Below are 72,089 nucleotides of genomic sequence, written 5' to 3'. Positions count from 1 at the left end.
TTTTATGCTTATAAAAGCAAATATGAGTAATTTTCTTTGCTACACCTTTTGATTTTTCATGCAAATAAAAGCACACTATAAACACTAAAGAAAAAAAAAAACTACAATGAGGTATCACCTCACACCGGTCAGAACTGCCATCATCAGAAAATCTACAAACAACAAATGCTGGAGAGGGTGTGGAGAAAAGGGAACCCTCTTGCACTGTTGGTGGGAATGTAAACTGATACAGCCACTATGGAGAACAGTATGGAGGTTCCTTAAAGCACTAAAAATAGAATTACCATATGACCCAGCAATCTCACTACTGGGCATATACCCTGAGAAAACCATAATTCAAAAAGACACATGATGCCTGGTGCACCTCCACGCAGCCTGCACCCCATGCCGCGAGGTGCCACTCCTGCTGGTTGTGTGCAGTAACATCTACAAGGGCCTGGATGGGGATGAAAACCAAGGGCCCCTGGCGGCTGATGCCTTCCTTCCACTGCTAACAGAGGAACTAATCTGGAGTCCAGACATTGGAGGCGCAGTTGGACATGGAGTTTCTCATGGAGCTCTTGGATCTGGACGAGCGACGGGGAGAAGTCAGGTACTACCTGACCACGTGGTTTGGGGCCCTGTACCACATTGCCCACTACCCTAACAGCCAAACACGGCCCACAGGCACCAGGGGCTCAGCTCTCAGGCCCAGGCATCCCTGTGCCAGTGGCCCCGCAGGCGGACGCTGCAGAGATAGAGGCCCACTGAAGCCCAGGCCAAGCTGCCCCTTGAGGAACCATGGGCAATAGAGACTGTGCAAGAGACCAATGATGATTACAATCTCAAACCTTCTGCTCTGCAAGCAATATGCGGGAGACACCTGGAACAGCACCAACTTCTGACCACTGTAGTTTAGACTACAGGCAGCAAGAAGGAGGGGTTCCCAGGAAAAGGAAATGGGACTGAGGGAAGACCTCTGAGCCTTTGTATTGCCTGTTCCTGCTTCCTGGCATGCCATTCCCGAATATCCACACTGCTCCTTTCCCTCCCTTCCTTCAGGTCTTTAGCCAGATGTCACCTTCTCAGTGAGGCTCTCTCCCAGACACCCCTGTCTAAAACCAAAGCTTCTCTGGCTTGACCCTCTCTGTAGGAAACAGAATAATGCCGCCCCCCAAGATGTTCACCTCCTAATCCCCATAATCTGTGTATAGGTTACCTTAAGTGGTAAAAAGGGACATTACAGATGTGATTAAATTAAGGATCTTGGACCTCTCTGGTGGTTCAGGGGTTAAGACTCCATGCTTCCACTTCAGGGGCCATGGGTTTAATCCCTGGTGGGGGAAGTTCCGCATACCACAGGGTGCGGCCAAAAAAAAAAATTAAGGGTCTTGCGATAGGGAGATTACCCTGGATTCAGATGGGCCCGATGTAATCCGCAGGGTCCTTGTAAGAGGAAGGCACTGGGGTGAGAGACAGAGGAAGAGATGCATGATGATGCAAGTGGATGTCAGAGTGATGTGGCCAGGAGTCAAACAATGTAGGCAACTTCTACAAGCTGAAAAAGACAAGAAATGGATTTTCCCCTGGAATCTCCAGAAGGAACTCAGTTTTTTTATTTATTTATTTTTCTTACTAGTTATCCATTTTATACACATCGGTGTACACATGTCAATCTCAATCTCCAAATTCATCACACCACAACCCTCACCCCTTGCCGCTTCCCCCCTTGGTGTCCATACGTTTTTTCTCTACTTCTGTGTCTCAATTTCTGCTCTGCAAACCGGTTCATCTGTACCATTATCTAGGTCCCACATACATGCGTTAATATATGATATTTGTTTTTCTCTTTCTGACTTACTTCACTCTGTATGACAGTCTCTAGACGCACCCCCGTCTCTAAAAATGACCCAATTTCGTTCCTTTTCATGGCTGAGTAATATTCCACTGTATATATGGACCACGTCTTCTTGATCCTTTTGTCTTTTGATGGGCATTTAGGTTGCTTCCATGACCTGGCTATTGTAAACAGTGCTGCAGTGAACATGGGGGTGCGTGTGTCTTTTTGAATTACGGTTTTCTCAGGGTATATGCCCAGTAGTGGGATTGCTGGGTCGTATGGTAGTTCTATTTTTAGTTTCTTAAGGAACCTCCATACTGTTCTCCATAGTGGCTGTATCAATTTACATTCCCACCAACAGTGCAAGAGGGTTCCCTTTTCTCCACACGCTCTCCAGCATTTGTTGTTTGAAGATTTTCTGATGATGCCCATTCTAACTGGTGTGAGGTGATACCTCACTGTAGCTTTGATTTGCATTTCTCTAATAATTAGTGATGTTGAGCAGCTTTTCATGTGCTTCTTGGCCATCTGCATGTCTGCTTTGGAGAAATGTCTAGTTAGGTCTTCTGCCCATTTTGTTGATTGGGTTGTTTTTTTTTTAATATTGAACTGCATGAGCTGTTTATGTATTTTGGAGATTAATCCCTGGTCTGATGATTCATTTGCAAATATTTTCTCCCATTCTGAGGGTTGTCTTTCCATCTTCTTTACGTTTTCCTTTGCTATGCAAAAGCTTTTAAGCTTCATTAGGTCCCATTTGTTTATTTTAGGTTTTATTTCCATTTTTCTAGGAGGTGGGTCAAAAAGGATCTTGCTGTGATTTATGTGATAGAGTGTTCTGCCTATGTTTTGCTCTAAGAGTTTTATAGTGTCTAGCCTTACATTTAGGACTTCAATGCATTTTAGGTTTATTTTTGTGTATGGTGTTAGAGAGTGTTCTAATTTCATTCTTTTACATGTAGCTGTCCAGTTTTCCCAGCACCACTTATTGAAGAGGCTGTCTTTTCTCCATTGTATATCCTTGCCTCCTTTCTCATAGATTAGTTGACCATTGGTGCGTGGGTTTATCTCTGGGCTTTCTATCCTGTTCCATTGATCTATATGTCTGTTTTTGTGCCACTACCATTTGTCTTGATTACTGTAGCTTTGTAGTATAGTCTGAAGTCAGGGAGTCTGATTCCTCCAGCTCCGATTTTTTCCCTCAAGACTGCTTTGGCTATTCGGGGTCTTTTCTGTCTCCATACAAATTTTAAAATTTTTTGTTCTAGTTTTGTAAAAATTGCCATTGGTAGTTTGATAGGGATTGCATTTAATCTCTAGATTGCTTTGGGTAGTATAGTCATTTTCACAATATTGATTCTTCCAATCCAAGAATATGGTATATCTCTCCATCTGCTTATATCATCTTTAATTTCTTTCATCAGGGTCTTACAGTTTTCTGCATACAGGTCTTTTGTCTCCCTAGGTAGGTTTATTCCTAGGTATTTTATTCTTTTTGTTGCAGTGGTAAATGGGAGTGTTTCCCTAATTTCTCTTTCACATTTTTCATTAATAGTGTAGAGGAATGCAAGCGATTTCTGTGCATGAATTTTGTAAACTGCAACGTTACCAAATTCATTGATTAGCTCTAGTAGTTTTCTGGTGGCATCTTTAGGATTCCCTATGTATAGTATCATGTCATCTGCAAACAGGGACAGTTTTACTTCTTCTTTTCCAATTTGTATTCCTTTTATTTCTTTTTCTTCTCTGATTTCCATGGCTAGGACTTCCAAAACTATGTTGAATAATAGTGGTGAGCGTGGATATCCTTGTCTTGTTCCTTATCTTAGAGGAAATGCTTTCAGTTTTTCACCATTGAGAATGATGTTTGCTGTGGGTTTGTCGTATATGGCCTTTATTATTTTGAAGTAGGTTCCCTCTATGCCCACTTTCTGGAGAGATATTAAAATAAATCGGTATTGAATTTTGTCAAAAGCTTTTTCTGCATCTACTGAGGTGATCACATGGTTTTTATTCTTCAGTTTGTTAATATGGTGTATCACATTGATTGATTTGCGTATACTGAAGAATTCTTGCAACTCAAACAAATCCCACTTCATCATGATGTATGATCCTTTCAATGTGTTGTTGAATTCTGTTTGCTAGTATTTTGTTTCTTCTTTGTACGGTCTGGTTTTGGTATCAGGGTGATGGTGGCCTCATAGAATGAGTTTGGGAGTGTTCCTTCCTCTGAAATTTTTTGGAAGAGTTTGAGAAGGATGGGTATTAGCTATTCTCTAAATGTTTGATAGAATTCACCTGTGAAGCCATCTGGTCCTGCACTTTTGTTTGTTGGAAGATTTTTAATCACAGTTTCAATGTCATTACTTGTGATTGGTCTGTTCATATTTTCTATTTCTTCCTGGTTCAGTCTTGGAAGCTTATACCTTTCTAAGAATTTCTCCAGTTCCTCCCAGGTTGTCCACCGTATTGGCATAGAGTTGCTTGTAGTAGTCTCTTAGGATGCTCTGTATTTCTGCAGTGTCTGTTGTAACTTCTCATTTTTCATTTCTAGTTTTATTGATTTGGGTCCTCTCCTTCTCTTTCTTGATGAGTCTGGCTAATGGTTTATCCATTTTGTTTATCTTCTCAAAGAACCAGCTTTTAGTTTTATTGATGTTTGCTCTTGTTTTCTTTGTTTCTATTTCATTTATTTCTGCTCTGATCTTTATGATTTCTTTCCTTCTGCTAACTTCCGGTTTTGTTTGTTCTTCTTTCTTAATTCCTTTAGGTGTAACATTAGATTGCTTGAGGTTTTTCTTGTTGTTTAAGGTAGGCTTGTATAGCTATAAACTTCCCTCTTGGAACTGCTTTTGCTGCATCCCATAGGTTTTGGATTGTCGTGTTTTAGTTGTCATTTGTCTCTAGGTATTTTTTGATTTCCTCTTTGATTTCTTCAGTGATCTCTTGGTTATTTGGTAACGTATTGTTTAACCTCCATGTATTTCTGTTCTTTTACGTTTTTTTTCCCTGTAATTGATTTCTAATCTCATAGCGCTGTGGTCAGAAAAGATGCTTGATATGATTTCAATTTTCTTAAATTTACAGAGGCTTGATTTGTGACCCAAGATGTGATCTATCCTGGAGAATGTTCGGTGTGCACTTGAGAAGAAAGTATAATCTGCTATTTTTGGATGGAATGTCCTATAAATGCCTATTAAATCTATATGGTCTATTGTGTCATTTAAAGCTTCTGTTTCCTTATTTATTTTCATTTTGGATGATCTTTCCATTGGTGTAAGTGAGGTGTTAAAGTCCCCCACCATTACTGTGTTACTGTTGATTTCCTGTTTTATAGCTGTTAGCAGTTGCCTTATGTATTGAGGTGCTCCTATGTTGGGTGCATATATACTTATAATTGTTATATCTTCTTCGTGGATTGATCCCTTGATTATTACGTAGTGTCCATCCTTGTCTCTTGTAAGATTCTTTATTTTAAAGTCCATTTTATCTGATATGAGTATTGCTAGTCCAGCTTTCTTCTGATTTCCATCCCCTTACTTTCAGTCTGTATGTGTCCCTAGGTCTGAAGTGGGTCTCTTGTAGGCAGCATATATATGGTTGTTGTTTTTGTATCCATTCAGCAAGCCTGTGTCTTATCGTTGGAGCATTTAATCCATTCACGTTTAAGGTAATTATCGATATGTATGTTCCTATGACCATTTTCTTAATTCTCTTGGGTTTGTTTTTGTAGGTCCTTTTCTTCTCTTGTGTTTCCCACTTAGAGAGGTTCCTTTAGCATTTGTTGTAGAGCTGGTTTGGTGGTGTTCTCTTAGCTGTTGCTTCTCTGTAAACCTTTTGATTTCTCCATCGAATCTGAATGAGATCCTTGCCGGGTAGAGTAATCTTTTTGTAGGTTCTTCGCTTTCATCACTTTAAGTATATCATGCCACTCCCTTCTGGCTTGTAGAGTTTCTGCTGAGAAATCAGCTGTTAACCTTACGGGAGTCCCGTTGTATGTTATTTGTCCTTTTTCCCTTGCTGCTTTCGGTAATTTTTCTTTGTCTTTAATTTTTGCCAGTTTGATTACTATGTGTCTCGGTGTGTTGCTCCTTGGGTTTATCCTGTATGGGACTGTCTGCATTTCCTGGACTTGGGTGGCTATTTCCTTTCCCACATTAGGGAAGTTTTCGACTATAATCTCTTCAAATATTTTCTCAGGTCCTTTCTCTCTCTCTTTTCCTTCTGGGACCCCTATAATGCTAATGTTACTGCATTTAATGTTGTCCCAGAGGTCTCTTAGGCTGTCTTCATTTCTTTTCATTCTTTTCTCTTTATTCTATTCCACAGCAGTGAATTCCACCATTCTGTCTTCCAGGTCACTTATCCGTTCTTCTGCCTCAGTTATTCTGGTATTCATTCCTTCTAGTGCAGTTTTCATTTCAGTTATTGTATTGTTCATCTCTGTTTGTTTGTTCTTTAATTCTTCTAAGTCTTTGTTAAACATCTCTTGCATCTTCTCAATCTTTGCCTCCATTCTTTTTCTGAGGTCCTGGATCATCTTCACTATCATTATTCTGAATTCTTTTTCTAGAAGGTCTCCTATCTCCACTTCATTCAGTTGTTTTTCTGGGCTTTTATCTTGTTCCTTCATCTGGTACATAGCCCTCTGCCTTTTCATCTTGTCTATCTTTCTGTGACTGTGGTTTTAGTTCCACAGGCTGCAGGACTGTAGTTCTTCTTGCTTCTTTTGTCTGCCCTCTGGTGGATGAGGCTATCTAAGAGGCTTATGCAAGTTTCCCGATGGGAGAGACTGGTGGTGGGTAGAGCTTGCTGTTGCTTGGTGGGCAGAGTTCAGTAAAACTTTAATCTGCTTGTCTGCTGATGGGTGGGGCTGGGTTCCCTGCCTGTTGGTTGTTTGGCCTGAGGTGACCGAACACTGGAGCCTTCCCAGGCTCTTTGGTGGGGCTAATGGTGGACTCTGGGAGGGCTCACACCAAGAAGTACTTCCCAGAACTTCTGTTGCCAGTGTCTTTGTCCTTGGTGAGCCACAGCCACCCCTCACCTCTGCAGGAGACCCTCCAACACTAGCAGGTAAGTTTGGTTCAGTCTCCTATGGGGTCACGGCTCCTTCCCCTGGGTCCCGATGCCCACACTACTTTGTGTGTGCCCTCCAAGAGTGGAGTCTCTGTTTCCCCCAGTCCCGCCGAAGTCCTGCAATCAAATCCCGGTAGCCTTCAAAGTCTGATTCTCTAGGAATTCCTCCTCTCATTGCCAGACCCCCAGGTTGGGAAGCCTGACCTGTGGCTCATAACCTTCATTCACTACAGTGGGTGGACTTCTGTGGTATAAGTGTTCTCCAGTTTGTGAGTCACCCACCCAGCAGTTATGCGATTTGATTTTATTGTGATAGCGCCCCTCCTACCATCTCATTGAGGCTTCTCCTTTGTCTTTGGATGTGGGGTATCTTTTTAGGTGAGTTCCAGTGTCCTTCTGTCGATGACTGCTCAGCAGTTAGTTGTGATTCCACTGTTCTCGAAAGAGGGAGTGAGAGCATGTCCTTCTACTCCGCCATCTTGAACCAATCTCAGGAACTCAGCTTTTGATTTTTTTAAACTAAAGTATGGTTAATTTACAATGTTGCGTCAGTTTCAAGTGTATAGCAAGGTGATTAAGTTTTATATATATATATATATATATATATATATATACACTTTTTCAGATTATTTTCCATTATAGGTTATTACAAGATATTGAGTATAGTTCCCTGTGTTGTACTGTAGGTCCTTGTTTACCTATTTTATGTATAGTAGTGTAATATTAATCCCAAACTCCTAATTTATCTCTCCCTCCCCTGCTCCGTTATCCCATTTGGTAACGATTAGTTTGTTTTCTGTGTCTGTAAATCTGTTTCTGTTTTGTAAATAAGTTTATTTGTATCTTTTTTTTTTTGGATTCCACATACAAGTGATACCATATGACATTTGTCTTTCTCTGTCTGACTTACTTTACTTAATATGATAATCTCTAAGTCCACTGAAGTTCAGCGTTTGATTTAGACCCTAAGACGTATTTTGGATATCTGACCTTTAGAACTGCAAGATAATAAACGTGTGTTTTTTAAGCCAAAAAATAAAAAGACACATGCACCCCAATGTTGATTGCAGCACTATTTACAATAGCTAGTTTATGGAAACAACCTAAATGCCCATCAACAGACAAATGGATAAAGAAGATGTGGTACAGATATACAATGGAATATTACTCAGTCATAAAAAGGAGCGAAACTGGGTCATTCGTAGAGACGTGAGTGGACCTAGAGACTGTCATACAGAGTGAAGTAAGTCAGAAAGAGTAAAACAGATATCGTATATTAACGCATATATGTGGAATCTAGAAAAATGGTACAGATGAACGGGTTTGCAAGGCAGAAATAAAGACACAGATGTAGAGAACAAATGTATGGACACCAAGGGGTGAAAGCTGGGGGTGGAGGGTGGGATGAGTTAGGAGACCGGGATTGACATATATACACTAATATGTATAAAATAGATAACTAATAAGAACCTGCTGTATAGCATAGGGAACTCCACTTTACTGTACAGTAGAAACTAACACAACATTGTAAAGCAGCTATATGCCAATTTAAAAAATTGATTTAAAAATTAAAAAAACAAAGTCACATTAAATGAGTGACAGAGCAAGGCTAGAAGCAAAGTTCCTTCACTCAAGCCAGTTCAGCCTCCATCTACTTCATTACTTTAAGGAGGCCTCTATTAGTTAAAGTGTTCTCACTTTTAATCAACTGAAACCAACTTTGACAAAATTAGAAACAACAATAAAAGGTGGAGTGAAATTTAATAGAAAAGTACTTGGTACATCTTACAGAATTAAATGAATTGTTAGCCCCAGGGCACTTCCAGGGCCCTCGGGAGAAACCATTCAGAGTTTCTCCCTAAAGAGTTATGATCAGCAGGGAGTTGGTGCCAACACCTCTCCAGTACTGTCTCTGTTCCAAGGTCCAAATTTCCAAGAGAGAGAGCCTCACCTACCGCAGTGGAGTTGGGTTTCTACCTCCCCATCAGCCATGCCAGGGGGAATGAGGTCGCAGAGTACAGACATGGACGTGGAACGCCTCCCCTGAGTTTCATGACATGTCCAGGAAAAGGGTGTTCACCACAACCCTGAAGCCATTGTGAGCCTGACTGAGCATCATCTCAGCAAAGGGAAACCACTGAGACATGTGACCCAGAGGATTTCAAAAATGCATCCTCCTCCCTATTAGAGAGTTGAGACACAGGCTTGACAGACACCATGGGACGAACTAGAGGCTGATCTCATGTCCCTAGTGACCACAGGCTGTAATTACTGGGCTGTAAATGGTTAAGGATCACTCAGTGGGTCTCAAACTCCATATGTTACAGCACTTCTTGCTGGCAAGCCAAGTACATGGAATTTCATATTCCACAGCACAAAACGAGGCAAGATACAAAGAAACAGAAAGAAACTCAATCAAGGCAGTAGGGGATTTTTGCAAAACATGTGGGAGTTTTGCTCTCATAAATCAGCATTCCTCAAGCCATGCCATGCCAACATGTTGAGGTCAGTTTTGAGGTGAGTTGTGAGGAAATGTATTTTTACTAATACTGGTTTAAATAGCAAAGTTTAAGAACCAGTTCTTAAATAAAAAGAATATCTATGAATACATATATATTCCCCCTAATAACACCAGGGTCACATATACATATACTTTCTCTAGTGGGAGAGAAAGGGGTGGTGTTAGAGGCCCCATATAACCTTGGGCAAGCCCAGGGGAGTATGTCACACATGTGGCTGTCATCTAATATTGGTAGAGAAAAACTTCAAAACAGCTGCCCAAAGTGATGTCATTGCTGATCTGCCAAGAACAGGGAAGTTTAAAAGTATCCTGGGCTCCTGGTACTGGTTCAAGTTCTGTCTCGTGTTAAGAAAAATTATCCAAAACTGGGAACTTAAGCAGGAGAATGATGGCATATCCTTTGAATGTCATTTTAACCAGGTTCACCCGAAAACTATTTGACTGTACAGGAGAATGCACTTGCGTTTGCCTTTGCTATTTTCTATCTGATCGGGGCCCCAAGACTGTGAAATTTGATGTTAATTTGCATCTTTTTGTCCAGTAGAAAAGGTGACATTTCTTTTCTATTTCATTTTCTTTTTTATGTTCCCATAAAACATTTACCAGTTTTGTCTCTATTAGCAAATTCATTTCAGCATTCCTTTGACAGTATATATAAACATGTGTCCTTTGAACCAGCCTCACCATCTTCCTGGTACCCTCATTAATTAATGAAATGAATAAAATCTTTTTTTTTTTTTTGTGGTACGCGGGCCTCTCACTGTTGTGGCCTCTCCCGTTGAGGAGCACAGGCTCCGGACGCGCAGGCTCAGCGGCCATGGCTCACGGGCCCAGCCGCTCCGCGGCATGTGGGATCCTCCCAGACCGGGGCACGAACCCGCGTCCCCTGCATCGGCAGGCGGACTCTCAACCACTGCACCACCAGGGAAGCCCCTGAATAAAATCTTTTACGTGTGTCCATTCTATATTTGCCTAAGTGTCATGTTTTTAACATTTTGAAGATTATACTTCAACATGAGGAATGAGTCTGCAATTTTCCAGTTTCCTCAAATGCAGGGTAGTGGGTAAGCTGGGTTCCAAGATCCCTTCCAGTGCTAATACTGTATGATTTCTTCAAAAAAATTATGGTATAAAATATTCAGTGGGGTAGCTTATTTGTTAGAGAAATTTTCAAAGGGAAAGTTTCAGAAAGGTTTAAGGATGATTATATTTTAAAAAATGAATTTCAGCTAAACAAAGAATCTCAAAATTATCACCACGTAACCTGAGTACCCAGAAATTAAGAGACAGAGTCTGGCAGAATCTGGCAAAAGCATCCTACCTTGTCTGGAGATGGTTGTTAATCCTCACGGTGCCTGCCTTGTGGAATAGAGTTTGATCATCTGATGAATACGAGAGCCAGAAAATGATCCCTGACTCCTCTTATTCTTGCAGATGAGAGCCTATGGCATCCAGTGGTGAAGAGCAATCTGACCAGGTCACTTGGCTTCTTGCTACCCAAAGTGTGGACCAAGGACCAGCTGCAAAGACGTCTCTTGGGAATGCGTTAGGAGTGCAGAATATCGGATCCAGGCCAGACCTAGTAAAACAAAATCTACGCTTTAACAATATCCCCTGGTGACTGATATGCACAGAAAGTTTGAGAAGTAGTGATCTGGCTGCAGGTTCCCAAGATGGTTCCCAACCCTGGCTGCACTTGAGAAGTTTTCACGCTTACAGAGTTGGGGTATTATTAGTATCTGTCGTAGCAGGATGGGAAAGATGACAGATGGAAAGCATAAGCCACTCTTCTCAAGTCAAGACTGTAAGAAAAAGCCCAACAAGGGCTTTTACCAATACCAGACTTTTTCAGTTTGGGTTCTAGGAAAGGAGACAGGGAGAGGGAAGGCTAAAGGGCTACAGGGAGGAAGGGAGGAAGTTGAAGAATGACAAGCCTGTGGATTCTTCTCTTGATTATTTCCCCCAGGGATGAAGGAGTCTGTGGCTGGCCAGGATGTCTGTCCTCTGTTGAGGCTAATTTTATTCTGTGAGTTTATCCAGAGGTTAAGAGCAATAATCAGGGGCCATAAAGCTCCAAAGGTCTCAGAAAGCACAAGTAAGGGGAAAGACAGGTTTACCATTCTTTAAGTCCCTTTCCTCATTCTGCATTCCAGACAGGGAATATTGCTTTATTCAAAAATCTATAGTAAGAAACTCCCATACTAATCAAGTTAAACTTCTCACTATCACAACCTGCAGTTGCCATTTTTAGAAACACTGTGCTGTGAACACAAGACGATTGGGTTAAGTACCAGTGGCCTGCAAACGTGGGCCCAAATACTTGTCCTAGACATATTCTGACAACTGCATCCAACAATCTGTTTAGCAGTTTCCTGTGCTTTACTCCTTCAATTATGAAGTGCTGCTTGTGGGGCTGGTGGGTTCAGGGGAATCAAAGAGAGCTGTCGGGTGCTACAGAAAGTCTCTTTGGAAAACTTTAAATTAAAAACGATAGTGCACGTAAATTAAACCGATGAGTTTAGTGGGGGTACATTAGTCAGGATAATGCTAGCTGCTATGATAATAAACAAACACAAAATGTATAGTGGTTCAAAACAACAGAAGCTTATTTGGCCCTCACATAAAGTCCAAAATGGGTGCTCTAACCAGAGACTCAAGGCCTGGGGCTCAGGCTCACTCCATCTTGAGGCACTGACATCTTAAACATGTGGCTTTCAAGATTGCCACATTTGTCTGCATCAAGCCAGTGGCGTGGGAAAAGCCTTGATGGATCCCACGTGGAAAGCTTTTATAGGTCAAACCTGAAAGAGGCACATTACTCCTGACCAGATTTTATTAGCTAGAATTCAGTGTCTTGGCCACATCAAACCTTGAGGGAGGCTGGAAAATGTAGACTAGCTGTGTGCCCAGAGAGGAAATGGGTGCCACAGTGGGTCAAGAGCATCATTGAAAAATGGGATACAGGGAACTCCCTGGTGGCACAGTAGATAAGAATCCACCTGCCAATGCAGGGGACATGGGTTCCATCCCTGGTCCGGGAAGATCCCACATGCCACGGAGCAACTAAGCCCGTGTGCCACAATTACTGAGCCTGCACTCTAGATCCCGCGAGCCACAACTACTGAAGCCCACACACCTAGAGCCCGTGCTCTGCAACAAGGGAAGCTGCCGCAATGAGAAGCCCGTGCACCACGACGACGAGTAGCCCCCGCTCACCACAACTAGAGAAAGTCCGCACACAGCAACGAAGACCCAACGCAGCCAAAAATAAATAAAATTAAATCTTTCTTTAAAAAAATGGGATACAACACAATAGAATAGATCAAACTGAGTTTGACCTGGCATACAGGAAGGGTTAGTGTAGTTTTGGAAAAGCCTTCAGTCACTTATATATTTGTATACATGCATGTATGAACTGATTGAAGTATAAAATGTATTTCTTACACTGGGTCACGGCCAAAAGTTAAAGCTATTCTACCAATCCCTATAGACAACATTAGAAGAGACAGCAAAAGGAGAAAAGGAGGGCTTAGGCCCTGAAGGGGGTTTTTAAATCATTGAGAAGCTGAGCAAGTGTGAATATGCTTAAATATTCATAAAGTGACAGCAACATCTAAAAACCAGACACAGCTGTGTGGACTGGGCTGATCCTGAGAAACACTGGCACATGAGTCAGGTTGGACTTAGGTGCCCATTTACCCCTCTGATAGCAGCCCACCCCTACTCTCCAGGTACCTCACCTTTGCCCATGCACGCCAAGGATAAGGTGATAATTTCGTTGTTCCCAGCAGAACATGTATGGAAAACCCACCATGAATCAAAAGAATGAGGCTGCTAAAGTTAGATAAAGGGCTGCTTTCTTCATTTTAGGGCAAAGACTCTGGTCTAAGTACAACTTTAAATCATATCACACATCACATGAAGAGCCACTCTCTCCATGCTCTGTGGTGCTGTGTATGAGCACAAGTGTGTGTATGCACATGTGTGCGCACATGGGTATGCTTGAACACATGCGTGTGCACATGTGTATGCTTGAGTACATGCTGACCTGTGTGCTGAGGCTCAGGAGAGGTAGAATGATAGAAAGTTCCAAAAGCATAGAGAATTCTTAGCATAAATAAAATGAATGGAGCCAGGTTGATCTATTTTGATACGACTTGATATAGGAAATTATTTCAGTGGGCTTTTCTAGGGAGAGACAGGGCATACAGTTGACCTTTGAACAACACAGGTTTGAACTACTCAGGTCCCCTTGTAGGAAAGTTTTTTTCAATAAATTCATACTACACTATTACACAATCCGGGGTTGGTTGAATCTGTGGATGTGGACCTGAGGATGCAGAACCATGAATATGGAGGGCTGACTGTAAACTTTTAGGTGAATTTTTGACTGAGGGGGGGAAGGGGGTTTAGCAGCCCTAACCCCTTCGTTGTTCAAGGGTCAACTGTAGTTTGGAAAAATACAGCAGAAATGACATTTTGAGTGTAGGGACCCTTTGGTGAGCCACAGAACATGCTTTAGGGTTGAAGTCAGCAGACGTATATTTGAGTCCCAAAGAGATAGTTTATTCTTCCCATAATACAGATAAGGAAACTCAGAGTCACAGAGGTTACACCCAAGGTCTTTCAGCTCATAGGTGGAACTGGCACTCAAAGAAGTAGGCTCAGTAATGGGAAAGGACAAGAATCTACCAAGCAGGACTGTCTAGCTGGGGGCAGAACATGCTGGGACAGCAGGAAATTCAGATGGTGGCTGAGGGCACCCTGAGATATGCAGTTAACTGGGGCTCTTGAGCATCAGGACAGAGATAGCAATCCTTACTAGGGTGCCTTGGGCCCTTGTTTCAACAGGGGAAAAGGATGAGGCAACAGCAAGATGCAAAGGTGGTGGACATTCTGTGAAATGTCATCAGCTAGATGCATTCCATCTCTTCCCTGCTGTACTATATTCCCTGGGGGATACACACACACACACACACACACACACACACACACACACACACACACACACACACACACACACACACACACCCCTATATATTTATATATATATAATATATATACATATATATATGTATTTATATATATTCTAAATTAAAAAGAAAAAGCTTAAGCATCTGTAAAACGGGCACCCAACTCAATTTTCCCATGCAGATCTATAAATCTAGCCCCTCCCTTTCCCATTCCCCCTCCCACGACCCACCGGAACAGGGCTGGAGACAGTCACTTCTTAGAAACACTAAAAATATACATTACATCATTCCTCCTCCACAGTCTCCAACCCCCCTACAACAAGCCAAGTAATTTGAGCCCCTCTGCAAGGCCTGCCATAGCTTCCCTTTGAGGTCTGTGTTTTCCCTACTTAACGTACCTGGGAGACTGACAGACATATGTTTTATGATACATTATATATTAGGCTTGGCTAGAGGCTCCATTTCCATTAAAGATGACTAAAGCACTAAGGCATAGCTGCCTGGACCTCCCCTGCCATTTGTCCTCTGAAGCTATTCTCTAAGCTGTATTTCTGTCTTTTAGTACAACATTTGCTCACAAAATGGTCAGAACTTGGCTGTTAAAAACCAAAGACTCTGCTTCTACAATATTTTATAGAACAGAGCACTGGAGCCCTCTTCTTAAACTCCTCCAGTTCTCGGTTCTGACAACTGCCCGAAATAGACGAGTGCTCCCCAAAGCTGCAAAATCACATCTCTCTTTAAAATACCAGCTAAAACTGAGAAAGAGAAAATAAAAACAGATCTACTTTTTCAAAATGGGGTTATGCAAGTTGCTGCTCCCTTCAGGCATTTGTTCAGTAATCGGCACCCAGTTCCTGCATAGTAATCGGTTAAATGCTCACCCTCACTCATAAGACACATACTTGGGAAGAGTACTGCTCTTCAACACTGTTTTTAAATTTAGAAAGATGCCTTTAGACCAATTTAGACACTATGTTCTTGCACAGGTATTAGTAAAATAAGCAAAAGACAGTGCATAAAAGTTGAAGCAACATCAGGAAAAGCCCAACCTTCATTAACATTATAAACTATGATTTAAGACTGGTAAGGGGAAAAAATTAACTTCATTTATTCTATGCAAGAGTCATTGATTAATTGAAAATACACATCAAAGAGCTTCATTTGCATATAGCAGCTCTGGTACCCCAAGAAACTTTGTGTTGGAAGGGATTCCCTATGGCACACACACAGAGACCCCAAAACACTACAGGAGCCATCACTCCCTCTGACTATGAAGGATGTCCATCTAGCTTCATGAGTATATTGACAGCCAGGCCCAAAGAGAACACTGAGTCTAACAATGGACAAACAGACACACAACAATTTATAGATGTATGAATATGTAAAGAAGAAGAGAAACGTATCCTTTAGTAATTTTTTTTAATCTGGAAGTTTTCTCCACAAGTGGTTTTCCATCCTCTATTTCCCACAATTAATGTCTTATGAAGGAAAACATTCCCCCTCCTTCTCAATCTTCCATCCTGAAGACTATTCCAAAAATGTGTGTGGATGCCCCATCCACACCAGCCTTCACATTCACTGCCACGTAGAGTGGCAAACTTCTGGGGCACTGATTACTCATCCTCTCTCTGAATACAGGATGCTCAGTCTCTTTGTAAGTCTCCTTTTGAAAGTTGATGAGATATTAAAGAGACATATCAATGGAACTTGCTCCACCCTTGCCCCACCCAAGATGTGCAGACACTACTCCAAATATGAATCTGCTCTGTTCTGAGAAGCCTTCCAGTTTCGGTGTTGTCTGTGGCAAACACAACCACAGAAGGTCATTACTGGAGCAGGACTTCCAGAATAGCTGAGTGAGGAGCTTGGTAAATCCTCTTCCCAAAGAGCAACAATAAAACTGGACAAAACTGTCAAAAACAACAATTTCTGGAATCTGGAAATTGACCAAATGCAAAAAACAGATAAGCACTTATTTAAGAAAAACTATTGAATCTCAGTAAGAACAGGGAGAGTTTACTGTGTTTTTGCCTGAAGCTGTTCCCTACCTCTCAGCTCTGAGGCACAAGGGTTCTACAAGGGCAAGGCAGGCCATAAGCACCAGCGGCTCCATTGCTAAAGGGGTTGACATAATTGAGAGTAAGCATAGAAAAATTCATGCCCAGGGGCATTGTTGAAAACAGTAGCAATCTCAGCAGGAAATAATCAAAGAAGAGCAAGAAAGCTAGTTTGAGATTGCCATACTGGTTGGGTATACCTGCAGAAAGCTAAAAAAATTATCAGTGAGATCTGGTGATCAAGACAGCCACAGTCAGCCTTGATAAGCTCCCAAATATCCCTGGGGGTCTGAAAGGCTATATGTTTACACTCAGAAGAGACCGGAGAGGTCCTTAGTGAGCTACTCATTCTTGGATGAATGTGAAACTTTGCAAGCACAGAAAGCAAAAGCTGTGAAGGACTTGTACAGTACCTAAACTCTGAATGTCATTTCCCAAACACACAGATCCATTGGCGAGGGTAAAAGCCCTACTGGCTCAAGGTGTTTAAACAAAACATCTGACCAATCTTTGGCTAACCACTAAGTTATGCTAACCAAGGAGCAACCCCAGAAAACCAGGCTTAAACATAAAATCAAAAATCATTTTTTTTAAATTGGAGTGGGGGCTTTTTTATCTAAAGAAAACAAAAACACAAATTTGAAAATACATATGCACCTCCATGTTCACTGCAGCATTATTTACAATAGCCAAGATATGGAAACAACCTAAGTGTCCATCAATGAATGAATGGATAAAGAAGATGTGAGATATATATATACATATATGTGTGTGTGTGTGTGTGTGTGTGTGTGTATACTATTCAGCCATAAAAAAGAATGAGATCTTGCCATTTGCAAAAACATGGATGGACCACAGGAGCATTATGCTAAGTGAAATAAGTCATATAGAGAAAGACAAATACCATACGATCTCACTTATATGTAGAATTAAAAAAAATGAGCTCATAGATACAAAGAACAGATTGGTGATTGCCAGAGGCGGGGAGTTGATGGGTGGGTGAAATGGGTAAAGGCGGTCAAAATGTTCAAATGTCCAGTTATAAAATAAATCATAGGGATGTAATGTACAGCATAGTAACTATAGTTAATAATACTGTACAGCATATTTGAAAGTTGCTAAGGCAGTAAAAGTCCTCATCACAAGAAAAAAAAATTTTTGTAACTATTATGGTGATGAATGTTAACTAGACTTATTGTGATGACAGTTTCACAATATATACAATATCAAATGTTGTACACTTGAAACTAATATGATTTTATATGCTAGTTATACCTCAATTTTTAAAAAGAATTGTTTTCTTAAAACACTGAGTAGAGACATCAGTGATTGCACACTACTAGGGAGAGAGACACCATAGAATTAGTCCAGGCAAGTCACTAAACAAATAAACACCAAAAAAACAAAAACAGCAACAATAAACCCAGGGGAGAGGAGAATGAGAATCCAGAGATGCTATAATACATTATCAAAAATGTCCAGTTTTCAACAAAAAGTTATGAGGCATGCAAAAAACAAAAACAGGACAGGGTGACCCATACACAAGAAAAAAGGCAGGCAACAGAAGCTGTTTCTGAAGGATCTCAGGTGATGGACCTACCAGACAAAGAATTCAAAGCAGGTATTACAAATATGTTCAAAGAACTAAAGGAAACCATGTTTAAAGAATTAAAAGGAAATATAACAATAGCAACTCATCAAATACAGAATATCAATAAAGAGACAAAAATTATTTTAAAAGGACCATTTTGAAATTCTGGAGTTTAGGACTACAAGAACTGAAAGGAAAAATTCACTAGAGGGACTCAACAACAGACTTCAGCTGGCAGAAGAAAGAATCAGCAAACTTGAAGGTAAATCAATAGAAATTGTCCAACCTAAAGAACAGAAAAAAAACATAATGAGAAATATTAGCAGAATCTGAGAGATCTGTGAGACATCATTAAGTATACCAACATAAGCGTACATGAAGTCCAAGAGGAAGAGAGAGAAAAAGGGGCAGAAAAGAACATTTGAAGACATAATGGCCAAAAACGTTATCAAAATTCATCAAAAACATTAATCTACACATTCAAGAAGCTCAATGAACTCCAAGTAGAAAAAAACGCAAAGAAATCCACACTGAGATACATCATAGTCAAAGTGTTGAAAGCCAAAGAAAAAGAGAAAATATTGAAAGTAGCAAGAGAAAAACAACCCATCACATACAATGGGGAGGGGACTCAATAGTTTAACACCAGAAATGGTGAAGGCCCAGAAAGCAGGAGGGTGACATATTCAAAGTACTGAAAGAAAAAAAAAAAAATCAACCAAGAATCCCATGTCCAGTAAAAATGAAGGCAAAATAAAGACGTTCCCAGATAAAGATGACTTGCCTTATAAAGAATACTAAATACTAAAGGAAATTCTTCAGGCTGAAAAGAAATGGCACTAGACAGTAATTCAAATTCACACAAAGAAATAAAGAGCATGAATAAAGGTAATTATGTAGTTAAATAAAAAAGATAAAGAGAGTTTTTCTCGTTTCTTCTCTTAACATATTTAAAAAAGAATCACATAAAGAATAGTTATAATTGGAGGAATATAGCATATAAAGAAGTAATATATATGACAATAGTATCACAAAGGAAGGGGGAGGCAATAGAGCAATATCGGAGCAGTTTCTATATTTTACTGGAATTAAGTTAGCATTATCTGAAATAGATTGTTTTTAAGTTTAGAAGCATATTATAATTCCTCCAGAAGAAGCACTAAGAAAATCATTCCAAAAAATATAATTAAAAACAAAGGAATTTAAAGGGGACACTAGAAAAAAATTATTTAATACAAAAAAAGGTAATAAAGGAGGAATACAGGAACAAAAAGACATGATACATAGAAAATAAATAAAAATCGAGAGATATGATACAAATACATCAATACCAACATTAAAAAATAAATGATTATATGCACTTTGGCATCACATACATGAAAATGGCAATGAGATGAAAACGATTAGCATGGCCCCTTTGCAAGGATGTTATGCAAATTTAAAGTGCTCCATATTTTTTTGAGTGAAAAATGCCAATCCCAAATTGTTACATAACACATGGTTCGCTTCATATAAGATTTTTGAAATGATGAAATTTTAGAAATAGAGGTCAGATTAGTGTTTGCCAATGGTCAGGGAGGGGCAAGGGTGGTGGTGGCAGGAAAGTGGGAATGGTTATAACAGGGCAACAGGAGTGATCCTTGTGGTGTTGGAACTGTTCAGTTCCTTGACTGTGGTGGTGGATACACCAACCTACACAGGTGATAAAACTGTATAGGACTTAATAAAGTTATGGCCCCCCACTCCACCCCCCCCACACACACAAATGAGTATAAATAAAACTAGGAAAATCTGAATAAGAGCTATGGATCATATCAATGTCAATACCCAGGTTATAATATTATACTGTAGTTTTGAAAAATGTTACCATTGGAGAAAACTAGCCAAAGTGTACCACGGACCACTCTGTATTATTTCTTAGACCTGCACGTGTCAATGCAATTTTATAGAGAAACAAAAATCTTTTCAACAAAAGGCACTGGGACAACTGGATATCCACATGAAAAAAGATGAATTTAGATGCTTTCCTCACACTATCCACAAAAATTAACTCACAGTGCATCATAGACCTAAACTGAAGAGCTAACAGTATAAAAGTTTCAGAAGAAAATACAGGAGAAAACTTTATGACCTCGATCTAGGCAAAGAGTTCTTAGATACAACATCAAAAATACAACCAATAAAAGAAAAATGATAAATTGCACTGTATAAAAATTTAAAACTTTGCTCTTCAAAAGGCACTTTTAAGAAAATTAAAAGACAAGCCACAAACCGAGAGGAAATATTTGCAAATTGTATATCTGATAAAGGATTTGTATCCAGAGTATGTATAGAACTCTTACAACACAACAGTAAAAAGACAAACAACCCAGTTAAATTTTTGGCAAAAGATTTGAATAGACATTTCAGCAAAGAAACCTATAAATAATAAATATGTACAAAGATGCTCAACATCATTATTCATTAGTGAAATTCAAATTATAACTACAATGAGCTATCATTTCACACCCACTAGAATGGCTATCATCAAAAAAGACAGACAGTAATACGTGTTAGCAAGGATATATAGAAACTAGACTCTTCCTTTAGCATATGACCCATCAATTCCACTCCTGGTTATTTATAAAAGAGAAATAAAAACATACATCCACACAATGGCTTGTACATGCATGTTCATAGCACCATTATTCATAATGGGCAAAAGGTGGAAACAATCAAATATCCATCAACTGGCAATGGAGAAACAAATGTATATCCATACAGTAGAACCCTATCAGGCAATAAAAAGCAATGAAGTTCTTATACATGCTACAATGTGGCTGAAGAAAGAAGCCAGACCCAAAAGACCATACACTGTATGATTTCATTCTGATGAAATGTCCAGAAAAGGCAAATCTATAAATACAAAAAGCAGATTAATGGTTGCCTGGGGCTGGGGGTGGAAGGCAAATGGGCATGAGAGATCTTTTGGAGGTGATGGAAATGTTCCAAAAGTGGATTGTGGTGATGTTTAGTCAACTCTATAAATTCAACAATCATTGAATTCTTCATTCAAGAATCACTGAATTGTACACTTAGAAGGAGTGAACTCAGGGTATGTAAATTATGCTTTAATAAATCTGTTTAAAAAAATAAACACAACCATTACCAGGAAAGACTACCCCTAAATAAATTACAAATAAACATGTTAAGCACCCCCAGAACAGCTTAGTGTGAATGAGTTTACTAGAAGCACAGCCTGAAGAAATTAATTCCTAGCAGCAGAAGGCTGATTTCAACAAATAGAGAGACCTTACAGGGAGCAAAAGGGGCACAGCCCTGTGCTTCCCATACCAGGAGGTTTCCCTACCCAATTGCTGCATCTATTACTCTTAATCTTATTCCTTTGGGAAAGGGAAATAGAAATCAAAGTACGATTTATGCTCTTCTAAAGATCTTAAGAAGTATTTCCCATTGAGGGAGTCTTGATTTTCAGACAAGTGTTTCAAAATAAGGTATCAGATGTCATTCCACATAGAAGACCAATAGTGAATCCAGGGGCTTAAGAAGGACTCAACCAGTCTGTAGCCATTTACTACACTGGAAACAGGCTCATATGACTCATTTTAATTACACTCTCCTGCCACACACACTCACAACAAATTAACAACCAACTTTCATAGATAATCATAACAACTGGTACTTATTGTGTGTCAGTCATTGTAGTCAGGGCTTCAGTCCTCTCAACAAACATAACCCTTTCAGTCAGGATCTATCTTTATCACTGCTTTACAGATGAGGAGTCTGAGGCCCGAAGAGGTTATAAGACGTGCCCACCATCAGGCATCTGATAATTATGGAGCTGAGATTCTTCTATATAAGTCTTCTAACTGCAGAGGCTAGATTCTCATCCCCTACACTCTAGGGCAGTCTTTCTCAAACTTTCTTTTTAACCACAAGTTGGAGTAAAAAATACATTCTACATCATAACCCAGGACGTACAGGTTTATCTACAAATGAAGCTCCATGAAACAATACTTAACCTTACTATGCACAATACACACTGATATTTTTATTCTATTTATCTTATTGTACTCTTTAATATCTTGGTCAATATCACTAATTCCATTTCATGACATATTCATGGATCACCACTCACAATTTAAAAAAAGAACAATACTACCTATAAAACGTGTAAATGTCACATTAAGATGAGACTCTAGAGAAACTCTGAAGATCTCTGTAGACCAGTCTGTCAAAGTCAAGTGCCTGACAGCCTGATTATCCACTCACTCTACAGCCCTTCACCCACAAGAGGAAGGAGGAAGATAGAGCTAAAAGCCCGCCTGAGTGGGTCACCCAGTGAATGGCCCCTACTCAAGTGTTCATTAGCCAGAACCTGGCCATGGGGACGGCAGGAAAAGAGAGAAGCAATCCATTTGCCTGAATAAAGTGTGCCAAAACAGAATTCTTAGCAACAAACCCAGAAACCAAGAGATTCTAAGAAAAATCTCATTTACCTAGGACTAGAGTATCATTGGTAGGCCAGTATCAAATTCACCTTGCCTTAATACCACCTCAAGATACTTTATAAGGGACAGACCTTCAAGATGGCTAAGTAGTAAGATATGGAGATCACCTTCCTCCCCACAAATGCATCAGAAATACATCTACATGTAGAACAACTCCTACAGAACACCTACCGAACGCTGGCAAAAGACCTCAGACCTCCCAAAAGGCAAGAAACTCCCCACGTACCTGGGTAGGGCAAAAAAAAAAAAAAAAGGAAAAACAGAGACAAAAGAACACAAACAGGACCTGCACCAGTGGGAGGGAGCTGTGAAGGAGGAAAAGTTTCCACACACTAGGAAGCCCCTTCACTGGTGGAGACGGGTGGTGGAGGGGGGAAACTTTGGCCCCACAGAGGAGAGCACAGCAACAGTGGTGCAGAGGGCAACGGAGAGATTCCCACACAGAGGACCGGTGCCGACCAGCACTCACCAGCCCGAGAGGCTTGTCTGCTCACCCACCGGGGCAGGTGGGGCAGGGAGCTGAGGCTCGGGCTTCGGAGGTCAGATCCCAGGGAGAGAACTGGGGTTGGTTGCGTGAACACAGCCTAAAGGGGGCTAGTGAGCCACAACTAGCCAGGAGGGAGTCCGGGAAAAAGTCTGGACCTGCCAGAGAGGCAAGAGAACTTTGTTTTGGGGTGTGTGAGGAGAGGAGATTCCTTCCCAGTGTGTCCACAGAAGGCAGAGCACCGCCTAAGTGAGCTCCAGAGACGGGCACAAGCTGCGGCTATCAGCTCGGACCCCAGAGACCAGCATGAACTGCTAACACTGCGGGCGCTGCCACCAGCAATCCTGTGTGCAATCGCAGGTCACTATCCACACCACCCCCCAGGAACCTGTGCAGCCCACCACTGCCAGGGCCCCAAGATCCAGGGACAACTTCCCCAGGAGAAAACACAGCGTGCCTCAGGCTGTTGCAAGGTCACGTCAGCCTCTGCCACCTCAGGCTCGCACTGCATTCCATGACTACCATACCCCTCCCTCCCCACCGCCTGAGTGAGCAAGAGAGCCCTAATCAGCTGCTGCTTTAACTCCCTCCTGTCTGGGTGGGGAACAGATTCCTGAGGGCGGCCTACACACAGGGGCAGGGCAAAAACCAAAGCTAAAACCCAGGAGCTGTGCAAACAAAGAAGAGAAAGGGAAATTGCTCCGTGCAGCCTCAGGAGCAGCGGATTAAATCCCCACAATCAACTTGATGTACACTACACCTGAAGAATACCTGAATAGACAACAAATGTTCCCAAAATTAAGGCCCTGGACTTTGGGAGCAACTGTAGACTTGGGGTTTGCTTTCTGCATCTAATTTTTTTCTGGTTTTATGTTTATCTTGGTTTGGTATTTAGAGCTTATTATCATTGGTAGATTTGTTTACTGATTTGGTTGCTCTCTTCCTTTTTTGTAATATATATATATATTTTTTCCTTTTCCTCTTTTTGGGAGTGTGTAAGTGTATGCTTACTTGTGTGATTTTCTCTGTATAGGTTTGCTTTTACCATTTGTCCTAGGGTTCTCTCTGTACATTTTTTGTTTTGTTTTGTTTGTTTTATTCTTTCTTCCTTTTCTCCTGAGCTGTGTGGCTGGCAGGCCTTGGTGCTCCAGCCGGATGTCAGGCCTGAGCCTCCAAAGTGGGAGGGCCAAGTCCACAACACTGCACCACCAGAAACCTCCCAGCCCCACATAATATCAATCAGCAAGAGCTCTCCCACAAATCTTCATCTCAACACTAAGACCCAGCTCCACCCAATGCCCAGTTAGGTCCACTGCTGTAAGCCCCATGCCAAGCAACAACCAAGACAGGAACAAAACCCCATCCATTAGCAGAGAGGCTGCCTAAAGTCATACTAAGGTCACAGACACTCCAAAACACACCAGTGGATGCAGCACTGCCCACCAGGAGGACAAGATACAGCTCCAGACACCAGAACACAGGCACCAGTCCCCTCCACCAGGAAGCCTACACAACCCACTGAACCAACCTCATCCACAGGGTGCAGACACCAAAAATAACGGAAACTACGAACCTGCAACCTGCAGAAGAAGACCCAAAACATAGTAAGTTATACAAAATGAGAAAACAGAGAAATATGCAGCAAATGAAGGAGCAAGGTGAAAACACACCAGACCAAACAAATGAAGAGGAAATAGGCAGTCTACCTGAAAAAGAATTTGGAGTAATGATAGTAAAGGTGATCCAAAATCTCGGAAAGAGAATGGAGAAAATACAAGAAAAGTTTAACAAGGACTTAGAAGAACTGAAGAGCAAACAAACAATGATGAACAACACAATAAATGAAATTAAAAATTTGCTAGAAGAAATCAGTAGCATTCTGAGGCAGAAGAACGGATAAGTGACCTGTTAAATAAGAGTGCAAAAAACTACTGCAGAGCACAATAAAGAAAAAAGAATGAAAAGAATTGAGGACAGAGGAGCTTCAAGATGGTGGAAGACTAAGACGTGGAGATCACCTTCCTCCCCACAAATACATCAGAAATACATCTACATGTGGAACAACTCCTACAGAACACCTACTGAATGCTGGCAGAAGACCTCAGACCTCCCAAAAGGCAAGGAACTCCCCACGTACCTGGGTAGGGCAAAAGAAAAAAGAATAAACAGAGACAAAAGAATAGGGACTGGACCTGCACCAGTGGGAGGGAGCTGTGAAGGAGGAAAGGTTTCCACGCACCAGGAAGCCCCTTCGCAGGCGGAAACTGCGGGTGGCGGAGGGGGGAAGCTTTGGAGCTGCAGAGGTGGCAAGGATATACAATGGAGAAAAGACAGTCTCTTCAATAAGTGGTGCTGGGAAAACTGGACAGGTACATGTGAAAGAATGAAATTAGAACACTCCCTAACACCATACACAAAAATAAACTCAAAATGCATTCGAGACCTAAATGTAAGACTGGACACTATCAAACTCTTAGAGGAAAACACAGGGGTGCGGAGGGCAAAGCAGAGAGATTCCCGCACAGAGGACCGGTGCCGACCAGCACTCATCAGCCCGAGAGGCTTGTCTTGTTCCTGATCTTAGAGGAAACGCTTTCAGTTTTTCACCATTGAGAATGATGTTTGCTGTGGGTTTGTCGTATATGGCCTTTATTATGTTGAGGTAGGTTCCCTCTATACAAACTTTCTGGAGAGTTTTTATCATAAACAGGTGTTGAATTTTGTCCAAAGCTGCATGAGATGATCATATGGGTTTTATTCTTCAATTTGTTAATATGGTGTATCACATTGATTGAATCCCTGGATTAAATACCACCTGATCATGGTGTATGACCCTTTTAATGTGTTGTTGGATTCTGTTTGCTATTTTTATTTTGAGGATTTTGCATCTATATTCATCAGTGATATTGGTCTGTAATTTTCTTTTTTTGTAGTAATTTTCTTTTTTTGTAGTATCTTTCTCTGATTTTGATATCAGGGTGATGGTGGCCTCGTAGAATGAGTTTGGGAGTGTTCCTTCCTCCGCAAATTTTTGGAAGAGTTTGAGAAGGATGGGTGTTACCTCTTCTGTAAATGTTTGATAGAATTCACCTGTGAAGCCATCTGGTCCTGCACTTTTGTACCACAATGTTCATTGCAGCTCTATTTACAATAGCCAGGACATGGAAGCAACCTAAGTGTCCATCAACAGATGAATGGATAAAGAAGATGTGGCCCATATATACAATGGAATATTACTCAGCCATAAAAAGAAAGGAAATTGAGTTATTTGTAGTGAGGTGGATGGACCTAGAGTCTGTCATACAGAGTGAAGTAAGTCAGAAAGAGAAGAACAAATACCATATGGTAACACATATATATGGAATCTAAAAAAAAAAAAATGGTTCTAAGTAACCTAGGAGCAGGACAGGAATAAACACGCAGACGTAGAGAATGGACTTGAGGACACGGGGAGGGGGAATGGTAAGCTGGGATGAAGTGAGAGAGTAGCATTGACATATATACACTACCAAATGTAAAATGGATAGCTAGTGGGAAGCAGCTGCATAGCACAGGGAGATCAGCTCGGTGCTTTGTGTTCACCTAGAGGGGTGGGATAGGGAGGGTGGGAGGGAGGCAAAAGAGGGAGGGGATATGGGGATATATGTATACGTATAACTGATTCACTTTGTTATACAGCAGAAACCAACACAACACTTTAACACTGTAAGAGTCCAATAAAGATGTTTAAAAATAATACTGAGTATAGTATCTAGCATATAGAAGGCCCTTAGTAAATGTTTAAATTGATATAAAAACAAAAAAGACAATTTATAGAGGCCTGTGAGGTTATAGACCTGGCACATTCTAGCACTCACACCTTCTACCCACATCAAGAGCATAAAACTCAGATCCTAAATTTAGAGATGCACAAAATCCTTTCTGTTCCATTTATAATTAAAAGTATGTAGATTTTATTTGAACAGCTTCACCAAGTGAAAATTTTTCAAAAATAATTTCCTGCCTACATATTTCCACTTTATTAAAATGAAAACCTAACCTAGGTTTTGGGGGTTTTTTTCTTTTCTGGTCTGTTCCCTGTATCATTCTGGTATTTTATCGTGTGCTTATTTTAGGACAGTTCTTTTCTTTTCTATTAATCTTGGTAATCCTAGCAGACTTCCCCACAATTCATTTCTCTACAAAGTTGCCTCTGTCTGCTTAAATTTTTCTGCCGATGTAAGCACTTGGACTGGTCAAAAAGGTGAAGAGGGGATTAGGGAAGCCAATACCGAAGGTCTTAAACATGTGTGTTCTCAATTCTTTTCTTTATCAGGGAGATTATGTTGGAACAGTTATCTCTGCCTACTTAAGAGAGAGACACAGCATTGTGGAGATTCTGTTATTGAGAGTTTGTTAAGGATTACTGCTTTTCTTCTGTCTTTAACCATTGCATTCCTAAGAGGACTACTTTGTAAAGCCCCTGCTTCAAAGTAGACTTTTAAGATGCAGATGTCTGCGGGGCAGCTCAGATCTAACATTTCTAAATCAGAACTTCTGACTGTCAGCGACCACCCCCACCCCAGTTTCTTCTCCCCACCCTCTTCAGATTATCAGAAAAAAGTCACCCCTTCCTCCCGATCACTTCAGCTGAAAACCTAGAGGCCATGCTTAATCCCTTTCCTTCTATCATTAACCCCCATACACAATCCATTAGCAAGTCCTACTGCTGTGCTTCCAAAATAGATCTCCAATCTATCTACTTTTCCCCATCTCCCTGCTCATAAGGCATTATCTTCTCCCACTGGTACTGCTGCAATAGCTATCGAACGTGTAGGGGGTCTTGCCCCCTCTAATCCATTCTCCACCCAGCAGATAGAAGATCTTACAAAAATTTAAAGCAGGTAATGTTCTTCCCCTGCTTAAGATCTAAATAGATTTTCATTGCAGTTAGAATGATATCCTTCTTCTACAAGGTTCCGTACAGGTTGACCCTTGGCCACCTCTCCCGACTAACCTTGTTCACTACACTTGAGCAACACTGGCTTTCTTACTGGTCTTCAAACACACCAGGCTCATTGCCACCGAAGGGCATTTGCACTTACTGTTCCCTCTGATCTTCACATGGTCTCAGCTCAAATGTCAAGTCTTCAGAAAAGCCTTCCATGACTGCCTTAACTAATGCTGCTCACCCACCCACTCACTATTACATTAACCTGTTCCATCTTCTTCGTAACTCCTATCACTACTTGAAATAGTTTTTGTTTATTGTTTATTGTCTGTCTCCTCCATTGGAGTGCAGCTCCATGGGAGCAGGGACCGTGGTCTCGCTCATTCACTGTTGTACTGCACTATCTACGAGAGTGCTTGGCACATAGAGGACACTTAATTAATAGTCAGTGAATGAACTGGCATGCTGCACTATTTCTGACTTCCTTTTGTATATTGACTAATGTACATATAAGCTATCAATCAAATGTTTCAAGTAAGCCCTTTTCCAATGCCCTCCTTAATAACATCAAGGATGTTAAAACTATGAAAATCTAACTCTGAGGAATTAAATCTACCCTAGTCAATTCTGGCTCATTTATGCTTCTTATCATAATTCAGGGATCCAAAACACACTTACCGAATAATTACCAAAAGTCAGTCACTGTGCTAACCACAGGTATATCACCCAATCAGAACCTTAAGCTTTTACTTTTGTTTACAACTGGTGAAAACTGTAATACTCGATACAGCCAAACATTAATTGCAATTATATATTTTTAAGACTCCATTTATTTACTTTATTTTAATATTGGACAATCAATCAGAGGGCAGGTAATAATTTCCTGTTACTTAGAAGGAGCTTTATACCAAATAGGAAGGTTGATTTTTCTTTTCTTTTTTCTGTCAAGAAAAACTAAGTAAGAATTACATGGAAGAAAGCTGTACTATTCAAATGTAAAATTTAACTATGGGATGGAGGGGAACAGAGAGCTGATTTTTTCCTCAAAGTTAAAAAAAAAAAGTGGAATTTCTTTGAAATTCACAGCACATAATCTATTGCATGAAAATACAAGCAGCCAGTTCTTAGAGCCAGAACAGCTCCATTAGGGCACCTGTTTCAATTACAAACCAGTTTTGGTTTAGCCATGAACATTGAGGAAGTTATTAAAATTGCACAGGAGCTTCCCTGGTGGCGCAGTGGTTGAGAGTCCGCCTGCCGATGCAGGGGACATGGGTTCGTGCCCCGGTCCGGGAAGATCCCACATGCCGCAGAGCGGCTGGGCCCGTGAGCCATGGCCGCTGAGCCTGCGCGTCCGGAGCCTGTGCTCCGCAACGGGAGAGGCCACAACAGTGAGAGGCCCATGTACCGCAAAAAAAAAAAAAAAAAAAAAAAAAAATTGCACAGAACCATTTAAGATTGGAGCTAGAAGGAAACTTGGCACTCAACTTGTTCACCTTTGTCAATTTATACATGAGGTCACTGCAGCCAGGCCATGTCAAGTGGCTTGTCCAATGTTTCACAATCAGTTAAGTGCCCAAGTTAGAACTCACAATCAAGTTTCCTGGCCCATTGGCTCTGAGAGACACATTTTGTTATCTGTCCAATTGTCCATCCAGCTGCCCTTCTCCATTCCCTACCTGCCTGATAATAAAATCTGGATTTGTTCAAGAATCAGGCAGAGATTCTGTGATTTCAGAGAGGAAAGACCCCTTCCTTAGCCTCAGGAAATAAGTCATTATTGGATTAAGTGGCCCTCTACTGCCCTTTGGTCAGCAGCGGTCTATGATGGGCCTGTGAGCTATTTCTGGCTAATGAGATCTAAAGGACAGTCATCTAGTAATGTGTCACTTCCCCCTCCCTCCCAAAAAATAAACAGCAACTCAGAAGGCAAAAAAACCCCACATTTTCCCCTTCAACTTTCTTTCTGCCTTGAGCTCATGTGACACCCAGAGATGCTGTAGTTCTTTTGCAGCCATAAGGCAACAAGTCAATAGAATAAGCATAGCAGAAATAGAGAAAGGGCCAGGGTTGCTGAAACAATAGTGTTTACCCGCTTCCAGACTTCTCAATAAGGGATGAAAAAGTAATTCCCTATTCTTTAACACACTGTTGTCCAATCTTCTATTGCTTGCAGCAGGGCACATCCCTAATTTGTACTACATATCAGAGACTTCTAAACTGTGATATTAGAAGCTATACAAGGTACGTTGCTGTCTCTCAAGGATCAAAGAAAGTGGAGGAATGAAGACAGACCGAGAGAAGAATCTGCAATTACAAGTCTCTAGCCCCACTTGAAGCTAAGCAGCCCTTTCCATATGATTCACTTATTGAACTTTCACAAAAGCTTTCATTCAAACAGAATATCCATAGACTCATTCTGAGAACCATTACAGCATGCCATGCAGCCCTAGGCTTTCAATAAGGTGAAACCACAAATAAAATGCCCCAGGGGAGCTCAACAGGCAAATTAGTCCCCTAGAGACTTCTTTTGTAAAGAGATGAACCATCCTTCTTTTATATAGAAATATGGATTTCACATGTAGGTTCACTTAGAATAGGATAAACTTATCTCCCTCACTAGGGGTCTTGAAATTGGCCTCTGAAAATACACTGATCTCCTTGCTCCTTCCAATTCCATCCATTGGTTTGTCCTCTGATACTGTCAAGCGGATGCCAGGATAAACATCGCCAGCCATGATCGGTGTCAACTCCCCTCTTAGGACTAGAGAGTGGAGAATGGTTATTAGTCTGCCACTGTGGGAATTGAGTTTTCCTGTCCACTGGAGAGCTGAGGGCAGGGGCATTGTTTGTGAACACCTGAACAGGTCACTGACTCTTGTTTGTCCTCTGGGATAAGGATATGGCCCTTGCTAGGGCTATTTGTTCATGAACCAGGCAAGTCTGATCTGTATAGATCTTTTCTCAAACAGGAGTTCATTGATTACTGATGTAAGTTTTTCCAGAATAGTGACATGAGCCTTGAGGAGAATGTTCCTGGTGGCAATTGCATGTTCATCTCAGGTGGGAATCCAGGGGATGGGAGAAAACTGAAACAAGCTATACTGTATCTGTTTATGCTGTGTAGCCACTTGCTTTAAAGCCTGTATCCTTGGTTTAGTTAATGGGGAAGTTCAAGCATGTGCATGCATATCAGGTACCTCTTGTAACCATCTCACATCCTCCCAGCCCACCTTTTACCCCAACTGTTGCTATGGCAACCATCTTCATGAATGTATAATTTGACAGCACCTCAATTCAACTCTCTGTGTGTCTGGCTGTCTGACCCAGAATCTGTCTGATATTACAATATGGGCTCCCATCAAGACTTACCCACGGGTAGAGCTAGAAGTAAGAGAAAGACAACATCCCATGGGGCAGCCCCTGACCACGGGGAGATGGGAGTTGGTGAATTTATCTTCTGTCCTCCAGACAGACAATTCCCAGGTGTAACTACACAGCAACGCAGAAGATCTCAGCAGGACTGAGCCCTAAAAGCCCACAGCATGACCAACTCAACAGTGCATGCTGGGATGGCTTTTCCTCCTTCCCTGTTTCACTCTTCCCGGTCTCCAACTCCTGTTCCCTGAGATCGCTTCCCCAAATAAACTACCTGCATCCAAGTCCTGGTCTCAAGATCTGCTGTCTAGGTAGGGGAACCCATCCCATCAATATGCAACCCCCATGGAACGCTGCAACCTCCATCACTCCAAGAAATGCTAGGCCTAGGAGGGCAGGGCTTCCTAGCATCCATATCATCTGAGCTGTCATCAAGGAGGCACATCCTTCTGCCAGAGGGACTTGTGGTGGTCTTAAAACACAGCCACAAATTATTTCATGCTCTTTCCATCTACAGGTGGGGTTTATCATTCTTCCCCTTAAATATGGGAAGATTCGAAGATTCATGACCACTTCAACCAATAGAATATGGCAGAAGTAACACGGTTTCAAGGCTGGGTCATGAAAACCCGCACAGCATATGTCTCCTTTGCCAGATCACTCACTCTTGGACCTTGAACTGCTACATAAGAAATCTGACTATCCTGAGGCCACCATGCTACAGAGGCCACATGTAGGTGCCCTAGCCCCAAGTCCCAGCTGAGTCCAGCCTTCCAGTCAGCTGATCAAGGTGTCAGACATGTGAGTGAAGCTGTCTCGGACCTCCCAGACCAGCCCATCCACTAGGTGAATACCAACAAGTGACTTCTACTGACACTACATGGAACAGAAAACTCACCCAGCCAAGCCATATGCAAATTCCAGATCCACAAAATCATGAAATTTAATAACATGGTTGCTGTTTTAAGCCACTGAGCTTTGGAATCATTTGTTGAGCCATAATGGCTAACTGAAATACCCTGGAAATGCAAGTCAAGACTGCTTAAGGGAAGGAATTCCCTGGCGGCCCAGCAGTTCGGACTCGGCGCTTCCACTGTAAGTGGCATGGGTTCGATCCCTGGTTGGGGAACTAAGATCCCGCAAGCCACGTGGTGTGGCCAAAAACAAAAGACTGCTTTAAGGGACAGCACTGCTGTCAGATCAGGGGAAAGAGCAACTCCGCGCAGAAAAGACTGTTCAAAAGTTCAGGGCTTCGTCAACTCTAACTTGATGTTATCTCTTCAGTCTACTCCACCCCTATATTCTGTGTCTCTTTTCCTGCCTCAGTGATTAAATGTTGATACCCCTAAACCTGCTGCCTCATTCCTCATTTAAATAAAACTCCTAGGGACTTCCCTGGTGGCACAGTGGTTAAGAATCCACCTGCCCTGCATAGCACAGGGAGATCAGCTCGGTGCTTTGTGACCACCTAGAGGGGTGGGATAGGGAGGGTGGGAGGGAGGGAGACGCAAGAGGGAAGAGAAATGGGAACATATGTGTATGTATAACTGATTCACTTTGTTATAAAGCAGAAACTAACACACCATTGTAAAGCAATTATACTCCAATAAAGATGTTTAAAAAAAAAAAAAAGAATCCGCCTCCAATGCAGGGGACACAGGTTCGAGCCCTAGTCCGGGAAGATCCCACATGCCACAGAGCAACTAAGCCCGTGCACCACAACTACTGTGCCTTTGCTCTAGAGCCCATGAGCCACAACTACTGAACCGTCGTGCCACAACTACTGAAGCCTGCGTGCCTAGAGCCCATGTTTCACAAGAGAAGCCACCACAATGAGAAGCCCATGCACCACAATGAACAGTAGCCCCTGCTCGCTACAACTAGAGAAAGCCCACGTGCAGCAACGAAGACCCAAAGCAGGCAAAAATAAATTATTTAATTAATTAAAAAAAAAAACTCCTAGCATTGCACCCTAATATCAAAGCGGCATCTCTGTGTCTTTGTCCCACCCCTCTTAGAAGTTTATGTCTACCAAAAAAGGTTTGAGAGTATCTGTTAGGGGGAAAAAAAGGCATTATGCCACCACATTGATAATGTTTAATGCATTATAATCTCAGTGTGTACGCAAGGGGAGGAAAAAAAGAGTTGTTCAAAGGCCATCACAGGATGAAAATGCAATAATTGGGAACTAGCAGGGATTCTGAGACATAAAACAGTTGTTCCTGCCTTTTATGCTTCTGTTTGTCACATTTAATAGTAAGAATATTTTGCATTTCTACAATGCCTTACAGTTTTAAAAGCACTTTTATATACAATAGCTCACATTCTACAAACCTTCCATGTGTGATCTTACCTACATCTATGGCTTCAAAACATCATCTCCATGGAGATAACTCCCAAATCACCTAAATCAGTCTCCCGCTCTCGCGCGCGCGCACAAAATACTATACTTCTACCTGCTTCCTAGACTCTTCCACAAATATTCTGAAGTCACCCCAATATTATTGCTTCAATACCCAACTCATTTTCTCCACTACTCCGCCAACACACGTGCACACATACACCTACCCCCAACTCTTCCATCTTCTCCTCCTTCTCCTCAATGTCAATTAGTTGTCAGGTCCCATGAGTTCTATTTCCACAATGTCTCTCACATTTGTACCCTCCTTTCTATTCCCCCAGATGCCACCACCAGTTCAGGCCCTGCTCACCCATCTAGATCAGAGTCTGCAAACTATAGCCCTGGCCAGATCCAGCCCACTACCTTTTCTGTAAATAAAGTTTTACTGGAATGTAACTATATTCATTCATTTACATATCCTCTCTGGCTGATCTTATAGTATAGCAGCTGAGCTGAGTAGTTGCAACAGAGGCCACATGGCCCACAAGGCCTAAAATCTGGTCCTTTCCAGAAAAAGTTTGCCAACCCCTGGTATACATAGTCTCCTACTGAATAAATCTGAAAGACAAGAGACACTCTTCAACTTTTACCTGCTTAGAGGTATTTTTTTTCACCAAGCAGAATATGCCAACAATTCTGCCTTCATAGTACTCAGTGTATGCCTTGTATGCAGTCAGAGTTTATATTGTTGATTTATCACAGTTTCTGTTCTTTAAAACTGACTTCCTACAAATGAGCTTCATCCCCTGAGGCCTTATTAACTGAGCATGTACCTATAATTCTGCCCAGTGCATCAGAGGTTCCTCGAGACTAAGTCTAGACTCCCAGCTGGAGGTCCACAGCTAGAATTGAAGGAACTCAGCACCCCATGTTACACCCTGTGGTTTCCCTGTTGCTGTTCGGTTTTCATTATTTATTTTGTATTCTTTGACATTCTGAAGTTTTTTAGGACATAGTCCTATCTTTTTTTTTTTTTTTTTTTTTTTTTGCGCGGTACGCGGGCCTCTCACTGTTGTGGCCTCTCCCGTTGCGGAGCACAGGCTCCGGACGCGCAGGCTCAGCGGCCATGGCTCACACGCCCAGCCGCTCCGCGGCATGTGGGATCCTCCCAGACCGGGGCACGAACCCATGTCCCCTGCATCGGCAGGCGGACTCTCAACCACTGCGGCACCAGGGAAGCCCCATAGTCCTATCTTAATTAAATTTCAGATTATGGATTAAATAAAAATAGCAATTTTGACTTCTACCCATCCCTACTCCAAAAGGCAACACTGACAGTTTCTATATGATTCCGATACAACTGGTTGAAAAGAGAAATGATTTCTGTATTTCTTTTCCAGTGCCATATAAATTATCACAAACTTAGTAGCTTTAAAAAAACACAGGTTTCTTATGTCCTACTTCTGTAGGTGACAGTCTTGGCACAGTGTGACTGGATTCTCTACTCAGGTGTTGCCAGGCTGATATCAAAGTGGCCACCAAGGGCTGTGGTTCTCCTCTGAGGCTTGCAGTCTCGTTCGAAATTCACTGGAAGTTGGCAGAATTCATTTCCTTACAGTTATCAGACTGAGGTCCCCTTTTCCTGCTAGCTGTGGGCTGGGGACCACTCTGGGCTCCTAGAAGCTGCACAAAGTTCCTTGCCATGTGGCCCCCAAAGGCAGTTCCTGTGGATATTTGCTCTCTTCCACACTAGCCAGTGTGTGTCTCTCTGACATTCTCTTCTGTGACCCTTGGGGGAAAACTCTGCTTCTAAAGAGCTCATATGATTAGGTCAAGTCCACCTGGATAATCTTAAAGTCAACTGATTTAAGACCCTGACTGCATCTGCAAGATCCCTTCACAACAACACCGAGATTACTGTTTGAGTAACTGGGAGAAAGTGCATGTACAGCAGGGATCCAGAATCTTGGAGGGCCATCTTAGAATTCTGTCTATTGCAATTTCTTTCTCAATAATTCCAAACACTGATTTAACTAATTGTTCAGTGACTTTAACTGTGTTTTACAAAGCTTATTCATTTTTTCAGTGACTTGGGGGGAGTCAAATTATGAAGAAACTTTGGACATTTTCAAAACTTCTTCCAAGTCTTTCTTTGAAATGAAGGCTAAGCTTACAGAGGTGCTTTGTGTTTTTGTTTTGTCTTGTAGTCACCAGATATTCATAGCATGAACTTCAAACATCTCTTTATGAGAATTACTTCCAAAAGACTCAAAAAAGAAAAGGATACATTTAGCTTTATTATAGGAAAAGACCTCTCTCAATATTTTCCATGTTATTTGATTTCATCTTCAGGTCTCTAGTTCTTTTCTATGAGGAGGGTATTTAATGGAATGAGGGAATGGAAAGTAGAAAATGTCTGGAAAATTAATATAAACTTCTTTCCTGGCTCTAAATGTTTAATAATTCCTTATCCAGGAAACTTTTTTTTTCAATTTCATCAATTTCTTTTTCTGTAGCTCTCTTTATAATTGGCTAAAGGTACTGCCAACGCTTTTCTTATTTTTTAACTTCGGTCTGAAATATTTAGGCCTCTCATGCTTTTTCCCTTGCTTTCTCTATTATAAAGAATTTTATGGTGAAAATCATTATGTAATCACCTAAACTGTGTTTTTCAAATTTGATTTAATATATAGACCTCTTTTAAAGGAGAAACATGTTTACAGACTCCAGTGCTGTCTCATTATTTCTATTATAATATTACTTAAAAAGTCACAAACATAAAACTAAAAATAAACTTATGCTGAACACTCTTATTCAACTATAAAGCTAAAGCTAAATTATATATTAAATGCAAACAAAACCAGAGTCAATAAAATTCAAATGATTAAATATGATGGATTACATTGCTTTGCTAAAACTAAATCACCATTGTTGAGTTTAACACTAGAAAGATGTAGCCTTAGCTGCAATTTTATATATATATATATATATATATATATATATATACTTTTTTTTTTTTTTTTTTTTTTGCGGTACGCGGGCCTCTCACTGTTGTGGCCTCTCCCGTTGCGGAGCACAGGCTCCGGACACGCAGGCTCAGAGGCCATGGCTCACGGGCCTAGCTGCTTCGCGGCATGTGGGATCTTCCCAGACCGGGGCACGAACCCGCCCCGGTCTGGGAAGTCCCCAGCAGGCGGACTCTCAACCACTGCGCCACCAGGGAAGCCCTGCAATTCTATATTTAATCGCTTTCCATATTTTGACTTCTATATAGAGAATGTCTGTTTACATAAGAAGATCATGCAAAAACAATTAATGACTTCATGGCTTTGTTTGCTACTTCAAGATAATCAGACCATACACGCAAATAAAACTCTTCCAGGGAGCAATCTTCAAATGTCAATTTTAATTAAGCGTACTGATACCTATGTCAACCTGTAGAAGGAACTGCAATGCACAGGTGCTAAGATGGAAGCCTGCTTAGGGAGGGGGCTCAGGGGACAGCGAGGAGGCCAGTGCACCATAACAGTGATGGAGTTAAAGAGTGGTAGGAGACGAAGGCAGAGTGTTAACTAGGGGCCTGCCATAGGACCTTGTAAGTCACAGTTAAAACTCTGAATTATTTTCTGAGACGGAAAAGCATTAGTAGGTTTTAAGCAAAGGAAAGACATAATCCAACATGTTTTTAAAAGCCCACTGTAGTCGCTGTTTGGAGAGGGGCAATAGTGAAGGCAAAAAGACGAGTAAGGAGGCAATATTCCAGCCAAGAGATGATGAAGCCTTGAATCACGTGGCAGTGATAAGAACTGCTTGGATTGGGGATATATTCTGAAAATGGAGCTAACAGAATTTGCTGATGGATTGGATGTGGGATATGAAAGAAGAGTGGAGGTAGGATCATGCTGAAGTTTGGAGCCTGAACAACTAGATCAGAAACGTACTGCCATTCACTGAAGTGGTAAATATTGAGGGAGGAGCTGGTCTTAGTGGGAATGAGAATCAGAAGTTCGGTTTTAGATATGCTGAGTTTTAGATGTCTATTGTACACATTATTTGAATAAATATACATAAGGGGCTTAGAACAATACCTGGTGTATAGGAATCATTCAATCTCTTTAGCTATTATTATTATTATTATTATCCATTGGAGATATCAAATAGGCAATTGGAAATGTAATGCATGAAATCACTTAGCAACTATGTGTAGAAAGATATTGAAATAAGTTTAAGGACTCAGCCCTGAAGCTGTCCAAAATTTAGAGACTGGGCAGACTGGACAATCCAGAACAGCAGACTGAAAGGGAGCCACCAGTGAGATAAGAGGGAAACCAGGAGATGACAGTATCCCCATAGCCAAGTGAGGGAAGTGTTTCAAGGAAAGAATGATCACCTATGCTCAGTGCTGCAGGTGGGCAAAATAAGGTAACATGGAGAGATTAGATACCTTGACAAATGCAGTATCGCTGAGGTAGTAGGAGTTATTGGATAAGGTTTAAGAAAGAATGAGAAGAAAAGTGGCAAAGGGGAGTCAGAGAGTATAAACAATGGTTTCAATGACTTTTTCTGTAAAGTGGAGCAGAAAAGGGGTGGTAGCTGAAGAATGATGTGGGTCATGGCAGGGTACTTTTAAGATGGAAAATGTTGCCCGTGTGTTTTTATGTCAATGGGAATGATCCAGCACAAAGGGGGAAATGACCATGCAAGAGGAATGGGGAAAATAGTAAAAGGGATGCCCTTAAGTAGGTAAGAATGAATGGAATTCAGCACAAGGAGGAATTGGACTTAGATAAGAATATCAACAATTCACCATTTTAGCAAAAGGATAGGTTTGTGTGTACGTTGCTATACTGGTGGAAGAAAAACATGGAAGTTCTCTAATTGTTTATATTTTCTCAAGTAAGTCAGTTACCAGTCAAGAGTGAAGATGGGAAAAGGGTATTGGAGAAACAAGGGGAAGGTATGAAATAGAGAAATATATCAATAGTAGGATTGTGGGCAGAACTGAAGCTTATTTGAGGTTGGTGGTGATGAATTTAAAGTAAAACTCTTCGGCCTGGTTCTAAGTTTCTTTCCAGCCTTCATCAGCTGCTCAGCTGCAGGCCTGGAATAGGTGGAGAGTTGGCCTTAGCTAGGTGTAGTGGATGGTGTGCTGCACCACCCCGATTCCCCCTTCAGGACTGAGATACTCATGCTCCCAGCTGCTGGGAGTGTTGGAAGCCAACAGCCCTCAGCTGAATCACTCTCCAGGAATTGCCCTCACCTGAAGAAATCTGCCTTGCGCCCACTTCCCAGGACTTTCTGCACTTAATAACTGGTCAATGAAAGGGGTTAACAGCTCAGTCACCTTATCCCAAGGTGGGACGGTTCTGAAGGGCCATTCCAGCTCTTCGGCACACCCCATAGGATCAATGCATCACAGTTCAAGGTCCCCTTCTGCCCAATCCTGCTTCTTTCACTCCTCCCATGTGAATGTCCCCTAAAGCACTCCCCCACAAAACTCTTGCATGCAAATCTATTTCCTAGAGATCCTGCCCTCAGACACCAGCGATGCAATTTCACTGAGTCATCACGATGGAGGAAGACAGAGGTAAGGGAACTGAAGGCTTAAACAAAGGGAAGATTGTAATCATATACCATGAATTCTAATTAAGGTTTATAATGACATATAAGGAGGTAAAAATGGGGTACAGTCAATGCGTTGGAGATCCTGATGGGGTCAAAGAGTTGTGGACTGGGTGTATCTGAAGAAGTAAGCTAAAAACATAGAGGTAGTAGTCAAAGAGTGAGATGCTTGCGACTGAGAGCTTGAAGAGGGTAAAGCCACTGAACATGACGATGACGAAATGTAGCTGAGATTGAGTGGAGGGCATAATAAAAAATGATGGGATCCCAACCCTAAAGCGAATCTTAAATTTTATCTAGTCTAAACTAGATAGAGGTTATAGTCTTACATTTTATAATCCTATATTTCATCTTATAGTCTTATATTTTATCTAATCTAGTCTAACCTTACATTTTATCTAGTCTTTACCATTCTACAGGTAAAGGAAGTGAAACCCAAAAAGCGTCTATGAATTTCCCAAGGTCATACAATCACTCTAAGAGCCCAAGTCCCCTGACTTCCAGTGATATGGGGTGGATTTCTTTCCCTATAATTGACAAAGAATAACAATGGCTACATTCTATTTACCCAAGACCTAGGTGATAATGTTCTGCTATATTTTTTTCATTTTTATTCCAGGTACTCACCTGTTGGAATAATCTCTGGGGAGAAAAAAAAAGATAGTTTAATAAAAGGATTGTCTCTGCCTATGGAACTCACACATAACACCCCACAACACATAAAATACGTCCGAATCCATCCCTACAAATAACTTTTTCCAAGCATTTCAATAAATGCTATTTTTTAAATGACCAATTAAGCCTTTTCGTTTTTTGACGTAATACATCTCCATTTGCTGCCTGTACCCATTTCCTTTTTTTTCTGTGTACAGTAGTGACTCGATCCATCATTGTTAGAAAGAACAGTGCATTACATAAGTTCAACTTCCAGATAACCAAAACATAATTCTTTGAGAAACAAGGTTTTGAAGGAAATATTTTTAAGGGCACAATCCCTGCCTTCCAAAAGAGGTACTGAAAAGAATTTAATCTTTTCATCACTGAAAGCTGCCAGCAGCAACATCAATGATCACCCAGAGCAATAGAATGATGCCCTCTTTAGTAAATGGCCCTATCCTGTTGGTACTTGGACCTACTTCTATAGCTTTCTCCATATCCCTGGAGGTCAGCAGTCTTTTCTTCCCAGTACCAGGGTGCAGCCCCTTCCTGCTGACCACTGATATCACCTTATAGCTGGTTGTTTCTAATCACCCATGTGCCAGAAAACCATGTAAACAAGTGTGCTAAAACATAAAATGGTCTTCAGAGAAAGACAAATATCATATGATATCATCTATATGTGGAATCTAAAAAAATTATACAAATGAACTTAATTACAAAACAGAAGCAGACTCACAGACTTCGAAAACAAACTTATGGTTATCAAAGGGGAAAAGTAGGGGGAGGGATAAATTAGGAGTTTGGGATTAACATATACACACTACTATATATAAAATAGATAATCAACAAGGACCTACTGTATAGCACAGGGAAATCTACTCAATATTCCGTAATAGCCTATATGGGAAAAGAATCCGAAAAAGAATGGATGGATGGATGTGTATAATTGAATCACTTTGCTACACGCCTGAAACTAACACAGCATTGTAAATCACTGTACTCTAAAATAAAAATTAAATTAAAAAAATAAACAAAATGGGCTTAACTACATTGACTTTGTGATAACTATTTCAACCACATGGGGACATATTTAGTATAATTCCAAGGTGAAAGCTGAATTGTTTCAGAAAGGAAAGTAGGGACTTCCCTGGTGGTGCAGTGGTTGGGAATCCACCTGCCAATGCAGGGGACATGGGTTCAAGCCCTGGTCTGGGAAGATCCCACATGCCACGGAGCAACTAAGCCCGTGCGCCACAACTACTGAGCCTGTGCTCTAGAGCCCGCGAGCCACGGCTACTGAGCCTGCGCGTCACAACTACTGACGCCCATGAGCCTAGAGCCCGTGCTCCACAACAAGAGAAGCCACTGCGGTGAGAAACCCTCACACAGCAATGAAGAGTAGCCCCCGCTCGCCCCAAATAGAAGAAGCCTGAGCACAGCAATGAAGACCCAACGTAGCCAATAAAGAAATAAATTTATTAAAAAAAAAGAAAGGAAAGTAAATTCTTATAAGTTAGAACTTATAAGTGTTTGCCATACAAGGAGTCAAATAGCAGACCTAACTTGTAGCAAAGTGGATCCATATATGATTATCTGATAGATAACTGGCAATGTTATCTATCACAAACAGACATCTGCTATGTAAATGAAGATCATTAAATCTACTCAAAAATTATTTTGCTCAATTGGAATCACCTCATAGTCTATGCCTTAACAGTAAACATCTTTTTAGGGACTTCCCTGGTGGCGCAGTGGTTAAGAATCCACCTGCCGATGCAGGGGACATGGGTTCCATCCCTGGTACGGGAAGATCCCACATGCCGTGGAGCAACTAAGCCCATGTGCCACAACTACCGAGCCTGTGCTCTAGAGCCCGCGTGCCACAACTACTGAAGCCTGTGCGCTCTAGAGCCCATGCTCCGCAACAAGAGAAGCCACTACAATGAGAAGCCCACGCGCGCACCGCAACGAAGAGTAGCCCCCTCTTGCTGCAACTAGAGAAAGCCCGCACACAGCAATGAAGACCCAAGGCAGCCAAAACTAAATAAACAAGTTTAAAAAAATTTTCTTTTTAATTGCTAAAAAAAAAAGTCTTTTTAGATTATTCTTTTTATCTTGTTAATTCAAGAGGAAATGCCTGAATGAAAACTCACTCTGTTCCAATTGCTGTCTCTGATCTATCAGAGACTTCAGGGACCTTAAATATCATCTAGTCCAACTCCTCCATTTTAAAAATGAGGAAACTGAAGCCTGGAGTAGTGTGATGCCCTATCCAAGGTCACACAATGAAGTGTCACAGATGGAAATGGAACCCGCGGCTTCTGTACCAACTCCCACAAATGCTTATGCATTTGACCTCTCATCTCTTGGCCCACATGGCTTTTAACAGTGATTCTCAGACTTCAGTGTGAATCAGAATCACCTGGAAGGCTTGTTAAACGTGTGGCTTGCTGGGCCCCACCCCTAGAGGTTCTAATTCAGTAGGTCTTGGATGCGGCTGGAGAATTTTGCACTGCTAACAAGTTACCAGGGGATGTTGATGTTGCTATTCCAACGACCACACTTTGAGAATGCGGTTTTAGAAGGTAGGGAGCCAAATGAAGTTTTGCTTTTATTCCAGACTGTGGCAAATGGAACAAACTGAATTTTCACCAGGCACTTTCCCCTGGACTTACCAAAATGAAAAGAAAACTCTAGAAGGCCCTTTAATGTTAAGACATAGTGTTTGAGGTGATCCCAACTGAGCAAAATTCTTCAATTGAGTAGATTTAAGTATCTCAGTAAATATCTAATAGGCATTTTTTTCTTACACAGCATTGCAATAATTAAGCATGATTCCCAATTAGAAACAAAGAAAAGAATTAAACGTAGCACTTGTTAATATTGATAAGTCTTTTGCCCTGTGGAAAAATTAATGTAGGATTTCTATCTCATCTAGAGTAAGAAAATAGTTTGATTATTTAGGTTTTAAAATAATCCCAAACCAAAGTATTCTTTACCTGACCAACTAATAGATGCAACACTTCTGGAATATGATTATTTGAAATCTTAGGGTAAAAAAAAGTGTTTCATGCTGCATAATAGTATGTATTTGCTTTTGAGAAGTCTAAACAACAAATCTTCTAAGAAACTCCTTCTTCCACTTGAGCCCATTTTATCCCTGGCCTAGATAAGCGCTTCTCAAACTTTAGCATGAATCCAAATAACCTGGGGATCTTGGTAAAATGCAGATTCTAATTCAGTAGGTCTGCAGTGGAACCCAAGAGTCTGCATTTCTAGTAAGCTCCCAGGTAAGGCCTATGCTGATGGCCTATGGACTCCACTTTGAGTACAAAGTGTCTACAAAGTGCTACTACCACAGGTCACCAAGTCTTGCTGGTGACCATGCTCTCCAGAACCTAGTCCTCCCTCTTTTGTCTTTACTGCATCTGAACCACTTCAGCCTGAGCCCATCAGCAAGCCAGGAGCCACTGTGCCTTACCTAGAGAATGGTCAGGGCTTCCCAGCACCGACCAACGAGGCTCACAGAAGCATGTAATGATCCTCCAGGTGCGTTCTAGCTTGGCATCCCTCTGAGTTCCTTTTTTGCAGCTCTCAGATTTGGCCCTAGGAGCTTTCTATTAGGCCCTATTAAGTCGTTCTCATGGTATGATTTTTTCCACCTCTACCTGAATATATCCTCAGTTTATTTGCTCTCAGACAACAGACCATCTGCTCATACATTCCTTTTCTGGGTTCCCACTCTTTCCCAAGATCATGACTCATGGTTTTGTTTAACAAGGCAAGAGCCTAGAGCCCCAGGTGCTTTTTTACTGGCCTAGCATGGGGGTTAGACTGTTGTGGTCAGGCTACAACACCTCTCCTGGGCTTCTCTGAGAGTGTCAACAGCCTCACATCCATCCCACCTCAACCCTTCAAGATTGGTTGCCATTTCTCAACGATTATATATAGAATGGATAAACAACAAGGTACTACTGTATAGCACAGAGAACTATATTCAGTATCCTGTCATAAACCATAATGGAAAAGAATATGAAAAAGAATGTATATATGCATAACTGAGTCACTTTGCTGTACAGCAGAAATTAACACAGCATTGTAAATCAACTATACTTCAACAAAATAAATTTTAAAAGGAGAAGATTGGTTGCCATTTCTCAATTCTTCCTCTTCCTCTATCCCGCCCCCAAATATTCACATCTCTGCAGAAGTCATTATCATAAACAGAAATAATAATGGTTAACAAGACTGAGCACTAAACATGTGCCAAGTACTTTATAAGTATTATCTCAGATCTTCTCAACTAACCCACAAAATAAGAATTATAACTGCCTTTTTAAGGATATGGAAACTTAGTCTCAGAGATTAACAAATTCACCCAGGGTTACATAGATGAAAAGGGCAGAGCTAAGATTCAAACCCAACTCTGTCTGATTGCAAAGGCATTGTGCTATATTGCCTTCCTCAAGGAATTTCTAGAAAGGTTTTCTCCAATCGAGATCCAAGGACACTTGTCAGACCTTGGGTAGCTTGCCCTGATACAGTGGACAGTTCAACCATCCTGACCATTTAGTGACTTAGTATTCTCCTTTTCAGCCCGTGACTACTAAAAATTTAAGTATTTACAGTCTTCAGAAAGATGTGGTAAGTGGGTAGTCCAGACTCTATAGATACAGTGCCCTGTCCATCATGCCCACCGAGGTACAGCCCACAAAGATAAACTCGGTGGAAAAACAAGTTAATGTATAAGGCATAAGCAAATAACTAGAATTTCATTAATTACAAATAATAAAATTAAATCCTTCACATCATACAGAAATATAAATTGCAGGTCGATAAAAGACCTATAAATAAATCAACAAACAAATACATATCTTAAATTATTATAAGGAAATGTAAAGTGATAACTTTGTAATCTAAGGATAGAGAAAGCCTTCTTAAGACTCAAAAAGCAGAAACAAGAGGGAATTCCCTGATGGTCCAGTGCTTAAGACTCAGTGCTTTCACTGCTGGGACCCGGGTTCAAGCCCTGGTGGGGAACTAAGATCCGCAAGCCACGCAGTGTGGCCAAAAAAAAAAAAAAAAAAAAAGCAGAAACGAGAAAAATCGATATATTTGACTACAGGCAAATTAGAAACTTCTATATGGCAAAAGATACCATAAACAATTTTAAAAGGCAATCACAAGACTAGGAAAAAGTATTTGCAAGAATTACAACAGTCAAATATTAATAACCAATGTAAAGAAATCCTTCAAATTAACCAGAAAAATACAAGCAACTCAATGGAACAATAGGCAACAGATTAAAAATGGTATTTAACAAAAGATGAAATATTTAACAATCAATAAATATGAAAATATGTGCACCCTCACCAATAATCAGGGAGAAATAATTTTTATGACATATCACTTTTCAACCACAAGATTGGCAAAGTTAAAGTTAGACAACATCAAATGCTGACTAGATTGTGGGAAAACAGGTACTCTCATCCTATGAATGGCACTCTGCTAGGATCCATTAAAACTGAAAATGTACTCTGCATACACTCTGATGCAGCAATTCCACTTCCAGGTATCTTCCTTAGAGAAACACCTGTACACATGCACAAGAAGACATGCACGAGGATGAAGCATTGCTTATGATATCAAAAAACAAAGGAAAAAAACCTAAATGTCCATCACTGAATATCCCACGTCAATAAAAAGTGGTATATACACATGATGGAATGCTATACAGCAGTGAAGAGTAAAACTATTTGTATATATCCACAGGGAGAGAAAAAGAGATCTCAAAAATTCTGTGTTGACTGAAACAGTTAGCAGAACAATGTTTTTAAAAGATTCATAAAAATTAACTCAAAATGGATCATAGACTTAAATATAAAATGCAAAACTATAAAACTCCTAGAAGATAACATAGGTGAAAATCTAGGTGACCTTGGGTATGGTGATGACTTTTTATATACAACACCAAAGGCACAGTCCATGAAAGAAGGAACTGATAAGCTGGATTTCATTAAAATTTTAAAACCTCTGCTGTCTGAAAGACACTGTCAAGAGAATGAAAAGACAAGCCATAGACTGGGAGAAAATACTTACAAAAGACACATGTGATAAAGGACTGTTAGTCAAAATATACAAAGAACTCTTAAAATTCAATAAAAAACCCAATTAAAAAGTAGTCAAAAGATCTAAACAGGGACTTCCCTGGCAGTCCAGTGGTTAAGACTCTGTGCTTCCACTGCAGGGGGCACGGGTTCGATCCCTGGTTGGGCAACTAAGATCCCACATGCCACGCGGCACGGCCAAAAAAAAGACCTAAACAGACACCTCACCAAAGAAGATATAGAGATGGCAAATAAGCATGTGAACAAATGTTCCAGATCACATATCATAGGAGAATTGCAAATTAAAACAATAATGAGATACCATTGCACACTTACTAGAATGGCTAAAATCCAGGATACTGACAATACCAAATACTCGTGAGGATGTGGAGCAACAGGAACTCTCATTCATTGCTGATGGGAATGCAAAATGGTACGGCCACTGTGGAAGACCGTCTGGCAGTTTCCTACTCTTAGTAAGAGTAAACATACTCTTACTACACAATCCAGCAATCACATTCCTTGCTATTTACCCAAATGAGATAAGAGTTTATGTCCACACAAAAACCTGCAAGCAGATGTTTACAGCAGCTTTATTCATAATTGCCAAAACGTGGAAGCCACCAAGATGCCCTTTAATAGATGAATGGATAAATAAACTGTGATACATCAACAGTTGAATATTATTAAACACTTAAAAGAAATGAGCTATGAAGCCATAAAAAGACATGGAGGAATCTTTTTTTTGATAAATAAGACTTTTATATATATTATAGTGATAAGTACCAGGAAAAACAGAAAGAGGGCAAAGTGATAATGACTGGGTGGGGTCCAACATCAGATGCTCAGGGAGTCTCTGTGAAGAAGGAATTTGTGCACTGAGATCTGAGGGACAAGAAAGAGGCAGTCTGTGAAGGTCAGGATAAAGGATGTGCTAAGCAAAACCACTGAGAAGCAGCAGGAGCAAAACCAGGTGTGGCTGGAGCAGAGTGAGCTGGGGGGTCGCATAGGAGCTGGAGCCATATGATGTAGGACCCGTAAGGCCATGGTCAGGTGTTAGGACTTATTCCAAGTGTGATGAGACGTCCTGGGTGGGTTACAGCAGGGCTGGGGATGTGGGGGTGAGGTTGATTTGGCTTACATCTTTCAAAGACTCCCTGGTTGTCATGAGGTCAAGGAAAGAAGTTAGGGGCCATTGTAGCAGCCCATGTGAGAGCAATATGGGCTTCGTCCAGGGCAGTAGCCGTGTATATGGAGATGATATGAATTTGTTCTGTATTTTGGAGGTAAAGCCAACAGGAATGACTGGTGACTAGATATGGGGTGAGAGGACACCAGAGGAGTCTAGATGACTTTGAAGATTTTGGACTGAACACCCACGTGGTAACACTTATTGAAATAGGGAGGCTGGGAGAAGAGCAGGTTTGGGAGCAGGTTCCATTTTGGCCAAGTAAGTTTGAAAGGCCTGGTAGTCATCCAAGTAGAGCTGTCCAATAGGCATATTAAACTTCACATGTCCCAAATCTCTCACCCACTAGCTCTGCTTCCTCACCTGGAAAACAGGTCATGGTGTCTTCCCTGCATGCCTCACAGAGCTATTTTAGGGATCCACTGTATTTAAGAGAACTTCCATGTTTTCGGCCTGTTACGGGAGAGTAAGATTTTATTAGGTCAGATGAGGAAATGGAGGCCCAGAGAAGTTAAGTGGCTTGACCAGGGTCATCCAGCCTGGATTAGAGCTTGAGTCTCCTGACTGACAGTCATGGTGCCTCGTGGCATCACGCTCTGCTATTGGTGGTACTGCCTGGTCCGGTGCTCAGTGGGTACCTAAGGCGGTCCTGTCTGTTCCTTGTATCCCTCTTGCGAAGAATTTTCTATTCTGATCAGCTGCTGGGGAGCCACAGTCCATCCACATACTGATACCCAGAGTCCCTGGGGCAGGTGGGTCCTTCCTTGTCCTCAGTGTTTTAGGAAACTAGGGGTTGAAGCTCTAAGACAGAGATCACAAACTGGTTGGCCTACCAATATGGTTTTAAATATAACCAGTGGTCAACAGTTTTTGTTTTAAAGTCAGGAGATTTCACATAAAACCTAGACTTTTGGCTTTTCTTAACAAATGGGAAGATTTCCTGGTAACAATCCATCAGAGATGAGTAGGGCCACCTCTTGAGGCAGGGCATGCATTCTTCATGTCACCACAGGCCCCGCCATTCCCCAGTGTTCCCCAAGAGTGCGGCTGGCAGTCCCAATTCACCATGATACACTGGCTCTCTTTGCTCACTTACATAACCTGCTGGGCTCTGTAGGCATCTGAGTGTGCAGGTCCCCACCTGAGTGGGACATGGAGGACTGTTAAATGCATATTACTAAGTGAAAGAAGCCAATCTGAAAAGGCTACATATTTTATGATTCCAACTATATGAAATTCTGGAAAAGGTAAAACCGTGAAGACAGTAAAAAGATCAGTGCTTACCAGGGGTTGAGAGGGAGAGATGAATGGGAAAAGCACAGAGGATCTTTAGGGCCGTGAAACTAGTCTGGGTGATACTATAATAGTGGATACACGTCATTATACATTTGTCAGAACCCATAGAATGTACAACATCAAGAGTGAATGCTAATGTAAACTATGGACTTTGGGTGATAACAATGTGTCAATATAAGTTTATTGACTGGAACAAATGTACCATTCTGAAGCAGAGAGCTGATGGTGGTGGAGGCTGTGCATGTGTGGGGCAGAGAGTATATGGGAACACTCGGTACATTCCAGTCAATTTTGCTGTGAACCTAAAACTGTTATTAAAAAAAAAAGTCTACTTTAAAAAAAGGAAAAAAGAAAAAAAACATATGCCTAAAATATCCTATGTATTTAATGACTACATTAATTAAGTTATTCAGGAAACATTTATTAAACATCAACTATGTGCCAGACCCAGTTCCAGGTACTGTGGATAAGATGGTAAACAAGACTATGAGATCCTAACAATGTCCTGTATTCATGGGGCTTATATTCTAGTAGGAAGAAGCAGCATACAAACAAATAAACATATGCAAAAAATATCCAGCAGTAATAACTGCTGCAATGAAAACAAAACAGGAGGATATGTTTAAATGTGACTGGGAACTATTTTGATTAGATGGTCAGAGAAGACCCAAGGTGTGAATGACAAAAGGATGCTTCCATGTGGAGCTGAGAACAGAAAGCAGGCCATTCAGAGGAAACAGCTGGTACGAAGGCCCCATTAAGGGAAGAGGAAGTGTAGTTTTATAGAGAAGCAAAGAGAAGGCCAGCGTGACTTGAGCTCAGTGAGCAAGGGGAACAGTAGTCACGTTGAGAACAGAGAAACAGGCAGGGCCCAGATCATGTAGGCCATTGGGGACCATATTGGAAACTCATGTTTTAAAGGAAATGAGATGACACTGGGAAAGGAGGGGTGTTTAAGTGGGGAAGTGGAATGCCCTGAATTATGTTTTTAAAATATCACTGCATTGTAGACAATGGGCTCAGTTGTTAGGAGGGTATTGCAAAAGTTGGGAGAAGATGGTGACTTGATCTGGGATGTAGCGGTGGGACGCAGAGATGTAGGAGGAGACTGGGGATCTGCTTTAGAGATAAAGTCAACAGGATGGCTGATGACTAGATAGATAGATAAACAGATAGGTATGGGTATAGATAGATATAGAGATAGAGATGAGATAGAGATAGAGATAGAGACAGAGATAGAGATATAAGGATTTTTCTTCAAGGCCTGGAAATATATGCACCAAATGTGTAACAGCAGCTACATCTCACGGTTCGGACTAGGGTAAGATGTGTGAGGCACAAAATTTATGGGGGTATCAAAATACCCAGTTATCAAGATAAATAATATTTTAATGCAATTGCTTTTTAAAAATCAAAATTAATGCAAGAACGCATGATGAACAAAATATCGAAATTTTTACAGCTTCAGTTTGTACAGGATGGTGATCTTTCCCGCAGCATCTAGACCCACCATAAGAATGCACATTTCTTTCTTGCCAAAAAGGCCCTTGAAGAGGTTCGCAGAGATATTCCCCATGCTATAGAGCCGTGGGAGCAACACTGGACAGAGAAACCCTCTGCGGCCACGGCGCTGCTGCTGCTTGGATTGATTTTGCTCCCTGGGTATCCCGATTACTGGGTATTCTGGAGCCCTCTTACATTTTGCATCCAGTGGACTAGAAATGGAGACGGTACTCAAAGGAACTTTATTTGTAATGCTCTAACTCTTAGAAGGTTATGCTCATGTTACTTGAGTAATTTTTAAATATATACATAGGAGAAAGAATCAAATGTGTCAAAACATCACCAGTGTTCATTTCAGGTAAAAGGAGTAGGGGTGATGGTCCTTTGTATCACTGTACTTTCTGGTACCGCAGTGGACTGTAGTACATCAACAGATGTCCCCTTCAGGACAAGGTGTTTGTTCTCCCAGCTGCTGGGAATGTTGACTGCTGATGGCTCACAGCTGAGGCTCTCGGCATTGCTCTCTACTGAAGGGAGGAGCCTCCAGTGAGATCCTCACCTTCCCTGGGGACAGCCCTCATCGATCACTGGTCAATAAAGGGATACAACTTTCCTTAATTTGTCCCATTTTCCATCATTTAAGATATCTGTGAAGGGCCAGCCCAGCTCTGGAACTGCCTCTGTTACTATATTGCAGCCCAGCGTCTCCCTCTACCTAACCCTATTCCCTCACTCCCTCACAGGTGGTATGCCCAGGGGCAGCCCCCAAATCTCCATCTCAGAGTCTGGTTTCAGGGAACCACTCTAAGACAGATGTTTTCCACATTTCCCCAAATTAAGAAACATAAGGAAACTCATACCCACCAAACATGAGTGACTCAAATTCCTTACATTGTGAGTAAAGATTATCAGAAGGATTTTAGATGGTATTAAGACTAAACAAGAAGCCAGTGGTGACCTATCTCATTCAGTGAGTATTATGATGAAAACAGGGTTAAACAGAAACCAGAACTGCTATCAGTGGCTGTTACTACAGAGGGCAGCTGTAAATCCCATTTGACCTAGAATGTAGGGCCCAGCGCGTCTGAGCTTAGTGTTTACAGGAGGGAGACTGTCATTTGCCCACAATTATAGGAAAGGACTTGGAAAGGGGTCAGCATTGCTCCACTCAATTTGAGAGACAGATTATCTTTTTATCAGGAACAGCTGCCAATGTTAATTTTCAGTTAAACTAGATAGCCCGCCTCAGTTGACCATCTGTCAAAGAGGATCTCACAACTATTTAGAGGCTGTGATACAAATCAAACTGTGATAGAACATACTCTCTGTATACCAAAAAGATTTCCGGGTTCCAGACCACGTATTTCAAATGATACTTGATACCAATTCCAATACAACCAAAAGATCTGAAGTTCATTATCATGAGCTTTACTCATAACATTACCATTTTGTACCTTCATAAAGTACCTCTGATTGAATGATCTCTAAGAGCTTTATGGGCCTTAATTAATTAGTCCTTATATACCCCTATGAAACTATCATCGTCTTAAGAGTGTGTAATTATCAGGTGGAAAGGTGAAGTGGCTTACTGTACGTCTCAGTGACAAGTCAAAAGCTCAAAACAAAACTCAAGACAGGACTTCCCTGCTGGCGCAGTGGTTAAGAATCCGCCTGCCAATGCAGGGGACACGGGTTCGAGCCCTGGTCCTGGAAGATCCCACATGCTGCAGAGCAGCTAAGCCTGTGCGCCACAACTCCTGAGCCTGCGCTCTAGAGCCCACGAGCCACAACTACTGAGCCTGCATGCTGCAACTACTGAAACGCACACGCCTAGAGCCCGTGCTCCACAACGAGAAGCCATTGCAATGAGAAGCCCGCGCACTGCAACGAAGAGTAGCCCACGATCTCCGCAACTAGAGAAAGTCCACGCGCTGCAATGAACACCCAAGGCAGCCAAAAATTAATTAATTTTTAAAAAATACAGAAAACCTCATGACAGAAAAGCTCTAAGACTTACATAAGAATGGCTAGGTCTGGGAGAAACAAATCTTTAAATATAATTTCAAATTTTTTTCCATCTCACTGATTTTATAGCATTTCCCTCAGAAACATCCAATTATTTTACTAGAGTTTCATTAAAATGGAGGTGGAGATTAGAGGGCAAAGAAGATAGGCAGAGGAGTCACAGAGGGAGATTCCCTGCCTGGAATGCCACCTCTTCTAGAAACAGAAACCTGTGAAGAACCCATTTCATGTGGTTTCATGCTAAAAGGAGGGCATGTGCCCCTAAGACTGGGCCAGGGGACCCCTTCCACTTGGTCATAGTTGAGTCAGGTATGGGCACATGTAACCAATCAGGTAAATTGACATCCTCTCTGAGACTTTGATGGCAGAGGAATGGAGGGGAAGGCTCTCTCCCTGCTAGAGCTGCCTAACTGTTAAGATGTGAGTTTGGGGCCAGTAGTGGTCAGCTCCAACATGGAAAGAGCCTGTCAAAGGATAGAAAAGGAGATAAAGTAAACCCCGATGACCTCTTTTCTGTCCCTGTGCCTTCAAGCTCTTCTACCTCTAAAATTATTAGTGATTTTTAAAAGGTCATGGATGGATAGATGGATAGATAGATAGACAGATAAAGGAACCAACAGCCCATCAGAGTAGCATGAAGATTACTTTAAACTGAAAACACCTGAACAAACAGCAGCCACAGAAAAGAAACCTTATCTAAACGTAAGCAGAGCCTCCTGAAATACAGCTGCCATTAACTCCCCTCCAAAGGTGTTTCCTGTTTGGGAGAAGACTGACCCTTAGCACCTGGGAGGTGTGAATTCAGCTGCCATAAATCCCCCTCCAGTGGAACTTCCAGCTAGGAAGGAGACTATCCATTAGCATCAGATAAAAAAGACCAGTAGAACCCTCTCTACCTTCACATTGAAGCCCTAAAACATCCCCCTTTTGCTAAACTGGTATTAACCCTTACCCCTGGCTGTTCAGCAAGCCAACTCTTCTTGAGGGTTCCCACATGCATGTGAAATAAACTTTTCTTTTGTTAACATATCTGTTGCCAATTAATTCGCAGGCTCCCAACTACTCAAACATAAGTTGATAGAGGAAAGGTTTCTCTCCCAACAATAGATAGTGAGTAGTCCTTCTATATATTCCTTATATACATAGCTTAAGCTAACCTAGTGCATAGGCTGGGTTAATGATCTATCATGGGACCCCTTGGATTAGAGTGAAGGTAAGCACAGAGTCCCTCTTTCCTCACAACTTTCCTTCCTTTCTCTGGCAGCCAATTCTATCACACCAATCAAATCCTTGGGGACAATTATATCATTCACTGAGACAGTTCAATATTCATTCACAACTTTCTTATTGAAGTATAGTTGATTTACAATATTATATTTATTTCAGGTGTACAGTATAGTGATTCAGTAGTTTTACAGATTATACTTCATTAAAAGTTATGGCAATTTAAACTTTATATGCATTTGCCTCCATCAAAGAATCCCTAATAGCTTGTGAGAGAAAAAAAAGAAGCCAAGTAGGTTTGAAGCATCATAAGGTAGAGGAGAAGAGAAAACAGAAAGAGAAGCTGACCAGAGTGAGGAAGTGGCCCTTTCAGAAACAGGCATGCAAAGAAGCAGACCAAGTATCTGAGGAGAGTGTCGTAATAGTGCCACATTCCTAATAATGTCACACTGAGTGTAGGGAGGTCAGTTAATTTAAAAAAAACAAAACAAAAAAACTTAATCATCTTCAGCTTCAAAAAATGGAAGCATTCACAAGCCAAAGGATTTAGAAACCAGAAGCTCATTAAATTAAGTGAATGTCATGGTCTTTGGCTACTTAAGGAGCTGAGACAACATTTTGCAACTTTTATTTAAGTTATATATATAATGGGAAATTCAGACATTAGTACTACAGACGACTAGCTCATATTCAAACAGAATTCAGTGCTCATTTATGTGTTAAAACACAGCACCACTTTTTATGGAACCACAAAAGACCCCAAATAGTCAAAGCAATCTTGAAAAAGGAAAAAGCTGGAGGCATGACACTTTCTGATTCAAACCATATTACAAAGCTATATTAATCAAAATAGTATGGTATTGGCATAAAAACATTCATATAGATCAATGGAAAAGAACAGAGAGCCCAGAAATAAATTCATGCATATATGATCTATTTGTTTACAACAAAGGTATATTTGTCAGTTTTACCTCAATAAAGCTAGGAAAAAAGAACACAGCACCACTTAAACCCTCAAATCCTTTCATAGGGTGGGCTCTTTTATGCAAATACAGTCCACAGTTTAGGGTTCAACAAATATGCTCTAAATTTGGGGTTGCAAGAAACTGGAATTTCATTGCAATAAACATTGTTTAGCACAAACCTTGGAAATTTGTAAAAATTAAGATATTTTTATTGTCACTATCTTTCATTGTAATTGAGTCTAACATCCCTTGATTATGTGTATCAGGCAACTTTTGCTATGTTATGCTGCAGTAACAAATAACATGAAAATCTCAGTGGCTTATGTCAGCAAAGGGTATTTCTCACCCATGTCTGCCATGAGTCACCTCCAACTTTCTGTTGTCATTCTAGGGCCCCAAATAAAGAAGCCTCCCCTATCTGGGACAGAGGACAAAGAATGAGAGCTGGCAAATGCACTTAAAGCTTCCACTCATATTTCATTGGCCAAAACAAGTCACCTGGTCAAGCCTGACAAGAAGATGGGGAAATATAGTCCTCCTCAGGGAGCCATGGAAAGTTTACCCGGCAATAGGTGAGGATATATAATTCCCTTATAGGGAAAGCAGGACTGAGCAATTGAGAACAATGATAGAGTCATCCACAGTAAATAAAAATGAAATCCATTTAGCAGACATTGCTAATATCCCTACTCAACTAAAATATGCACAATAAGATGGTAAGAGGAATATCATCCCTCTAGGATAAAAGAAAACAGTAGGATTGAAGAAGGAGGAGGAGGAAGAGAAAGGAGTAGAGGGAGAGGAGATGGGCAAGCAGAGGAGGGGAGGGGAAGGAGACGATGACTAGCAATAATAAATATTGAGGACTTCCATGGGCCACCTACCCTGTGATAAGTTCTCTGTAAACAGATCCTCTATAAAATAGAAAAAAAATTAAACCTCCTACCCTGACCAGGCCTGCAAAACACTGATCACATCCTTATTCCCAGTCTTAAGTACAGTTTATACTGTAGTTATTTTTACCTTATAAATCGTAAAGTAGTAAAGCCATAAGAAACTCTAAAAGATCACGTTAAACCTTTAAACCTTCTCTCTCTAGTTAAGAGGACAATGGAACTATTCAAGACATGTTCATCATTTTTTTCAGAGAAAAAGAATATATATTCTTTTCTTGAACAATTCTAGAGGTAGAATGACAAACCCTTCCATATTTCAATGTTTTATCATCCATAAATTCTTTCTTATAAACCTGAATGTCTCTTGTACTCAAATAAGCCAATCATCAAAAATTCCCATCAGCATAGTTATAACTATTCTGATTATAGCCACCGAGTAGCTGGAGCCACACTTATTATATCTGTCTAGACTAGCATGATTTTTCTAAAACAGAAATCATTTTGCTGCTTAAAACCCTTCAGTGACTCCCTGATGTCTATTCTACTGAATAAGAACCTGGTTGCTAAGTGAAATCTGCAAGACCTCCTGCCACCAGAAGCTCCTTGAGAAGCAAATCTTGTCCATCTTGTTCATAACTGTAACCAAAATACCTAGAACACTACCTGACACATTGCAGACACTCAGCAAATATTTGTTGAATGAATTAATGAGTAAATGAATGAATGAATATAAGACCCTCCATGATCCAACTTCATTTCCCACCCTCTAGTAAAACTGAATACCAGGATCTTCCTATGCAAAGGCCTCTGTGGGTTTGCTTCAGGTTAGATTTCCTGTCCATATCACTCTTACCTCTTTTCTTGGCCTGCCTAACTCCAGTACCTCCTTCAGGACCTAGTCCAGGCTATTCCGTCCTCCAGGAAGCCTTCACTGAACCTTTAGGCTAGGCCAAGTTCCCCTTTTCTGTGCTTGCATAGAACTGTGTGCTTACCTATATCACAATTCTTAAACCTGTAAACAGGTAAGAACGCTTATAATTTCCAAATCACAGGCTGCCTTCCTTAATTTTTTCTATTATTCAAAAATGTTTACAATATACTATTAAATGGCATAAGTGTGGTTGTCATTGTTTATCCCTTCCATTAAATGACATTGTGTATCTTTCAGCTGTACAGTCTCTGGGTTCTGTGTCTTGCTCATGATCCCATTGGAAGGTATACCATACCCTGCACAAAATGGGCACCCAAGAAGCTCTTGGGACTGTCAGGGATGCTATGAAAACAAAAAACATGCAGAATGTCCTTACTGCATGTGAAAACAAAGCTGCCAGAACATATCAGCCTAAACATTGTTACTAGCCCTCCTGGCCCATTTACCACCATTCTAGGTATATCATAGCCTCATTTCTGGCACAAGAAAGCTAAAGAAAGAGCCAACTCATGTGGCAGACTGTATTTTAATTTTTATTGCAGTCACTACATATTTAGAGCAAATCTACTATGCTCCAATCACTGACATATTTATTCTTCTTCTTCTTACCTCACCTACTTCTCTTTATGCTCCATTTTCATGGTTTGCATAAAGCACATGTTTCTTGGCAGCAGAAATGGATTGTTTAGGCATCCAGGGGCCCTTTATTTACAGTTTTGGTAGCTGTTGGGAGTCCAGAGGCCACAAGGCATGGCCAGATGTATTAGACTACGGAAAGGGATTTATAAACAGGAGACAACTCTGTTGAATCAAAAGAACTAAAAGAGGCCAGATTCACTTAATCATTTTTACAGATGACTGTAAGATTACTGAAAAGAAAATATGAAGCTTATAGAGTTCTCTCTCTAAAGCCTAGCAAGAGGTCTAGTATGACTGTTGGAGAATTTTCTCACCAAATGCAGCATGAACCCTGGCATGAAATTGGAAGCAAGTCACCTCCATTAATCAGACATGGAAGAGAGTGGTTGAGCTGAGATCAACAAAAAGACCTAACCCTGTGCACACAGGCAACAGGACAACTGTAAGCTTTCTTAGGGACCAGAGCTTCCTCTGCTGTATCTCACAGGACAGCTATTTCCATTGTCCTGGCCTTTTCAATAAAAGGGGCATTTTCAAATCCTATGGAACTTTCTGCAGATTGGAAATACGACAATTAAATTCTTAAAATGGTGGCCCTGAATTCAGACTGTAAAGCCTGACAATATTTCAGTTAAAAGGCTTCTCTCAACAGAGAATTTTCAGACTGTTTGAGGGAGAGGTTCTTTTTGGTATGTCTAATGAGGTGTTGACCAGTATGCTGAAGGCTCCAACACAGACTGAAGCCAGAAAGGCACACAGACTACAGGGAACAGAAGGGGTGATTCTCCTCCCTGGCTAACACAGGCACCCCATTTTTAGCACACATATCCTCATGTCCAGAGATGACTGTGGCTCTCAGAGTTCTGCAGAGCGTCTCAGAGACCTTGCTACTCTTCAGATGTGACTTGGAAAAAGAATTTTTATTCTGACTTTATCTGGCAAACCTTACTAGACAGTAATTTATGGAGAAGAAGTCATGGATGAACTTTGTAGTGTTTCCAGTTAATGAGAAAAACCGTATCTAAATTTTCCTCTTAGGTGCAGTAGAAATAGAATTTAAACACTATTATTCAATAATGATTGGACACAGTGTCCCCGAACTTGACAAAGAAATTTACCTTTCAGCTAAGACCAAAACCAGGCAGTTTCAGTAAACTGGAGATTTAGCCATTTAAAAGTGGGTAGCAGAGAAAGTTCATATGTAACCTATTCTGCTGAAAATACTATGTCAATATTTAGCTGTAACTAGCAAACTTCATATGTATTAATTAACTATACATGAGGTTTTTCTACTGTTTTTTATTTTCATAGTTATGAGTTGATTTCTTATCAACTAAGCTGATTAACTAAGCTCCTTCATTTTCCTATAAACTGAGGCAGAGAGGCAAAATGGTTTCCCAAAGGAAAGTCAGAGTAATGAGCTATTTTAATTAGCTCGCATTCAGTAGCAAGTTGTGGGTGACTTCAGCCAACATCCTCTTCCGTAATGATGCAGCTCCATTCATCCCCAGGAAAATGAATTGGCAAAAAATTCAGTCCCATGGCACAAGAAAGTTAATAATACATATTCCCGCTGGGATGTTATAAAAGATAAATGAGATAATATATGTGAAATGCCTCCAGCTCCTCATAAGGTACTATACAAATTCAAAGCATTGTTATGAATAATAACAATAATTAAAAATAATACAGCTTTCTTTGGTCTAGTCACCTAAAATATAGTGGCTCCTTTTGAATATAAACTCAAGGAATAGATTTCTCAGTCTACATTTTTTTTTTTTTTTTTTGGCTGCGTTGGGTCTTCGTTGCTGCATGCGGGCTTTTCTCTAGTTGCAGCGAGCAGGGGCTACTCTTCGATGCGGTGCTCAGGCTGCTCATTACAGTGGCCTCTCGTTGAGGAGCACGGGCTCTAGGCACGCTGACTTCAGTAGCTGCAGCACACAGGCTCAGCAGTTGCGGCACACAGGCTCTAGAGTGCACGGGTTTTAGTAGTTGTGGCGCATGGGCTCAGTAGTTGCAGCGCACAAGCTCTAGGGCACGCGGGCTTCAGTAGTTGTGGCGCATGGACTTATTTGCTCCGTGGCATGTGGGATCTTCACGGGATCCAACCCATGTCCCCTGCATTGGCAGGCAGATTCTTAACCACTGCGCCACCAGGGAAGTCCTCAGATCTACATTTCTGACTCTCAGTCATTACCAACAATCTTATGTGGGTCTTCTGAATATGAACCATTATTTTCTATGATTAATAAGTTGCTTTTTTTCCATAACAGTGCCATTTAGTGAAAGCAATTTTTGTCCCTGTTCATTTCCAATTGCCTCAAGTTAACAACTCAAATACCCCCCAAAAAATCCTTGGTGATCAACACTCAAATCATGGAAGACTCTGGTTTCTTCCCTTCCTTTCTGCCATGTATGGAAATTACTGAAACACCTGCCTCATTCTACCTGTGGAGATTATAAACTAGTAGAAAGTATGGGCTGACACTTGCCATCTTCATAGCCTTCACCATACCCCATGATGAATTTGAAAGCACAAGTGAGACCTTACAGAAAAGCAAGGGCACCAAGCACTTCCCCTGACCTCCAGGCAGCTCTGCCCTTTACCTGGCCAACCACAGAAAGAAAACAGCCCTGCCAGAGTTCCCCATGAGGGAGGCTGATGTCCTTGTGGCAGCAGTGAGACCCTCAGTCACACCTGGAGTAACAAGATACCCTCCAGCTTTTTGTTATTTTGGCTACAAAAGATCTATCTTATACGTGGCTCCCTCAGAATCCAACCCTGAGGACAACATTGCAAGTACGAGTCTTTTATTTGGGAGGTGATCCAAGAAGCAGCAGCAGGGGAGAGGGGAAAGGAGGTGAGAAAGGAAGGCAGCCAATACGAGGCATGTTATCAAGCCGGCTAGGGCTGTGGCTGTGGGGCAGTGGAGCTGAATCCTGCTAGGGAACTCTGGGAGACGGGATAGAACACACCTTGGAGTTTTCCCTGCCAAGGGGCCAGGAAGCTGAGGTATTGGTCCACCAGCTCACATCAGTCATTGTGGAGGGATGATGGAGGTAGGGGGAGCATGGGGGAATTAACTCTCTGGCATTTCTGGCTGGCTCCTGGTGTGGACCAGGCAGGTCCCCACAGCCAGGGAAAACCTGTAGACAAAACTGACAGGTGCTGACATTTGAAAGCCACAGGCCACTGGCTGCACCCAGGAATGCAGACAACCTAGTATGGTCACCCAGATGCATAAAGATAAGGAACTTGAGATACCACCCCCTTCTCACTATGGTCAGGGGCTCCCACCTGCCATTTTTCCTTAGGGCCCCAGCAATCTGGAGAAGGAAGACCCCAGGGATGGATTTTCCCTCTCTCTATTGGCCCTCCCACCATGCCCACCTTCTCCTCCAGGGAGATGATCTTTGGGACAAACTTCCCACTCTAGTTAGTTGAGAGTCACCCATCAACACAAAATCTAAAATGCTTGAACAAATCCCAGAAGCTGAGGCCCAGGAATACTTTCACCTCACAGATCTCACTGGTGCTTCCAGCAGAGTTATCTTCTCTCTCCCTTCCTCTTCTTCACCTCCTTCATTTCTCTAGGCATGAAGAAATAAAAGTAGACCTCCCACAAGAAGTTTATAGACCATTACACAATAAGTATGAGTTATCATACTTGAAAACTAGAAGTACTACTGGTTTGTTTTTATTTCACAATTTATTCTGAAGAAAGCATCTTAATTGATTTTTGCTCCAGAAGTTTTCTGATAGCCTTTGGCTACATGCACTAAAATTCTAACCTATCTGGGTTAAGTGTCAGCAGCTGAAATTAAAATCCCATATAAGTTCAGACTATTTCCACTGAACTAAGCAAATTCTTGTGGTGACAGGTCACTGAACATGTTTGAAGAAATATCCCAACAGAGCTTGGGGCAGGACAAAAAGAAAAAGAATTGCAGGTATGGCTTTCTCTCCTCGTTCCTGACCATCCCCACCCCCATCCATGCCCCACCAGCCCCAGCAAATGTTTTTGGGAGAGCCAAGGTGGAGAAAAGTTAATAGGGACTGGGGTACGGGCTTCTATGTTCAGAAACTGAATCAAAGAGGCAATTGGTGGAATTGTTCTTTCTTCCTCTACATCAAGCCCTATGTCCCTGGACAAGTAGAGAACAGCCCTTAAGAGTCAATCAATCAATCAATCAATCAATCAAAGAGTATTCTACCTATGTTTTCCTCTAGGAGTTTTATAGTATCCAGTCTTACATTCAGGTCTTTAATCCATTTTGAGTTTATTTTTGCTTATGGTATGAGAAAATGTTCTAATTCCATTCTTTTACATGTAGCTGTCCAGTTTTCCGAGCACCACTTATTAAAGAGACTGTGTTTTCTCCATTATATATTCTTGCCTCCTTTGTCATAGATTAATTGACCATAAGTGCATGGGTTTATTTCTGGGTTTTCTATTCTGTTCCATCGATCTATGTGTGTTTTTATGTCAGTACCATACTGTTTTGATTACTGTAGCTTTTTTCAATCAATCAATCAATCAACCAATGAGGGTTTAATAATAGAAGCAGCCTGGTATTCCAGAAAGATCAATGAAGGGGAAGCTAGGAAGCCTGGGTTCTCCCCTAGCCCTGTGCAAAATGGAGAGACATCATGAATTTTGGACTCAGAAATGTGCCTGGAGCTCCAAGGTGCTGGCGTCATCACTTACTTGCTCTGTGACATTGGTCAAGGTACTGAGCCTCACTGAGCCTTAGTCCCCTACCAGGAAAATGGAAAATAGTAATACCTCCATCACACAGTTGTTACATAAAGCAGCCTACACATTTGGGGACACGTTAGGTGCTCAATAGTTGTCCTCTTCGCTTTCACGGAGACCAGCATAATCAAGAGGATAGAGTTCAACTTCAGAGGCAGAGAGTTAGGTTCAAACTCCAGTGACACCACTCACCTTGGGGCTACCAATCAACTTCCATGTTGTACCATGCCCTAAGATGATTTGATAACTTATGTTTTCCCTTCAAGCCCACCCACCCTGGTATCTCAAAACTTACAAAAATAAATTCAGTTGCCTTATATGTTCATTAAAAGAGCAACGGGTTAAACATTCTGATGAAGTAAGGGGAACTATGTTTATCAGTCCGCTGCTACTGGTTCTCCCCTGGCAACTGGCTTCCTTAAGGAAGCAGGAGCTTGCAGCCAAGTAGGTGTCCAGCCATAAGCCCATCCTCTCCCTCATTCATCCCAGATGAGCCTGGAGCTCCAGGGGCCAGAGCCTGCCAACATAGCAGCTGCCTGGAACAGGAGAAATTTGATGAGAAATGTTAAAAGGATTTGGGGCAAATTTTACTTGGTAATGTGTTCTGACACACTCCCCTAGTAGTCTCAAGAAAATTTCAGTGAAAACAAAGTTGATTTTCACAGATTTTTTGGACGCAGCTTCGTATTTGAGGGGGTGGGTGTGATACCATACCACGGTGGGTTCACTTCATGAACATGCAACATATGTAGTCCCACAGGGGCCTATGTTCAGAAGGACCCCGGGGCTTGGTTTAATGTCTGCTGTTGCCACCTTGAAATTTTAAATAATTTTATCATTAAACTTATGTTTCATAAACAAAGCCCAATGGGAGCATGTGCGTGAGCTGAAGCAATACACGCAATATGCCTGTCCACTTTTTCTTGCCACCCCACTCATGTACAGCTTTTGTGATGTCCCCATGAGCACAGAATTCCAATGGACCCATGATGCGTGGGAGTTCAGTGAGACTCAAAGCAAGTATAAGATAAGTGTGTGATGTCTACGACTGAATAAGTGGTCCAGAGAGGCCGTGTTTTCCATATAAACCAGAACTTGCTTTGAACAGAGAAAGAAAGCAATCACATTCTAAGAAACAGAAATAACTGAGGAACCCTATCATGTCCTTTCTTACTCTCTGTATTAGTCAATCACTTACAGAGAAAATGATAACATAAAAAGTGGGGGGGGGGGGAAGATAGGGCAAACCCTTTTCCTTTCCTTTCAGGCCTTCCTTACTCATCAGTGAGGCAAAGGTAGAGAGTGTGGGCAGAATGCATGCGAATCAAGCAGTGAAATAAAAGTAGTTGGGTTCCTTTCGCACAGCATTTCTGTCATTCTAATAAGAATGAAATACATATATACATACAAACTACAAAATACAAACTGTGTCACTTGATGATTTCACATATGAGTTAAATGCTCTTATATTTGCATTTAAAATTATCATTCTGCAATATAAATATGAACGGTAAAATCCACGCTAATAATTTAAATTTTTAATTTTTCTTTACTTAGAACCACATTAAATAGCGGATGAAAACCATCATGAAAGTCAAAAAAGAAACCATGGGGAAAAGTTAAAAAGCTTTGTATTTTAGCTTTAACTGCACTTTCCCCTGCTTTCTGAACAAGGGACCTTGCATTTTCACTTTGCACTGGGCCCACAAATTATGTAGCTGACCCCGAATGGGTCTTATGATGAGAACTAGAAAACCCAGATTTATCAGGTTTATATTTATTTAAAATAACCTGTGTATTCCTCACCCTTTCACTGCCAAAGAAAAATTGGTATTCACACATCCTGGTTGGTTCTGCCATTACCCCTCCTGTCATCACACCATTCATCTTCTAGTGCAAAAACGGGGTCAGAATAAAGGGAAATACTGATCCAAGGCCTTCCTGACCAGGTTCTGGGTATTTACCAACTCTATCCTTATGTTAGTAGGTTTACTTTAAATAGGAGTTACTTTAAATAGGAAGGAAAGAGTTGAGTCCTACTCTACCCTGTAGCAGGAGAAGGAGAAGAAAGGCTGGACACTCTGAGCACTTCCTTACTCCCTGACAGGCACGGGACCTGGTGCATTTCATGTATGTCATTTAATCTAGAAGGAGGCGGAGTTTCCCACAGCCCTTTGCTGGGATCCTATGGTGCCCGAACAAAGATTGCAAGGAGGGAGTTGCCTTAAGCTTCTTTTCCTTTTTTTCCTCTTGTAATAAAATACACACAACGTAAAATTTAACATTTTAGCCATTTTAAGTGAAAAGTTCTGTGGCATTAAGTACATTCACATTGTTGTACAACCATCACCATCACCCATCTCTCAGTTTCTTAATTGCAGCTAAAACCTGCCAGTGATCATTCCTCTAAAATGGCCAGCTTCGAGTGCACTTTAAAGTTAAAGAGGGTAGGGACTTCCCTGGTGGCGCAGTGATTAAAAATCTGCCTGCCAATGCAGGGGACACGGGTTCGAGCCCTGGTCTGGGAAGATCCCACATGCCACGGAGCAACTAAGGCCATGCACCACAATTACTGAGCCTGCATGCCACAACTACTGAAGCCCGTGCACCTAGAGCCCGTGCTCTGCAACAAGAGAAGCCACGGCAATGAGAAGCCCGTGCACCACGACAGAGTAGCCACCGCTCGCCCCAACTAGAGAAAGCCCACGTGCAGCAACGAAGACGCAACGCAGCCAAAAATAGAAATTAAATAATTAATTTTTTAAAGGCAATAAGAAAACAAGAAATCAATACTACTTACAAATATGGATACAAAAATTGCAAATAAATTTTTAAAAATAAATAAATAAAATAAAGAGGGTAAAAATGTAAAAACTTGAAAAACAATTTGTAGAAGTGGCCGAATCCATGGAAGAAAGAGAGCCAAGAAAAAGAAAATGTCACCAGCGTGAATCTGAGAAAGTGAGAGATAAAAGGAATTTCCAAGAGTACAGTGTCCAACACTCCGCTTTTACATATTTTCAAGTCCTCAAAAACCTCCCAGAAAAATCTGTTATCAAGTAAAGCTGTTTATCAGACTCACTTCAGTAAGGTAGAACACCATCTTGACAGTTTTAATAGTACCTTAGAAATTGTAGACGATCTTTATAGAGCTTTAGGGCCTTAGCTGGGTGACTTTAAGCTGGGTTTTGCAAAGTAGGAAGCTGGTTGAGACTGGGGCAAGTTTATGGCATAACAGCTTTGGCTTTGTGGACACAGCAAGAGAAGGGTTTTGAACAAGTCTTTATGAATAAGCTGGTAATCTTCTTAAGTAAGTTAGTTTAGTTAACAGTTGTGGCTTCTAGGAACTATTATTTCCTGGAGCAAGTAGCTTAAGTTGTTTTTGCTTGTTCTTGGTGTTTTATAACATGGGGGCAAGATAATATGCCCAGTCCCTGTACTGTTAAACACAGGAACAGGAACTTATGTTGGTTTCAGTTCTCAGCATGAAGAAGCCAAGGCAGGGAGCAGTTAAATAAGTAGCCCCAAATTCTATGAGTAGTTTGTAACAGAACTGAGGCTGAACTCAGAGCCTCTGACTACAAGTACACACACACACATGTACACACAAGCACACACTACTGGAATTACCTTACTTTCTCTTAAAATGAAAACCTTATGATATCCCATCACAAAAAATCTAGAAACAATTAAAGATATCCAAAATTCTATTCCATAATGTCAATCACCTCTGTTATTTCCTTCCAGTTTCTCTTCATTTGCAATGTTTTTGTTTTTGTTTGTCTGTTTTAGTTCTGTTATTCACTTGTTTTCTCTCTACAGATCTTGTTTCTCTAATGCCTTCTTGAGCAAGATGTGTGCTTTCTGGTTCCCCTCTGTGCTCCTCACAACTCCCCATCGAAGAAGAGAGTCTTTGCTTTTGTTGAAAAAGCTCCAGTCATCTCCAAGCAGGATGGGGCCACAGGCATCTAGTCTAAAACAGCAGCTTTAACGGGCATAGGCCCCAGAGAATGGTTTTTCCCACTAGCCCAGCTTGTGGGGCCCAAAAATCATGTCACTTGGCTCTCCATCACACTCACCCCTCACACTACTCTTTTTCTTCTCTCTCTGCTTTCACTCTCCCTTTCCCTACTCCCTGCTCTTTGCAAGAGGTCTGCTAAGCCTTCCACATATCTCACTTCTCTGGAGGCTCTCATTCCAGTAATCAGCAAGACCTTTGCTAGAATTACAATCACATTCTACAATGGGAGCACGTCCATGATAATTTATTCTCAATAACCTCATTCTCAGTAAAGGGACTCTTGAAAAGTTGTAAGACACATCACTATTAACTTAATCGTATTTAATATGCACTTGAGGACTTGCCAGTTAGAGAAATCTCACTGTGAGACCTTTTATATATCAAATAATCGCCTAAATTTCTTCATCCTCTAAATTGAGATTTGCCCATATCAGGTGATCTGACACTGCATTTGAGTGAACATTACAGAAGACATCCTTCTGAAATCTAAAATGCAACCCTAAAATAAAAATTCATCCTGATGTTGAAAATAATACAATACAAGGCATCAATACTCTGTCCCATATAGTAACAATCCTATGAAAGGAGCCCTAACACTTCAGTAGCCAGGGCAAGATCTGAAATGCAGAGCAGATGTTGACAGATGTACAAATCATTTAGGAACTTATCTCCAAAGAAAGGCACCACTCCATGAGAATGATATATTTCACCCAGATCGATTTCAAAGAATGCAAACTGGCACTGACTGACATTCTAATCGTCTCCATTTCCTTATTGACCAAATAGCCTATGTTTCTCATTATTCTAGTCATTTCTCATTATTCTACTCAGAGCACTGCACAGCATGAGGCCTCATTGCAAAGATAAGGTGTCTTCACTGGTCAGGACTTCTCTGCACCACCCAACACTTAATTGTGTGTGCACTGTACACACGTTGCCCAATCAACCTTGGCTTGCCTTTGAGAAGCAGATTGCTGAATAAGGGTGTGGGCTCCATCTGTGTGGAGGCTGGGGGGTTCATTGTTAAAGGTACTAGAATGACAATTGCCCAAGAAAAAGTGCTGAAATCAATTATTTACCTCTTTGTTGATTTCACTATTTCCTCTTGGATCCTGTGTTTGTCAGTGAGGTTATCATAACTTAGACCTGAATCACAATTGAACAATTTGAACTTTCCTGTCAAAATTACTCCACCTGCACTGAGCCTGTCCCTGAGAGAACCCTGAGCACCCCTGGGAAAATGAATGGGATCCAGCCAAAGAGGTGAATACTGAATGAGTCAGCAGGAGTTTTACTTAACCAGCTCAAGAAAACAAAACTTCTTGTGGACAGAAACCACTTACTAATCCTTGAAGCCAAAGCATTTCAGGCAGTAACCATTACTCAATACTTGTCTGCCCATCTTACACGGCTCTTACACAGCTCCAAAGTCACTTCCTCAGCAAGGCTATCTCATAGCCCCCAGGACAGAGCAGGTAGCCCCGTTACATACCCTCATGTTCCTTACACATTTCCATCAAGGATTGTTTGTGATTACACATGTGTATTTACTTAATTAATATCTATATTTCCTCACTAGACTCTAAGCTCCGTTCATGCATAGATCAGGCTCAGAACTCATATAAGTTTGTTGAATGAAAGTAAAAAGCTCAACAAACGTACCTTGACTCAGAGCTAAACCGTTCTTTTGTCGATTACCTTCTGAATAAGATCCATAGTTTCCCCATAACATTTAATAGCTAATGATTGCCACATCATTTAGTTAGTTTGATTTCTTCTTTGTAACTTATTTAAAGCACCTAATGTTTTCCAGGTAAATGCCTACCGAAAATGAGCTGTTTCTAGCCTGTAAGTGCAACTGCAATTTCAAGCCAGACCCAGAGATGCAGAAGAGAAGTCAATAGAAATGGACATCCAGTTGGCCTACCAACTCCTTTTTTAACTTCATTCACAATAGGCAAGAAGCCTTTCAGAAATGATAAATGGGTCCTGAAATACAAACTTTCAAAACTGGAATAAAAATACACAGTGGCCTTAGAACAGCCAAAAGCTGGAAACAACCCAAATATCCATCAATGGATGAATGGATAAACAAAATGTGGTATGTCCATACAATGGAATATCATTTAACTACAAAACGATAAAGTACTGATACATGCTACAATGTGGATGAACACTGAAAACATTACGCTGAATGAAAGAAGCCAAACACAAAAGGTCATGTATTGTATGATTCCATTTATATGAAATGTCCAGAATAGGCAAATCCATAGACAAAGAAAGCAGATTAGTAGTTGCCAGGGACTGAGGGTAGGCAGGAATGGGGAATGACCATTTAATGGATACAGGGTTTCCATCTGGGGTAATGAAACATTTCTGAAACTAGATAGAGGTGATAGTTGCACAGCACTGTGAATGCACTTATGTCACTGAACTGTACACTTTAGAATGGTTACAGTTATGGTGATAGGTTTTTATCACTGTGTATGTGTATTTTACTATAATTTTTAAAAAGCTAAAAATAAAACGAATCAAAACTCACAGGCTCAAAAAACAAAGAAAGAAACAAAAAGAAATCAGTAGCCTTTATAAGAGGAAACTATTAGTGTAGTATTATTAATTCACATTTTCACACACTGGGCTTGGTTACTACCCCCCTCCCCCTCCCCCTCCTCCTCTACCCCTTCTATACAACTGACACTAAGTTTCCCAAACAATTCAAGGAAAAAAATTAATGAGATTAAATTGAGACTTAGAAAAGCAAGTAATGTGTTTAAATTAATTCTTCTAAATTTAGGAAGATAAAAATTAAAATGGCATATCTACGAAGGAATACATTTCCCTAAATATTTTTGTTGATATTTCTAAGCACACCAGCCAAGAGACAAAGAACTAGCTTTGTGAGGTGAGGCAAGTTATTACCTACTCTGGCCCTCAGCTCTTTCATATCTAAAATGAGAGGGTTAGATGAAAGAATTCTGCATTTTTAAGGTACCCTCCTAAGAATCAGGAAAAGAAATTTATGGTGTGGTTTTTCATGGCAACAGTTCAGGGATTTTATCACACTACCCAATTAGTTGGATCCACCAATTTCTAATAAAGGAAGCTTACACCTAGAATAGCAAACTCAATGAGGGATATGCTTCTACAGGCCAGGCAGGTAATTAAATAAGTGAGGGATGCTGGGTGGTAACAATGATGAATTGAAGAGCTACTGCCCATCAAAATGGGGCAGCCCCTATTCAACTCCAGTTGATTATTGCTTCAAGAAGATGTGGGCCCAGTAACACCAGAACTTCCTGAAATAGAAAAAGCCAGAAATTCAGATTTTTACATGAAATCTCCATATTTTGAAATGTTTGCATATAGTTCAAGTTTTTCTCAAAAAAAGTTGTGCAGACCAAACTAAACATTTCTACCAGGCTGTATATAGCCCAGGATCCCCAGTTTTCAACCTCTGGTTGGAATATGTATTAACATACTTAGCTGGCATTGCTGACAGGAAAGCCACTGTGTGTACCTAGGCTTCTACAATACCCCTCCATGAGAGGCAGTATAATATAGCTTGGCTCAACCCATTTGCTCAGGTTATTTGTTCAACACAAATTTTTGAACACCTGTTGTGCTCCAGACCTGTTGCGCTCTAAACCAAGCACTCTGGCAAGACAACAGGGAGCAAAAATTGACACTGTTCTTGCCCTCATATGCCTTACAGTCCAGTGGGGTAGATGAACCTTAATCAAAGAATCATAGTAGGGCTTCCCTGGTGGCGCAGTGGTTGAGGGTCCGCCTGCCGATGCAGGGGACACGGGTTCGTGCCCCGGTCTGGGAAGATCCCACACGCCGCGGAGCAGCTGGGCGCGTGAGCCATGGCCGCTGAGCCTGCGCGTCCCGAGCCGAGAGGCCACAACAGTGAGAGGCCCGCGTACCGCAAAAAAAAAAAAAAAAGAGAGAGAATCATAGTAATAGATGGGTCATTATAAACTGTGCAAAGTACTGTCAAGGAAAGGTGCCCAGTGCTAGAGGGACATATAACAAGGGAGCTCTACTATGATCTAAGTTAGGGTGTCAAGGGAGGCTTCCACTAAGCAAGTGACATTTAATTTGAGATCCAAACCATGAGTTGAAGTCACCTGGGTAGAGGAAGGAGGAAGCAGGGATTGTTCTGGGTAATCTGCAGCTGCAGAAGTCTCGTTGGCGGAGTGGATGTGGGGAGTAGGAGGCACAGAGGAAAGGTCTGAGTGGCTGGAGCATAAAGAGAAGGGAGAAAAGGGAGGAGTAGTAAAGCTGAAGAGGAGGGTAATGGCCAGCCCTTGTAGGGTCTTCAAGGCCAGTTGAACCTTTTGGTCTTTGTTCTGTGAGCAATGGAAAACCATTGAAGTCTTTTAAGAAGAGACTAACATGATACTATTTAAAGAAGAGACTAACATGAGGCTATTTAAGCCTAGAAAGTTTCACACACTGGCTCCTGAGCGGAAGATGTACTGAAGTGGGGAGCCGAGTGGATTCAGATTCAGGTTGAGCTCATGACAGTGGCCAATATAGCAGCTTAGACTAAAGTGAAGAAATGAATGGGTTTGAGAAATATTTTAGGAAGTAAAACCAACAAGAAATTAATGGATTTGATGGGAGAAATTAAGAGAGACAGGATGGTCAAGACTGTTTCTCCAGCTCCTGGAATGCATAAATGGATGGCTGGTGGTGCCAATTATGATAAAGAGGAACACCTGCAGAGGGAAGATATCAGGAATTCAGTTTTGCAATTCTGAGTCTGGCCTGCTTTTGAGACATTCAAGTGGACAGATCAAGTAGCCAGCTAGGTTTGTAGGTCCTCTGCTCAGCAGAGAAGTATCTAGGCTACAGGTAGAAATTTAGGCATCATTAGCATATAGATCAAAAGAGAAGTTATGAGTTCCTAATGGGGTCAATCAGGGAACAAGCACAGGGTAGAAACAAAGGAAGGCCTAAAATCTCCAACATGTGCTGGCTTAGTAAAGGGGGATGAGCTAGAAAATAAGACTGAACAGGAGTAGCCAGAGAAATAAGAGGAAAACTAAGAGAAGTGGGGTCACAGAATCCAAGAGAGGAGAGCATTTTAAGTAGGGGGAGTGGCCGATGGTGTTGAACACAGCTGAGACTTCAGGTGAGATGAAACAGGAGCCTAGCCACTAACTCCAGCCTCATGGAAGGCACTGGTGACTTAATGAGCGCTGTTTTGTTGCAGCGACGGTAGTGAGAGCCAGATGAGAGGGAGCTGAGTGTGTAGGAAGTGAAGAAATGATGGCAGAGGATGTACTTGTTCTAGAAGTTTGACCATGAAAGGCAAGAGCAAGCTGGAACAACAGCAGGAAAGTGTGGGGTGAATGAATGGGGATTTTGGCTTTGGTTGGGTCTTGTTTCTTAAGTAATTCCATGTTGAGCACAGCAGAATAGTCCCCTCTGAGTCTTTCCGACCTCTTGCCCACAGCTCAGCTACCTCCTCCTAACAGGAATTCAATCCTGATCACCACCCACCCCTACCCCACGCGAAGTTTGACTCACTTTCAAAATACGGCATTATAAAAGAAAAGAGAAAACTGTTGCTTCTGTTCTGCCTTCCCTTTCCCTCCTTTTTCTCGCTGAACCCTCTTTCTTTTCTAATTATTTCTCTTAGTACCTATACCCTCCTTCCTATCCCAGCCCACCTAATAAATGCCCTCATTAATTCTTCCCTAGACTGTTATAACAGCCTCCTGAAACATTATCATGCCTTCAGCCTTGCGGTTCATCAGTGCCAAAGGAATCTTTACAAAAGGTAGCTTTGATTATGTTGCTCTCACCAAAAACTTTCAATGGCTCCCTACTGCCCACCAAATAAACAAAATTTGCAACCTGGCTCCTGCTCCAGCTGTGTCCTCCCTTCCTACTTGATCTACAATAACTACTACTACTCTCCACATGCCTTAGGTTCTGGCCAAATCCTACTATTTGTAATTCCCTCACTGTGCCCGAAATTTTGCCTCTCCACACCTTTACTTAGGCTGTTCCTTATTATTATTGTACTTTTCCTTCATCTTTGCTACTGAAATTTTACTCATCCTTGCCTTAATCTAGGTGCTACCTCAAGCTAAAAACTTTCTCTGATACCCACTCCACCCTCTATTTCAAACCTAAATATGTTCTCTATTCATAGAAGTCATAAGTGGCGGGGCGGGGGTGGGGAGGGGGAGGTTGTCACAGACACAGGACAGTGGAGTTTTACATGGCATTGGCTGATATTGTAGTTTTTAAATTTTTATCTGTCAAATCCTCTACTGAATGCACTGAACTCTTGGAAGACTGGAACATGCAAAATTAATTTTTGGATCCACCATGGCATCCAGCCAGGGCCTGGCACAGAGCAGGCCCTCAGAAAATGTTTACTCACTGATGGATTAATGGAAGGAAAGAAGGAAGGAGAGGGGGAGGGAAGACAGGAGAGAAGGAAGAAGGAATCCTAATACCTGGTGCTCAAGGCAAGGAGCAAACAGAAAAGTACATTAAAAATCCTCATGTGGCGTTTCATTTAACCCATGGCAAACCCTGTCATTC

Source organism: Leucopleurus acutus, assembly GCF_964270905.1.
Source record: "Leucopleurus acutus genome assembly, chromosome: X".
NCBI lineage: Eukaryota > Metazoa > Chordata > Mammalia > Artiodactyla > Delphinidae > Leucopleurus > Leucopleurus acutus.
This window is presented reverse-complemented; position numbering follows the sequence as displayed.